Here is a 72,089-nt window from a genome sequence, read left to right as displayed (position 1 = left end):
AGTCCAGTCTCTTGGTATCACAGGTGCATTGTCTAATAGGGCATAGGAAGGGGAGTAACGGCAGTTCAAGGTGGACAGGGTGACAGAGTGGGACACAAGGGTGACAATCAGGAGAGTCTTATTTCCTGGCAGGGTCTTGGCAATGTTCTCTGTCTTCTGCCTGGATCGCAGGGACCGTTTGCGGGGTGGTTCTCCTTCTGCAGGGGGTGGGGTGCTGGTGGCCTGTGGGTCTTGTGGCCGAGCCTCATAGCCACTAGTGGCAGCAGAGGTGGAGGGCTGTTCCTCGGTTTGGCTAGTGTCAGGGGCCCGTTGGTGTGCCACTGCCTCCCTCATGGTCTTTCCCATGTCAGCCGGCACCCCTGCAATGGTGACCAGGATGGTGCAAATTTTTGTTAGGAGCTCCCTGATCCCCAGAAACTGTCCCTCCTGCAGCCGCTGGGTCTCCTGCAACTTGGCCAGTACCTGGCCCATGGTCTCCTGGGAATGGTGGTATGCTCCCAGGATGTTTGAGAGTGCCTCATGGAGGGTCGGTTCCCTTGGCCTGTCCTCCCCCTGTCGCACAGCAGTCCTCCCAGCTTCCCTGTTGTCCTGTGCCTCTGTCCCCTGAACCATGTGCCCACTGGCACTGACCCCAGGTCCCTGATCGTACTGTGTTTGTGGGGTTGCCTTGGGTCCCTATAGTGGTGGACACACTGCTGATTGACGTGTCCTGGGGACAGTGGCATGGGCCCGCTGGGTGGGTGCTGTGGTGGTGTTTCCTGCGGGGGAGGCTCTGTGGTGGTTTGGGACTGTGGCAGGGCAAACAACTGTCCAGAGGTCCGCGATGGGCCAGGTTGGTCATCCTGATCCAGGCGTGCAGAGCTGCCGTCATCACTGTGGGCCTCTTCTGTGGGGGGACTGGATGTAGCTGGCACCTCCTCTCCGGTGACGTTGGGTAGGGGTCCTGTTGGGATGCAAATGCATTGTTAATGTATCTGCGAATGCGATCTTGTGCATGGGTGTGTTTCCCTGTATGATTGTGCTTTCCCTGTCGGCTTGGCCTTGTGTGAGTGGTGATTTTGTGGTCAGGGCGATTCTCTCTATTGGGCATGCTGGGGTGATGGGTGCCCATGCAGGTCTGTGATGGGTGTCCATGCATTGATGTTGCATGCAGGGCTTGGTATTGGGATGGGTGGGTTGTGATAGTGGGGCATATGTGAGTTGGTGGAGTGATGGGGGTGAGAGTAGGGGTAGGAGTTTGTGATGGCATGCAGGTACGGTGGGGAATATACCAGAGTCCAGTCCTCCTGCTACTCCTGCGAGGCCTTCAGGATGCATGATCGCCAAGACTTGCTCCTCCCATGTTGTTAGTTGTGGGGGAGGAGGTGGTGGTCCGCTGCCAGTCCTCTGTACAGCAATCTGGTGTCTGGAAACCACAGAACGCACCTTCCCCCGTAGGTCGTTCCACCTCTTCCTGATGTCATCCCTGGTCCTTGGGTGCTGTCCCACGGCGTTGACCCTGTCCACGATTCTCCCCCATAGCTCCATCGTCCTAGCAATGGATGTCTGCTGCACCTGTGGTCCGAATAGCTGTGGCTCTACCTGGATGATTTCCTCCACCATGACCCTCAGAAAACTGGGGTGTCTTTGGGGTGCCATGGATGTGGTTTGCGTGATATGTGTGAGGATGTGTGGGGTGATGTGTTGTGGTGTATGCTGTGATGTGCGTGAATGGTGTATGGGTGATGGTGTTCTGTGCCTCAGATTCAGTGGGTACTCCATCAGCACAGCGGTAGGTGGCATTTACTGCCGGGGTTGTCATGAGGGCCATAGTGTCCCCCTACTTAAATGAGTGGTCCTGGTACTTGAAACTGTCCCCAAACTGAGGGCAAAGTTACCACATTAAGCAATCATATGACATCTCCAGACTGGTCACACTCAGACCTATGTTTTAATACGAGCATTTTAATTCACAACAGCAGCTTGGACTAAACCCCTTTATGTGGGTGGGGGGTATGATGCAGCCTCAGGTAAATAAAACAATCTTAGAACATCAGGAGTGAGTGCAGTCATTTCTGACATGTAAGATGATGAGGATTTGTTAAGGAAGAATGAGACATGAGAAGAGATGAGCGTTTCAGCCGTGTCAGAACAGCGAGCAAAGGTAAAATATCACGAGAGAACCAGACCCATGGACGTCATTTAGGGGTTGACAGGGGTTGCAGCTGCAACCCCTGGCCTGCCCCTGGCGACCCCAGGCACTGCCTCTGCGATCCTTGGCTTCTTAGGTGACAAAATCAGTTCCAGGCACACAAGGCCAGACCCACATTCCTCATTTTTTAAATCAATTCACCAATAGTAAATATTATGCTATTATTCACAATTATTGTAATAAAGAATAAGGTAGTGTATGACCCTCCCTGTCACTTCAGGTACGAAAAAAAAAAAAAAGATTTTAAATGTATGTTATTTGCACGCTTACGGTTGAGAGAGTGTTTATGTGAGAACAAGTGTGTGTATATGTAAATATGTGTGCATGCGTAAGCATGGTTGTGTGAGTAAAAGTAAAGGTTAAATGGTGTGTGATGTCACCTCTGCTACCCCTGGCATTTTGGTGAATTGCCAGTCACGACCAGACCTTTACTTATACAAAAGGCACATAAAAGTAGGACATGCAGTGGTACTAAGGGCCTCATTACGAGTTTGGCGGTCCGACCGTCAGACCGCAACGGTCTCCCTCCCGGCCCTATTACAAGGTTTCCAATGGGCTGACCGCGAAAACCTCCAAATCAGGAGGTTTCTGCCAGTCAGCCCAGTGGATACCATGCGGAGGCATCGTCCTGAGCTCCTCAGGGAGCCACGGCTAATGTTGTTGCACAGAGGGTGCCCCCAGCACCCTCGGAGTGCACACTGTCTGCCATAGCGGACAGTGCCCCTGTGGGCACCTGTGATCCCCAGCACTGACTTTCCGCCAGCCTCTTCGTGGCGTTGACCCCACCATGAAAAATGAAGTCATGATCAACACGGCGGGGCTGGCCACGACTTTGACCGACTCCAACCCGTCGGGATCTATGATCCTGGCGGTGGTGGTGGTCCTCTGATAGGGTTGTCACCTGGCAGTCGGACCGCCAGGATTGCGTCAGTCTGACCGCCCCCAAAGGTTTGGCGGTCATGAGGCCTCCAAACTTGGAATGGCTCCTTTAGAGTTTAAAAGGCTCAACCGCAATAAAGCAGTGAACTGCATTTGTAAACACCAGAAGCAGGGAAGGGAGTCGGAAGCAAAGAGAGGAGGAAGAAAACAACCAGTCAGGAGGCATGGCCTTCCTTGATTGTGTTGGCAAAGACCACAAGAAACTAATAATGCGCTTTTTTGAGCCCACAAATCATTTATTCACTCTGTAAAGAGCTTGAAGCACAGAGGCCTGGTTAGCAGTTAAATACCTATTAAAAAAAAAAAAAATTATTGTGCATTGGTGTGTGTCAGTAAGGCACACAAATCCATACAGCGCCTACTGCTGTTTAACGCTGTTCGCTGAAGTACTCAGGCAGGGTGACCAGGGGTCCCTAATTTGCCGGGAAATTCCCGGTTTTCCACCAGCTGTACCGGCAGATTTCGGGAAAGTCAGCTCACGTCTCTGTTTTTTAAAGAGGTTTGAATGAAAACGGCGGGAGGTGCCTTTTTATGTTTTCCAAATCAGAGACAGTTAGCAGCTGTTATAAGAAAGCAATTTACTTAACAGGCATGATACTGGCTTTTATGTTCTTAGCGCCTCCGCTGTAACTCTCTGCTGATGAGCGCTGTCAGTCTGCGCGCTCGGGTGAAGTAACATTGTAGTCCCTTTTCTATTTTAATGAAATGTCCCGGTTTTTTACTGCAAAATTCTGGTCACCCTGTCCCAGGGCAATAACTTTGTGCCACCCTGCTCCTGATTTCATCGTTTTGGCAAACCTATTATCTTTTCCGTGTCACAAGCCCCTCGAGAGGTGCTCGTCATATTTTGGATGTCTCTCCACAGCACTTTGTAGGGGTAACATCAGGTGTACTCCCAGTCCCTTTTGAGGGGCTCATCATATTTTGGATATCTCTCCACAGCACTTCGGGGTTACACACCTTTTACCACCAACTTTGGGGTGGAACGTGCCTACTACGCCTGGCTAGTGAAAATCCACCCAGGAATTGTAATTTGAGACACTTACCCCGAGTGGCTACACATTGGGCCTGATTTTGGCGGAAGAATTACTCCAGTACAACGGTAGCGAACATCCCGTCCGCCAAAATCTAAATCCCATAGGATATAACTGGATTTATACTTCTGCGGATGGGATATCCATCACCATCGGAACGGACTAACCCGTCCGGCAAGTACTAACTCAGGTCCATTGTTGGATATGCATGGTTTGCATGTCTGAAGAGCTTGTTACATTGACTGCTCCTTAATCTGCCGGAGGGCAGGCGATAGACCTTTTCACTCCACACAACGGTGGAGTTTGATTTTTCGGGTTCTTAATATCACGGGACATAATGTTGTCACTCAGCACCACACATGCATACAATACAGTGAAAACTATTTTTAATATGTTAAGTTCTCAATCATATCAATCACTCACAAATGGTTATATATATTTTTTAATTTTGGCAACATTTTCCAATACTTGGTTCTAATATGTGAATTACGTCAATCCAATGTGTTTAATATTGCAATTCAGCTGTTTTATCAATGCACTAGCAAAGACAATGTTTCATTGTGGACTCCTAGAAATCGACACAGAAAGCAGGAATTTCTCTGAATGTTACCAGGAAGTAACATGCATTAAGTTGAGTTTATTTTTATAACAAAGTAGTAGCTGTAGATTGGGTGTGTTTAGGTTTGCACTACTAACTGCACATTTATTCTACTTATCTGAAAACTTACTATCTACTTCATATGAAAGATCAGCACACCAAGGATTTAATCTTTGTGCGGGCAGGGTAATGGAGTGGAAATATTTTATAAAGAATTAAACAGACTGCTCTGTACATGTAAAGGAAAGACATTGTAATCATTCAGCTAGAGTGTCCCAGAACTCCTCGGTGACTTGTAATATTCTTGTACTGCACAGCAGGGGTACTTTATCGCTTATATCACCATATCAAATAAAGATGCCTCCTTCCATCACTCATCCGCGTCCAGGGGGATGTCCTATGGGCTCAGCAGGCCCATCTTTCTGCCGTTCAGCTTGACACAACTAGCTTTTAGCAGCTGCATCCTTGGAATGAGGCGGAGAGGGGGGGATGCAAGTTGTCTCCCCGATGGTCCATCAGGTCCTGCACAGATATCCAGGTACTCAGGGGAGTAGCTTGGTCAGTAAGATTGGTGTGCGGGAATGGGGGGGTGAGTTTCAGATTTACCATCAATCAGGCTAAAATATAGTATTGAAATACATTATACGACAAGCAGGGTGCATGAGGGGGGCTTAAGGGGCAGTGGGAAGGGAGACGGATGTGCATTGGTAGGGGCACTAAGTGAGACAAAACACAATGTTTTGTAAAATAACCAACATTTTTGAGAATTTTATAAACAGAGAGGGAGAGAGTGTTTGTGCGTGCTTCTCTATGTGTTTATGTAAAAATTCCTGGTGAAATCCGACGGATACCTCGCTATACCCAACTGAAAGCATCTGTACCCAACTATTTATCAGAAAATACATGTATGGGGGGGTTAACACCCTAAACACCCTCCTGAAGCTAGGCCCCGGCAGGTACCTAGCAAAGCGGAAGAGACTCTCTGATGCAGCAGCAGCGAGAACAGGGCTGAGGATGGAACAACGTCGAAGAGACAATAAGCAAACTGTGGGTTACGAGGCCTGGGAAAAACAAACTGACCAGATGCGTTCAATCTCATTTCAGAAGAAAGCTGAAGATACATAAATGGGAGGAGATGGAGGGCGGACGAGCAGCTGGAACCAGACCATGAGCCGGGCTAGGCTATAAGTCTAGATGGGACACATCACAGGAAATTGACTGAGCGGGAGGAGGTCCTGGTGTGAGGGTCCTTCACTCACCAGAGGCAGGAAGGTCCCACAGCACAGAAGAGGGAAAGATTCAGCCCCCACCACACAGATGTGGGAGCACCAGAGATGACTCCCTTTAATGGGCAGAGCAGGACTGTCAGAAGCAACAAAGGGGGGGCAAGGAGGTTGTTGCTCAAGACATTGGGTAGTAAACAGGAAGCCAGCATGGTTGCAGTGATGTTGGCTCAAGGCAGCACTCTTACCAGACACACACAATTCACTTACATCCTAGCTCACCACTCTCATTAATGTCAGACCCCTTGGACGCAGGTGGATCCATTCTGCCTTGCCTTTTCTTTGCAGGATCACCATAAAGTGGTTGACCTTCTATTTCCAAAATCAGGAAGATCTGTTAGCTACAAAAGTACACCATTTCTTCTTGCTAAAATATTTCCATTTTTGGCAAGTTTTGGACTGTGTACTGAGAGCCCTCCTAATGTTTGGGCTTGACCTGCATGCAGAGGAGGAGAACTGCCCTTGCATCTTGGCATCTCCGCAGCTGTGACCGGCTGCACCGGTACTTTGAAGGGATAGAGGGGGATGGCCAGTATTCTCCATCACTGCCGGCAGGCAGGAGGTGAGGCTCTCTCTGTCTGAACTCATTGACCACACAAAGGGCTGCACTGATGTCAGGATGGTGGCCACTCGCACAAGCCTCCAACCATCTTTGACCATCACCGGGGACCCAGTGATGTAACACGCAATGATGCACATCTGCAATGGACATGTAACTCGATTCTTGGCTCAGCTACAGTGCATCCCAAGGGCCTCACCCACCAGGGTAGACTAAGGCCTGCCAGAAAGATGAGCAGAAGAAGGCCGTTCAGGTCGGCAAGGGCCATGTAGGATATCACAATGTATATGAAGTTACCTGTGTTCCTAGGTGTATTTGTAGAGTGCACTTTCACCCGTGAGAGTATCCTGGAGCTGAGCTGGTCTGGTATGTGCATATAAGGTAGGAGCATCTTGTCTGAAGGACATGTTCGTTGCATGGCTCCTATGCCAAGGAGCAAGTGATTTGCCTCCCCAACACAAGTCTAAGCAGGCCAAGTAGCACAAGCCACGGGAGAGAACAAGAATCAGAGAAAGATCTCTGAAGGACACCTTTCCTCCCATGAGGAGTGAGAACCTCCCATGAGGAATGACAACCCTCTAGCCATGCAGGGCATGTCCCTAGCCCGAGTGCCTCACCAATATAGTCCCTAGATAAAGGCTCACTTAGGCGCATGCCTCACAAAACCCTAAGGACAATATTTGCGATGGAGAGATGACCTTGAAGTCAGCCCCGCCCGACCTTGGAAACCATAGTGCAGGGCGTGGCTGGAAGCTCATCACAGTGTTCATTGGCTGGAGCAATCCAAACCCTCACGAGCTGGAGTCCGGAGCCTGTGGCGCTGGAACATATTTCACACCAGGTCCTGGCATTAATGTTACATCACTGAACTCATAGGGATTCTGAAAAATCCAAGCATCAAACAAAGAGCAAAAGTAGGAAATGAGCCACGCCCACTCAGCAAGTGAGAGGTGAGGGCGTGGTATGTATTTAGATGTGCGTTTTGGAGCATATTGTCTCAAATATATTACTAAAACATGGATTTTATATTAAAATGTAGTTTCCATCACACTTCATAATTATAAAAAGGCACTCAATTTGTGCTGTCCTAAATGGAATTTATTTTCAAATATCAGTAAAGTTCACTTTATAGGTTTTTTTAAATTTTGTTTTTTGTTAGAAATACATGACATCCCACAACAGTACGGCTTGTGACCCCTGAAAGTAGAGGGGTGCAACACTTGCGTCAGGTTCACCTCATTGTTTTCAAAATTTGCCTTTGGTCCCCTCACACATAAATGTCTTCCTACAGTCACGCTCACTGTTTCTCGCTCACAACCACACTTACACACACTCACTCTTTCACAATCATTGATACTCACTCACAACTGCTGATGCACAGGGGCTATGATTTGAACTCCTGGGGTAAATGTGTTCTGCTTTCACGTTACAGCACGTGCAGCTGCACTATTGACACCCCTGATTCCCTCCACCTGCCTCCTATAGTCTCCCCCTCATTCACTCATTCTAATTCACTCAGTCTACTCTACTCGCTCCCTCATTTTCCCTCATGCAGACTCACTCTCAATCACTCACTGATTCTTACTCTTTCATTCTCACTGACACTCTGGAACACATTAAACTAATACACACTTTAACTCAATCACATTCTCTCTCAAAACTCACAAACACATTTTCAAATATTTATTTACTCACATGCACACAGAGAAACAGCTGCTTTTCTTCCTTTGTTGACAATCCAGAGGCTCCATGTCAAGAGCAGAGCAGACATCTGGTGCTGGCCACTGGAACCTGTAAGCCATGGTCCCAGCTAAGAGCCGGACTGGGCAGAAGGGTCAGGCTTCAGAGGAAGGCCCACCTCAAGCCCTCTCCCAGCTTCTTGATAGGACTGGGAGCACAGCCCAATCAGCAGCTGGGACAGTGCTGGGGGACCTGCCCCTCCTGATCTGTGTTGTTACCCATTGGCCTCAGGGATGCCCTGAAGTGCCCCCTGAGAGCCCCACTTTAGCAAATATACTGTGATGCCTAAGGCATGCTTAGCATGTCTGCTAATAAAAAGACTTGTGCCTGTGTTAGGGGATCCTCGTTGAACTACGCCCTTCACATGTGCAATCCAGACATCCAGCTACAGAGCTATAAGTTTCTAAACAACACTTTATTGCTCAATTGTCGCCCAGACCACTCACCCTTTGTCGCTCAGACCCCTCACCAACCCCCCCCGCCTTAGCCCTTCTCCTCTTGTCATAGGCAGCCTGGTGAAGAGACCAAGAGGGGTGACCTGCACACTGCAGAGTTCATGTAAACATAAAAGCAAGGCTCTTCCTAGCTGCAGATGGCACATCCTCCAATGAGGAAGCCCATGACCAACCTTCCTGTCCAATCATGGTGCTGGAGCAGAACCTGAAGATCCTAGGAACAGAAGGCCTGCTAGCAGCTGCTCCCCCTGCCAACCAAACTACGCCCCTTTCAACCCTTCTTTACTTGGGAGACACTGTAGGTTGGGAACCCCAATTATGGGGGTGAGATAATGGCCAGCAGCAACTGCTGAAATATCCTTCTGGATCCAGAAGGCGGCCCAGGATCCATAATGAACTGCTTATGTAGAGTAACTGAGATCATTATTGTTTGCAACCGGACAATTTAGGGCTTTGTTTATTTATTTCACACCTTTATGGAGCGCTTGGCACCAACAGATATGAGATTGCTTTACACAGAGCAACAGGAGGCATGTTTTACATTAAACAATAATTGTAACAACTCAGCAGAAATGTCAAAAGCTACTTTGACATCACAGTAAACACCTGAATGTGGCAGAGTTTGCATTTTGTCATTAAAAGTAATAGCAATCTATTTGTAAAGTGGTGCACTGACAACCTGTACCAATGTGCATTCACTGAGGGTTAGCCCATTTTAATTGATGTAAAACTTCATGTTTAGTCATTCTTTTTAACATGAACTTTTCTTTCTAGGTAATGTTCTCATGAGTTGATAGCTTGGTAATAAATGTCCTATTGTTTTACACATAGTGAGCCTGAGAAACTAACCTTGAACCCAGTAAATTCAGGAACTATGGAAGTAAAGTATCTACATTTGTTTCACCCATACGGATGAGCGAGGATGCATGCATTCTCATGCTGGGCTTGGGAAAATGTCCGTATCGTGCCGTTCCTGTCGTATGATTGATGCTCATTGGACAAGTACATCTTTTGAGCTGTGTGGAGTGATAGACTGGTGAGTCATCTTGCTCTTTGGGTTTTGATATACCGTTCCCCTTGTGGACCAGAGTCAGTCCTGCTTGATCTCTCTCCTGGAACACCTATGTCCAGACTATCGCCCACAGCAGTCCTGTTTAACTCTTATCCTGGAGCAGCTTCTCCTTTGGCAGTCCCGCTTTGGTTTCCCTTGAATCAGTCTCCATGCCTTCTTTCCCCTTGGACTTTGCCCCTGGATCACTCCTGCTCTTCTCACGAGGAGCTGATCCCTTTTTGGGTGCAGAGAGGTCATTCCCCCTCTATTCTTGCTGGATTTTCAAGTGCTTTGTTTAGCTTAGGGTTTTTCTTTGACTCAAAGAAGAAGACTCTTGACCGAGCTTCTGACATGCAGACGCTTTCCCTTTTTACTTACTTTTTACCAATTTCGGTTAGTTACTTTTTGCCCTAGATGACCTTTTTCCAATTTTTTTTGTCATGTACTTACTTTTCACTTTCGGTCCATATGTGCTGTAGTTCAACATGTTAGTCCTTTTTGCAATTGGGAGGATTTTCCTTTGTCGCAGGGAGCGAGCTTAGATGACTTTACAATTGCCTTAATGCAGCCTCTGTTATTCAGACCTCAAATTGTATTACTAATATTTTGTATGATTATCATTGAATGATTAGTTCTTTTAATGTTAACTCACCCAAACCTTTTCCGCCGCATTGGTCAATCCATGGTGATTCTGTACCTTTATTTTTTTTTTACAACAGCGGACACTTCAAACCGCACTTCCTTCACAGTCTCATAAGTAAGAGATCGGTGCACTCTTTCCTCAGCACAGTCCATAGATTGGTGCTGCTGCAAAAGCAGAAAGCAAGTAAGAACACACACTGTGGAAAGGTGCACCCTGTTATTAAAGAGTCCAATGTCCACAATATATTTTAGTATGTACAATTCCTTTATTCCATCTTCACAGCACAACCACAGCCAATACGTTTCGTCCAATACACTTGACCTTCCCCAGGGTTCTCAATATCAGCACATGTTACGTTTGTCCAATCCAAGTAGGGCATAATCTGGGGATTCTCTCCCCATTGCAGACACCAGTTGTCAATCATCTGGCATCCACTTTCACGGTTAGTTCAAAAGAGATCACTTTTCAACTAACCGTGAAAGTGGATGCTACTTGGCTTGGTCAAATGTAACGTGCTGATATTGAGAGCCCTGGGGAAGTTCAAGTGTATTGAACGAAACGCGTTGGCTGTGGTTGTGCTGTGATGATGGAATAAAGGAATTGTACATGCTAAAGTATATTCTGGACATTGAACTCTTTAATAACAAGGTGCACCGTTCCACATTGTGTGTTCTTACATTGATGGTTCTGTCTTGAGGCTCATTTTTATAACTCTGAACATCAGTTCATAATACACCTTTGACCTTTTTCTGCCTGATGTTTTCTTTGTGTGACTCAATGGGTCCTCTTGTAAACTGGATTTGTTGTTGAGTTTTTTGTTGTCTAACTTGTTCTACCCCCAGCTGGTTGCAAAAATCCATAGACCTCATGATCAGTATAGGGAAAGGTGCCGAAGACATTGTGACGCGAAGGGTTAATTAGCCTGAGCAGTGTAGATGAGTGTGATGCCTGTTGAAACCCCCCCCCCCCAAACAACATGGAAAAGTTCATGATATTATTTTCAAGCTTGTTTGTGTAGAAGACTCCGTCTCAACCTTGAGAACAAGAGTACAGGGAGAAGATGGAATGAAAACAAAGGCTGGAGAAGGGCAGAGCAGCCAAGTACTGATAAAATAGCTAGAAAATGCCAGAATGAGATAGAATCCAACCTTCGAGTTACTTAAGCACTGAAGTGTGGGTGAGGGATTTGAAGCTCGCAGATGGAGTTGTGAAAGCTGCCATGGCCCAGCGCTGCCTCCCTGTTTTGCTGACTGTGATGCTTGAGGGGGAGAGAGGTCCGAGCAGGCGGTAGAGGGCTTCCCAGCATTTCGTGGACTAAGTTAAGTTCCACACAGGGATGAAAGGCCTTTGTTTCTCTGCTCTATTATTATGACTGATTATTTATGCTTGCACTGTGTTTATAACCTGAAGTATCCAGCTCGTTTATATTTTGCTTTCTAAACCTCGTAGTGTGAACCTGCTACAGTAACTGAAACATGCATTTTGGTGTGCAGTAAATCAAAGCTTATCTGAAGTATTCAGTTTGTTTATATTTTGCCTCCTGAACATCATAGTGAGAGCCTGCTGCAGTAATTGAAACATGCATTTTGGTGTGCAGTAAATCAAAGCTTATCTGAAGTATCCAACCCATTTATATTCTGCTTCCTGAACATCGTAGTGTGATGCATTTTGGTATACAGTTAATCAAAACTTATATCTGTCAATGAACTCTTCGCTTATATATATATAAATAGATGCTCTTTGTAGTGTACTGATATATAAATAGATGCTTTTCATTGCTATTCTTATTCTACTATTGTTAATGTGCTAAATGCCTACATTTACCTGCAATTCTAGTAAAGCTAAATTATTATATTTATAATTGGCGTGTGGTCCTTCATTGAGCGTCCTTATTGACTTATACCGAACAGGTGTCAACCAGTCACCTGGATAAGACATTTTGGTACCAGAAGTGGGGCATAAGTCAATAATGCCTCTTTGGGGACGTAAGAAAAGTGAGGCAGAGAGCGGAAGGCAGCATGGGGCAGAAGCCAGATCCATTCCCGGGTGGTTAGCAACTGACCCGTTCTCTGGTGTGGCAGGACTCCTGAACCGGTGGGCAGCACCGATGTTATGGGAGGCATTAGATGAGAAAGTGATTCCTCTCTTAGTGGAAGATGCGGTTGAGAGTGTGAAGCTAAGAGGGCGAAGCTGGAGCTGAAAGCAGCAGGGCAAGTGGGATGACTTTTCCTGTCTGCACTCCGTACGGTATACAGGAAAACATTAACACAAGATGCAGAGATAAGAAAACTGTGGGATGAGGTTGCAGCCTTGCAGGAAAGGCAGTTACTTATGAAAGAGACCATTGGAAGTGCAGTGACTCGGGGTGATCAAATGGAGGCAAGGTGCACCGCATTAGCAGTACGAGTAGCAAAACAGAAGAGTAGGCAGAAGCCTAAAATGCCCTCAACTGTGCAAGTGAGGGCACTGGTATGCAAACAGAAGAGTAGGCAGAAGCCTAAAATACCCTCAACTGTGGAAGTGAGGGCATTGGTACGCAAAGAAAATTGGGATCCATATACTTGGGATGGAACAGTCTCAGACAATGATGACTGGAATTGGGAGGATGAGGTGGAAGTCTGTGTAACAGAACTAGGTGGAGTTGAAAGTGGAGAAGGACGTTTAGGTGAAAAGGGAGTGAATGGTGGGCAAATACAGAATTCTCGTTGGGTAAGAGATTATACGCAGAGTGAGTTGTTGGAAAGAACCCGTATGTTTAGGCAGATGCCTTCAGAGCCTTTGTTTAAATGGTTGGTGGGATCGTTCGACACTGGAGAAAAAGATGCACTACAGAATCCTTTTACGTTAGGTCCCATCACAGAAGGAGACTCGTTTGAGCTGGACATGATAGTACAGGATGATGTAGATGATGTAGTGATGTGGAGCCTATGGCAGAGGCAGGGAAAAAAGAGGGTGCCACAAGATTGGGCCTTAGTGGAAATAGAACGCATAACTGATGATCGGCCGGTCACCTTAAAAACATGGGTCCCCTTACTAGGTTGGACAAGAGAAGGAGGGGTTGACAATAAAGTGGGCAGAGTGCAGGAGTTTGCCATCGTGAAGTGGAAATGGTATCTGCAGCAGAGGGCAAAACCGGGACCAGCAGGAGTGTTGAAGTTACAAGAAGATAAGCTAGGGGCAGTGGACTTGCAGGCAATGGCCCTTGCGCCAGAGCCCTCTGAAATGGAATCCTCACCATTTAAGACGGCCCGCCTTTTGAACAACTCACCGAAGAAGAACAGCAAAATGCATGGTTCACAGATGGTACCGCCCGGTACTACCAAGGAAAAAGACAATGGCAAACAGTCGTATTCCAGCCTGCTACAGAAACGATGTTGCTGCGAGGAGGGGATAATTAATCAAGCCAGCTTGCAGAACTGCAGGGGGTAGCAGCAGTGATCGAACAAGCCCCCATCGGAGAGAAAACATTTGTGTACACTGACAGTCGGGCCACTTACCAAGGACTAGTAAGCTGGGCCCCGACTTGGCGCAAGGATGGATGGAAAATTAAAGGCACCCCCATTTGGGGAGGCGAGCAGCTATGGGAAGAGATGTGGGGGAAAGGGCAAAACTGTCAAATCTATGTGGGACATGTGGATGCCCATTGCCCATCGGATACCTCACTTGCATCTCTATTCAACAACACCGCAGATCAAATGGCCAAAACGCGAACGGTGGTCATCAAGGAGGAAACTGAAGCTGCTTTAGCAAACAGGGCCCATGCAAAATCCGGACATCTAGGAGAGAATGGCACTTATACATGGGCACAGCAACGACAAATTCCAGTCACTAAAGAACAAGTGCAAAAAAACAGTAAAGGAGTATTCCACATGCAACCAGATTAGACAAATGCCCTTGCAAAAGAAGCCTAGCGGCCATATCAGAAGAAGAACTGCAGCTACTACAGTGTGGCAATTGGACTATATCGGACCGCTACCAAAAGAAGGAGGAAAAAGCTACGTATTGACCATGGTGGACACCTACTCTGGCCTTATGTTGGGTGTGCCCTGTAAGTCTGCAGACCAAAAGTCCACTTTGCGAGGGCTAAACTACCTGATAAAACATTATGGGGCACCTGTTGAGATCCAAACAGATAGGGGCACACACTTTTCAGGGAAAACAGTGCCGGGCTGGGCGTAGGAACAGGGAATTCAGTGGATTGTGCACCTTAGTTATTATCCACAAGCTGTAGGCATGATTGAGAGATATAACGGATTGTTGAAAGAACAGCTAAAAAAGTTATCAGCACATGACAGACTTGCACAAGTAATTTGTGAACAAGCGTACACCCCCCACATTGAAGAAAGATCTGCCCCCCCCCGATAACACCCAGAGAGGTGAGGGAGGATTTGGAAGCACAGGATAAAAAGTATGGGTGAACCATCCAGGGAAAAAGCGAGAGGCAGGAGAGCTATTGAGTCAAGGGGTGGGGAGTACGTATATTGTACTTTTAAAGAACTCTATTGTACCTGTATTTGTACCTGCTGTGAGACTTACCCCACGGTCATAAACGATTACATCTGCGTTGATGGTAGCAGAGAATGCCGTTACGGACCTTCATGTCACTTGTGCACCTCAAGCCGCTAACGTAACTGATGACCAGGGAAATGTTTCACTTTACAATGTGGAGGTACCTGGAGGCAAGTGGATGGCTGCCAAAGCTGTGACCTGGAAGGTAACTGGACAGCAAATCCGACATGCCAACGGACTGAACAAGGTGAAGGGGACGCCAGCAACAGGCTTTGAGTTATATGCTAAACATGATATGTAAATATTGTGATACCAGGACACATGGTGGTTGTTACAATGAACAATAGAACACCAGCCTTCATGTTTTATGTACCCGAAAGACGCATGGTTAGCAACTTAAGCAACGTTTCTATAATGCGATATAGAATAGGATGTAAGCAAGTTCTGCATGCAAGCATAATTAATCGTATTGTGTTACAGATAAATATTGCCAAGGGGAATGTCTCAAAGTATGATCCATTATGTGCACCATGGACACCACAGTTATGGCCCTTGCCAAAGTTACGCAATAGAAGAGATCTAGGGTCCTTGATAGCTGGGGCCACCGGAATCGGGGTAGGGGCCCTGAATTCTTTTGATGTTGAAGCCATTAGGAATAAGCTATCTTCTACAGGATATAGCACAGGAGAGGCCATAAAAGTAATTTCTCAATGGGGGCCCACACACTCACAAGAAGTATAGAAAGTCCTGCGTGGGTTGTATCGCGATTGGCAATGGCATAATTTCACTTATGAACAATTAAAAAAAAAAAATAATAATTTTAAAACCCACAAGCAGTGTCCAAGGACATCCAGTGCATACTATGGCAAAGCATTGTTAATCAACAGTATGCTGACGTTAACGCAGAATGGGGACAGCCTCAGCATGAATAGTGGAGACAACAATTGCATTTGCCTGAAGAAATGTGGGTAAAGCCCATACAGTTTCACTGTGAGGAAGAAATGTGTTATGCTCTTTTTGATATAGCAAGAAGTGATCTTCCTCCTAACATATGGTGCCCCTTTATATTGCTCCCCGTAGTGATAAGTAAAAGAATGGTGGATACCTCACACTGACAAAAAGTAGATTGATTAAACAAATCGCACTGTAGATCCCACTAGATGTGCAGATTGGTCTAAGGGGTGGGTATGTACCCACACTGGACGGGTGCTAGATCCATGTCTTCACACAATACCGGGAGAATGCGAATGGTTACCTTATCCTATTAAATGGCACAGACTTATATCAGATAGGGACAGAGAGTATATGTTATGTCATTAATCATCCCTTACTTATTAACGGATTTATACAAACCACCGGAGAACAAGTAATGTGTATGAGCAATATTACCAGCATTATTGACATAAGCACTCACATCTTGTACCGACCGACTAAGTTCACCATAACCACATTACAGACGCAAATGCATGCGCAGTTAGAGTGGAACATCTCGCTTGTTGTTAAGCTACCCAGATTAGAGGCAATCAGGCACTACACACAAGTTACCTTTGCTAAATTTTATATGGCAGCTAAATACACCAAGGATACAGCCATACTGATGACCATAAACGCTAAACAGCTTATGCACACTGCTTCATGCATCCAGCAAATAACTGAGCATCATTGGTATGACATCTTCTTAGGCTGGGCACTAGGAGCTATGAAGACGCTAAATATAGTGTTACAACAGCTAATTTGGTTATTGATTGTTTGTGTTCCTCTAATGACTATACTATGTAGACTATATGTATGCACAAAACAGCTTCATACTAAAGATGCAGGCGCTTAGAATAATGCTGACCAGTATTAGTAGCAACCTAGCTAGCGGAATGTCAAAGTAAATGATATCCGTTTCAGCATGCATCACGCCCATCTAAGGGGTGGAGTGATCAGTATTGGGAAAGGTGCCGAAGACATTGTGACGAGAAGGGTTAATTAGCGTGAGCAGTGTACATGAGTGTGATGCCTGTTGAAACCCCCCCAAACAACGTGGAAAAGTTCATGATATTATTTTCACGCTTGTTTGTGTAGAAGACTCCGTCTCAACCTTGAGAACGAGAGTACAGGGAGAAGATGGGAATGAAAACAAAGGCTGGAGAAGGGCAGAGCAGCCAAGTGCTGATAACATAGCTAGAAAATGGCAGAATGAGATAGAATCCAAGCTTCAAGTTATTTAAGCACTGAAGTGTGGGTGAGGGATTTGAAGCTCGCAGATGGAGTTGTGAAAGCTGCCATGGCCCAGCGCTGCCTCCCTGTTTGCTGACCGTGATGCTTGAAGGGGAGAGAAGTCCAAGCAGGCTGTAGAGGGCTTCCCAGCATTTCATGGACTAAGGTAAGTTTCCACACAGAGATGAAAGGCCTTTGTTTCTCTGCTATATTATTATGACTGATTATTTATGCTTGCACTGTGTGTATAACCTGAAGTATTCAGCTCGTTTATATTTTGCTTTCTAAACCTTGTAGTGTGAACCTGCTACAGTAACTGAAACATGCATTTTAGTGTGCAGTAAATCAAAGCTTATCTGAAGTATTCAGTTTGTTTATATTTTGCTTCCTGAACATCGTAGTGTGAGCCTGCTGCAGTAATTGAAACATGCATTTTGGTGTGCAGTAAATCAAAGCTTATCTGAAGTATCCAACTCATTTATATTTTGCCTCCTGAACATCGTAGTGAGAGCCTGCTGCAGTAATTGAAACATGCATTTTGGTGTGCAGTAAATCAAAGCTTATCTGAAGTATCCAACTCATTTATATTCTGCTTCCTGAACATCGTAGTGTGATGCATTTTGGTATACAGTTAATCAAAACTTATATCTGTCAATGAACTCTTTGCTTATACATATATGCATAGAAGCTCTTTGTAGTGTACTTATATATAAATAGATGCTTTTTATTGCTATTCTTATTCTACTATTGTTAATGTGCTAAATGCCTACATTTGCCTGCAATTCTAGTAAAGCTAAATTGTATTTATTATTGGCGTGTGGTCCTTCATTGAGCGTCCTTATTGACTTATACCGAACAGGTGTCAACCAGTCACCTGGATAAGACACCTCACCTAACGCATAACTAAGAAAATGCATTATCACAACCAACAAGGTAACTTGGTAACACTCATTCTATTTCTAGAATAGCTTTATGAGCATTGTAGAGTAGGAGCAGATGATGGGTATGGGTAAACAGTGGATTAATTAGTTTGAAAGATAAAGACCTAGCAGAAGGGCTGTCAACCTGATGTAAATAAAGTAACATAACAGGTGGTGACAGGCAATTAAAGACTAGCTATAGTGGCCTTATTATATGGGAGGAGTGAGCAAGATGCCATAGACATAAACATATGTGATGTGCACAAAGTGGATTCAATATCCTGCTGGATGTATTCTGAAGAGATGGGCTTTCAGATGTTTGCAAAAAGGCGTCAGTGGGGGATTCACTCTTAAATCTGCTGGAAGTGGGGCCCACAAGAGCACTGCGGCTCCTGAGACAGCTTGATGGGGGGCATCTGCACTTTTGAGAGGCAGATGGTGTAAGTAGGAGATTATTTTTGCTTCTTGGTTCTCTGTTGCTGCCAGACTGCTTGTCCAAGGAAGCTTGACTGGTGATTTGACCTGTTGCATAAACACATACACCCTTCACGCTTACGTGTTTGACCAGTCGCACACATGTGTGACATATACAAGCTTAACTGTTTGCATACACAACAATGGACTTTCAGCCATTGCCACATCTCTGACTTCATACACTTAAGGATAACCCATTGCCACACCACTGGCCTCAGCCAATTGAGTCTCAGCTTTTACCACATAACTTGCCTCATGTACTTGAGTCTCAACCATTGTCACATCACTAGCATCTTACACGTGAGTCTCAGCCTTTTCCACATCACTGACCTCATACACTGGAGTCTAACTCATTGCCACATCACTGACCTCATACGCTTGAGTCTCAGCCTTTGCCACATTACTGTTCTCTCACACTTGAGTCTTATCCATCGCCACATCACTTGCCGCATACACTTGAGTCTAATCCATCGCCACATCATTGGCAGCATACACTTGAGTCTTATCCATCGCTACATCACTTGCCGCATACACTTGAGTCTAACCCATCGCCACATTACTGGCTGAATACACTTGAGTCTTATCCATCGCTACATCACTGACCTCATACGCTTGAGTCTCAGCCTTTGCCACATTACTGGCTGAATACACTTGAGTCTTATCCATCGCTACATCACTTGCCGCATACACTTGAGTCTAACCCATTGCCACATCACTGGCCTCATACACTTTAGTCCCAGCCATTGCTACGTCAGTGGTCTCATACCGTTGAGTCTAAGACATTGCCACATCACTCACATCATGCACCTCAATGGAGTCTCAGCCACTGCCACATCACTAGCCTCATACACTGGAGTCTCAGCCATTTCCACATCACTGGCCTCATCCACTTGTGTGTGTGAAATGGCATGTGATACACTTACAGCTTACGCTACATGACACACTGAGTTATTGTTGTGCAATACCACATTTTACAAAATGCTGCATTCCCTCGTAAATGCAGTTAGCTCATCAGCACATTCTCAGCACCACACAATGCATGTTTGTTAACATCGCCAGCTACATTGCATTTCTGTGCTGGATATATGCAGTGTGTTCTGTGTAAGGTGTTCCATTAGAGGTTTGCCTGTCAGGTGTTTTGGTGTTCTTTGGCACCCCATGATGGTCAACTGCAGCCATTCTTATGAGGTCCTTGGGAAAACCAGTGCTGTAATGCCAGTTGGAATTACCAATACCACAGAGTATGGAAATTACCAGGAGTGTATACTGCATCACTATAAGTTTTTTTACCATGAAATTGGGAATTACTGTAGAAACCACAGTTAGCGCACAACTGTCTGCATTTGTTTCACCATCTGGGCCCTTTTATCCACCTACATTTCTGCCACCAGGATTTCACTGATAAAATATATGCATAGAAAATACAAAATATGTGGTTAAACAAGCAACTCGCCCACCACCTCGACACACACCAACTCATTGACACCCCTCAATTTTCACTGGTAAAATATATGCACAGAAAATGCGAAAGATGGGGTTAAACAAGAAACTTGCCCACCACCTCGACACACACCAACTGCTAGACACCACTCAATCAGGCTTCAGATCCAACCACAGAACCGAAATTGCCTTCAACACAGCAACCGGTGACATAAGGATGATCCTCAACTGACGAGAAACAATGGCCTTCATCCTGTTCAGCCGTTCACAAGCTACCCTGATCAGGATCCCCCTCAACTGGATCTGCTCCTTCCTTGCAGGAAGAACACAAAGAGTCAGCATGACAACCTACGCGTCGGAAGCCAAGACCCTCATCTTTTGAGTGCCACAAAGGTCATCTCTTAGCCCAACGTTGTTTAACATCTACATGACCTCAGTGGCAGACCTCATCAGATTGCATGGCATCAACCTTCTTTACTACGCAGACAACACTCAACTGATACATGTCCTGATAGTGAAAAACTTTTACATTTGTTTTTCACTACTGCAAGGCTTACCTCTCCCATCGGATACCATTGGGTTACCTTATTACATTAAATAAGTGATAACTTTCAATTATGAACAGGTAGGAATGTTGAATTTGATGTCTAAGGAATTGTAATTAAAAACCCTCTTGAATTGTAAAGTCAGAGTTTAAGTCACAATTCTGAAAAATGCCACCTCAGAAAATTGCCATTTACTTGTCCTAACCATTTGGTGCCTGCACCCTGTATCCTGGGTCACGAGACTGGGAGTAGCTGGCAGTTGGTCTTTGTGTATTACTCTCAGACATAGACACAAAGGTGTAATTGGTGTTGGCAGGATTGGCCATCTCTGACTTGATGGAGGAGGAGCTGACACCTACCACACTTGTACATCACAAAGCCTCTGCCCGATCATACTCACATAGGGTTTGAAACTAGTATCTTGTGCCTCCAGCCAAGCTGGGGCCAGGTCAGGGAGGCACCAAATTCCAAGCACCTCTGGGGGTGGAGACCTCCAGAACATTCTCCTACTTCAAAGCTGGCAAGAGGTATAAACATTGGACCCTCAGACCCAACTCTTCAGCACATCTGTGGACCTGTAGGAGGCACAGAAGGACAGCTGTGCCGCTCTGCCGCCCTGCTACCTGAGTGAAAGGGACTGGATATGCGTCTTAAACCCAGGACCACCAGAATGACTCTAAGGGCTATTAGCTGGCATCCTGATCAGAGCCTCAAGGACTGAAAGGCTACAACCACCTTAAACCCACTACCTAGACTTAGTTTGCTGTGAGTCTTGCCTTCCCCAAGTGGTGCCACCCCTGTCATGGACCTTTGGAAGAGGGCCTGAAGGTGCTCTGTTAGCCCAGCTGTGGTCCAATTAGCAGAGCTGATGCACCACGATGCATCTCCTTGCACCTCCGCATCTGAACCGCCATTGTACAATGCATCTCCGACGCAAGACCTTGCATGCCAGCCCATAGCCCCTCAGAACAGCGGCTATGCAATTCATCCTCGATGCTAGACTTCACATCGCAAGCCTCCATCGATGGCCTCCTCGACGACGATGCAGGACATCGCAGCCTGCAGCTCTTCAGAACCGCCTCTGTGTGACGCATCCTCAATGCCCGACTTCGCATTTCAAGCCCCCTCAATGGCCTACTTGACAACAGCAAAAGACCCCACCTCAAAGCCCGCAGGTCATTGGAACCACTGCTGCTCAACACATCCTCAATGTGGGATCTTGCAACTCACTCTCTGCTGCCAGGATCTAAGGTACTTTGATCATGGGACCTAACTTGGTCCCTATATCCGGCTCACACTCCATCGCGGTCGGAAAGAAACTTGTGACTTTGTCCCGGTCCACTGTGATCAGATTACCACAGATGGCGATTTGTGTTTTTAGGCACTATTGTGCTTTTAGACACTATTTTCACTTAAATCTTTAAAATTGTATATTTATGGTTCTACTGATTGGATTTTTGTGTAAATTGGTCTCAAATAATTTAATAATTTTTACTCTATTTTTAAAAATTGGTGTGGGGGTTTTCTTGTGTTGTGTTTGCACTTTATTATTGTTTGGAGTTGTTACATAAATGCTTTACCCATTGCCTCTAAGTTAAGCCTGACTGCTTTTGTGCCAAGCTGCCAGAGGGTTAAGCACAGGTAAATTTGGGGCTGCTTGTGACTTCACCCTGGCAGGAATTGTGGATGCTGTTTGAGTAGAGTCTAAGCCCCTCTGTCGGAAAGTCCCTCTTTCTTGCAGGATTACCCCCACATTTTTCATGTTGTCAGTGTGCTTAGACTGTTTTCACTGGGATCCTGCTAACCAGGACCCCAGTGATTGTGCTCTCTCCTCTAAATTTGGTTGTCGTGGTACCCTTTTACACCCCACAATTGGCATACCGGTGTACCCCTGTATGTCCTAGTACATGGTACTTAGGTACCCAGGGCATTGGTACACCAGGGGTCTCTAATGGTAGCTGCAGCATGTATTATGCCACCCATAGGAGCCCATGCAAACTGTGTCTGCAGGCATGCCATTTGCAGCCTGTGTGAAAAAGTGCATGCACCCCTTCACTGCTGGTCACTACACAAGGTAACTGTAAGTCACCCCTACAGTAGGCCCTTCCAGCCCTATGGGCAGGGTGCAGGTCCCTCTGTGTGTGGGCACCCCTGCAGGAGAAGAGGTGACCCTACAAACTCCACTTCCGATTCCCCGGACTTCGTAAGTGTGGGGAAGCCATTGTAGCTATATACTGGCCATAGGTCAGTACCTATGACCCTGCTACATAATGGTAACTTTGAACCTACCCCAATACTGATGCCAGTATTGGTGGGTGACATGACCCCATGCACTCTGGGGGCTCCTTAGAGGACCCCTCAGTATTGATCCTACCAGTCTTCCAGGGTCTGCGAGCAGCCCACGCTGCTGCCCCTTAGACAGTATTCTGCCCTCCTGCTTCTTGACCAGCTCAAGCCGAGGAAGGCAGAACAAAGGATTTCCTGTGGGAGAGGGGTGCAACCTCCTCTCCCTTGGAAATAGTAGTTACTTGGCTTGGGAGGGGTAGCCTACGTACACCACCGGTTTGCTTTGAAGGGCACATTTGGTGCCCTCCTTGCATAATCCAATTTGGACCCCCAGTCCCTGCCGTAGCATAAAACTGCACAAAAGAAAGAGGAGTGACCACTCCCCTGTCCATCACCACACTAGGGGTGGTGCCCAGAGCTCCTCCAGATGGCCACTTGATTCTCTCACCTTGAAAACAAGATGGGCATAGGCCCCTGGGAGCATCTGACTGGTCAGGGTAGGCAGATGACGTCAGTGACCACCTCTGATAGGCAGTCACCTTGCAAAGTGACCAGGCCCCTTTTTTGGGCTATTTAGGGACTCCCCTGCAAGTGGGTTTCCAGATTTGGCATGCAAGACTCCATCAGGACTCCTCTGCAATGATCTCTTCTGCTCCTGGCCATCAGTAGCGCTACCGTACTTCACAGAAACCCGAACAAGACTGCAACACCGAGATGACCTCTCCTTGCAACATTGTTTCTGCTGCTCCTGTCAGCAACTTGCAACATTTCCACAGCTGCGCATCCTTTGGGGTTGGCAAGACTTCAGCTGCACCAAAGAAGCAAGAAAGAATCTCCCATGAAGTGAAGGAGTCACTCCCCTCATCTGCAGGCACCTAAGGCAACAACATCTGGCTGCTGAGATCTGCTATCCTCTGGACCTGAAAAGATTCTCCAACACAGTTGGTGGTTCTGAGGGATCCTCTGTTTCCTCTCTGCCTTCTGTCAAACTTGGGAGACGGTGAGTCCTTGCCTCTTCCTCCAAGACAGAACCCCTGTGCTCCACAACTGTTGCAGGAACCAAGGCTTGTTGACTCTTGCTCCAAGGGATCTTCAGGCTCCAAGTAGCCCCGGCCCCCAGCACTCTACCTCTGCAAGGACAGTCTCCTCTCTGCTGCTCCAGCGACGTGGGACTCCTCTTCATGTGTGCTGCCTGGGCCTCACTGCGACTTACTGTGCCTGTTGCCTGTGGGTTGCTTGTGGGGATCTGACTTTTTCTGCTGGCTCTCCTGTCTTCTTAGGGTTATCCTGGGCTCCCCTTCAAGGATCGAGTCCCCAGGATATTGTTGGTCCCCTTCGGCTCTGCAAATCTCCAACAACTCCAGTTGCATTTGCTTGTGCTTGTTTGTGGTCCTCCTGACCTATCTTCAATCCGGCACCGTTGAGGGACAGCTCCTAGGTGACTTCAGGGATTCATCTACAGCTCCTGGACTCTGCAGCTGGACTTCATCCACCACCGCCGACACAGATCTTCATCCACAGAAGGGTGGGCATTGCCTTCTGACCTACCTGGACACTCGTGCATGGACTGGACTCTGTCCCCTTCTTTTGCAGCTCCTCTTCCTCCAGAATCCACCATTAGGTATTCCTGGCCTAGTCCTGTTCTTGCAATATTCTATTTGCGAGTCCCCATGTTAGCCTATGGGACAACCAAGTAACTTACCTCTGCTATCCTGGATGCTGGGGGTCTTCCAGATACTTACCTCTTGGGGTTCCCCTCTCTCTCAGCCCCTGGCTAACTACTTCAGATCCTCTGGTGGGGAAGCAATTCTCGCATTCCACTTTTTTAGTATATGGTTTGGCCCCCCTATAGGGCCCTTGCTGTTTTGTGCTATTTCCTAATAAGTATCTGTGTATATTTTGTGTGCACTGACATCCAGAAGGGGGTTTGCCTATAGTAAGCTAGTTTGATGTTCCTGTAATAAAATACCTTTATTTTTGCAACACTGAGTGGTTCCTTTCATGTGTAATAAGTTTCTGAGTGCTACTTTGGTATTGAAAGTGCTTCACACTCCTCCTAGATAAGTCTTGGCTGCTCACTAAAGCTACCACTAGGGAGCCCTGGCTACCTAGACAGTGTGACACCATCAAATAAGGGTTGCCTGGAAGTAATATAAGGTGTAACACCATAGGTTTCCACCACACACCGGGCCAGCCTTCTACACCCTCCCAACCAGTAACCCAATTTCCTGCACAAAGGTTGAATGAATAATGAATTTGTGTTTCATTATAATAAGTTAAACTTTGGGAGAAGCCCTGTAGCAAACACTGACACTCATAACAACATCCTACCATTATGTTTTTGAACTCTTGTTGTTTTACTTTCAGGCCTGAACTAGAAGCCAATTGGCATCTTGTAATTACTGTAACATGGGCCATAGTTCCCAGAATAAAAAATCTGTTTCTGGAACCCATACTTTTTAAGAATTGTTGCGCCATCAAATTGATATAACACCAAACAATAAGTGACAACAGAGTGAATATTCATGAATATTCGTATTATTGAGATTTTTATTATGTGAGTGACTTACTGAAGAGCTGACAAAAACCATTAGACTTTAGTGGGTCTTCTTGATTTACAAGAAGCAATATGGAACATCAAGAGGTCAAAGACTATATCAAAGCTATGTAATGTTTGGAATTATGAGTGTCAGTGTTTGTTACAGGGTGCCTACAAAACTGTAACTTTTCATTGCTGAAAATTGTAACACTGTGGGTAAATAAAGTTAGTAAATGCATTCTAAAAAAGTGTTGGGCCTAATCCCTTTACCTAATTTTCTAGTTGTATATGTATTGTGATATATTTATTAAAAATTCAATATGTTTACATTGTTGGTGATTCACTTTTAAATAAATTAATATAGTGTATGTAGGTATCCTTTCAAAAATTACTTATGTATTTTTAGACACTTTATGTAATTTATATTGTAATGTAAAATGAATGTGTGCTGAAAAAGCACGTACTTTTTTTAAACAAATGTGTTTTTTAAATTAATCTTTTACATTTTGTATCATGTATGTTATTTTTATATTTTTAAAATATAATTGATTTATGTCGGTAAATAATTTATTTTTAAATTATGATTTCAAAAATAGTATCACTTTAATTTTAAGTTTAGATTTAGAATGTTTACATTACTTTTTTAATATATTTTTTGCACTATTTTTGCTATTGATATTTTGATAAAGTATAATGCTATTTTTTGAATAGTATACGTTTTTAGTTGATATTTTTCTAGTAGATATTTTCATTCTAACTATCTTGTTATCTCTGTATTTATGTAAGTTACAAATAAGTATGGAAAATGTATATTTTTATCTATGATATATTATTTTCCACTATATATTTGTATTGGAAAATTCTTGTATTGATTTTTGGGCATGTAAGCATGCCCTAGTCCTGTTCCAGTCTGAGCACTCCCAGAAAGCCTAGCAGTCACTTTAGGGCAATGAGGAGGCAGGTGACCTTTCCCTCCTCTCTACTCCCTTCTCCCTGTACCTTCTCATTTAAATTGGTGAGAATGAGATGACCGTGCTTGCAGAAGTTTAAAAACTAAAAGCCATTTGAGAGCTGCCTGAATAGTGTTGACGTGGATGGCTGTTCCCCAAAAAGTTAGAGGAAGTGACATCAGACCATCGTTGACATCACACAGTTGGTCCCTTGTTCCACCATTAGCACCTCAACTGCTGTGTACTCGGAGTGAAAACTAGTGTCATTGCACTTGGCCCTAAGAACATGTCAATTTACTGATGCTGAGATTGTCTTCAGGACCCTGGGACTAGGCCAGCAATGGATGGGTTTGGGATACCAAAGGGCAAGGCAAGGTTACCAGAGGCTGCCCCTGGCAACACTTATTGATATACAAAAGGATGATGGGCAGAGTGCTAAAACTTTCCAACCACTCACCCCCAGTCACAGATCTGGGTTTAATCCATCGTTCTTTTGCTCACCATGCCACCCCAGTTTGGACCCAGCCATATGCAAATCAGTCTTGACCCTGTTCCTTATGGGAACAGTCCAGCATGAACTGCCAGGCCAGGTCCTCCCTGGACCGGAAACAAACATCCTGGGACCGGTTTCAGGGTATCACCCTTCATCAGCCAGGCTAGCTTGAATCCAGTGGAACAGTGAGCAAGGGACCCAAGTCTGGGCATACCCTTCCCACTTAGGGCAACTTTAGCAACACAAAAGGATGATGGACGGAGTGCTGAAACTTTTCAACCACTCACCCCCAGTCGCAGATCTGTGTTTAATCCATTGTTCTTCTGCTCACTTATTGATATACCTGTGTTGGACAGTGGCAGTTGTGATGAGTAATTGTTTTTCTGATCAGTGCTTAATTTGAGCCGGTGGTTTCCGGTGCTTGGTACTGGAACTTAATTGCCAGCACTGGGACTTATGACAGCCACCCACATGGTGGCGCTGTTTGTCTAATTTTGTGATGAACACAACAACAGTTGTATAATCATTCTATATACATTAAAATAACAAATACTTGCCACCCAGATCTATATAAATAAGGTTATTAGACATTTGTAATGGACAAAAAAGTCTGGATTGTCATTTGTAGTGCTACTGGTGGTGCAAGCTGCAGTGGTCTCCCGAAGAGGGCCACAGCACTTATTTCTTTATCAATTAGGTACTGTTTCTGATGTTTCAACAATGACCACTCTCAGATCAGAAAATCTGATCCTTGCAGCCATCTAGCTTGCAAGCCAGGGATCAGGCCCACCGGCCCTTACCCAGGTCTCTAGTCCACCCTTCAGCAACCAAGCAGTCCCCAGAGACGGCGCTCCATCAAAATGCCAGAGGAAACGGAATGACATCATGCACCCTTTGACTCCTGATGACATCACATGGTTGATCCCTTGCTCCATGCATGGCCCCTTGACAGTCTTCGGGACATAGGTAGGGTCCCACTGGCATGGGTCCTCTGTACTTTTGTCACCGTCTTCGTGACGACACCGCAGGCCAGGGACAGCGAAGGCAGTGCCACAGGTCCCAAAAGACCAGCTTTGAGAGGCTGAACAGGCACATAAATGCAGCAGATAAAAATAATGAAGGAAAGAGGAAATGAGATGGCATGTTACTGAGGAACCACAGCTGGAATTAGTAGATTTGGAGCTGGATGAAACGACTGGCCCAGATGGGATGCACAGCAGGATACTGGAACAGCTGGAGGGGGTGTTGGCATGGCTGTCTGCTCATTTGTACACTAGAGACAGGCAATGTCCTATGGGACTGGAGACAATCAAATACATAGCCCTACGCCACAAACATTGGAACAGTGGGTGGGGTGGGGGAGGGCAATGGCACAAACCCACCCAATCTGACATTGGCAAAGTCAAAAAGTTTGGACTCACTAGTGAGGGGACCAAATGTGCAGTGTCTTATGTGACTTCATGCACTCTAGCACAGATTCAATGACAAGGGTTTAGAGGATGTCTCGTCTAACCACTGAGGCTTAGGAGTACAGGGCATATCATCCACTGGATCCCGTTAGCACTATATAAAACTGCTAATAACTAAATAACACATGGACAACTCTTAAGGCTGGCTAGAGAGAGGTTTAGCTATCTTTCAGAGTTAATACAATCAATACAAAATCTGTGAAAATATCAACTTCCCTTAGGTATTGGTTGTTGTGGCGTTTGCATATTGTTGACAGATTGTAATTGACATCCATGATGAATGGCATTCCGCCATTGTAGAGTCATAGGGTCAGTTAGTTGGTTAAGAGGTCAGGTGAGTTCACACAGCCATTGTACCTGGTGAAGACTGCTTTAATGTATTTAAGGGTGGGCAAAAACATTTTGCTTCGCCAGTGGAGTTTGTGTAGTTTTGCCCATTCCACGCTCTTCTTGGAGCGCAGAGCTCCTAAAAAAACTCTGCCAACTGTCACATGGCCGTGTTTTTGTGCCGCGTGACTCGACAGCAGTACGCTGGGGAGTGCGACAGAGAAATTCGAGCACTAGACCACCTCCTGGCGAGATTTTGCAACACAGACAATCACTGCAGATTGCTACCGCTCGTGTTGGAAAAGCTGTCGCTCGCATTGAGAAAGCTGCCCCTCGGGTAGAAAATCTACTCGAGCAGTAGAACGAAGTAGCACCTTCTGGCATTACGCGTGGTACCAATGGCGCTGATTGTACAGCTTAGGACAAGCTCCCAGCACTAACAATCAGTGCAAGCAGTGCAACATGCCAAATTCTGCCGCTCATGGAACTCCATGGAATCTCGCTGAATTTTTGGGTATCTGTGGAATTCTGCAGAGTGAAACTCTGTGACTTCTGATCACTCCTGTATGTTTTCTTATAAGAAGTGGACCCCTCATCAGGAAGAACCTGTTAGATTCTTCATATATATATTTATATATATATATATATATATATATATATATATATATATATATTGCAAGTCTATTATGGTTTCACTTCACATCCTGTTGAACATGGCACAGCTGACTGATTAATGGCCACGTTAGTGTGACGAAGGGTCTAGGCAAATCTTTCCACTAATTGCACACTTCAACAAGTTCTGCCTCAAGAAGGCATGTGCATGTGTATGTGCATGTGCATGTGTTGCAGACTCCCATTGCTCACCCTACTGAAAGTTCAAGAGTCTGGGTTGGTTCGTTGTTTGGCCAGAGCTGCTGGCTGTGCTTCTGTGAGCCAGTGGTCTCCGTAGCCATTGACACGCCCCTGCCACAACCAGAGCAACTTTCATCTCAGTGCCACTGAAGATGGCTTCTATGATGGACTTTACAATACACTTTGAATGCTGTTCCAGGTGACCTACCTAGTGAAGTTGACAACCAGGTCAACACTGTTGATTGGCCAAGGAAGTGAACAAACTGCTGAAAAGCAAGACCAGCAACCAGGCAGCCTTTGGAAAATGGAGGCTCCCAACATGGAGTTTATTTTCTCTTAAAACATTGAATTTCCTCAAAGCTCATCTCCCATTGCAGTGGCCATTTTACATTTTCTCTGCCCATGTTCACCATGCCTTGTATGGTGGACATTGGATATGGATAACCAGTGACAATTGCTCTGCTCTCAAGAAGGTGAGACGACAACTGCTATGACCCAATGACCGCATGTGGATGGACTATTGGGGCAGAGGTTAATGATGGTGGATCCAGGGAAGGCTTCACCAACTGTAGCTCAGCAGTTCCACCTCCTAAGGAGGCAGAAGGAAAAATGCCCAACCAATCCCTAAATTAGACCGCCAAGTCTTTGATGCACAACTGGGAGGGGAGTCACACTCTAATACACCTTGTTCACTCAACAAGAAATATCAAGGAAAAAAAAGTTTGAAATGAACAAAATATGTTTGGGAGATAACATATTATTTATTTGCACATACATCATCAATCATGAAATGTTCATGTAAATATAAATATACTGTCTTCTGAAATTCAGGGACACAGTTCTGCAGGAGAGCTCATCATCTACTGAAGTGCCTAGATCCACGGAGCACCCAGAAAACACTTGGCCTCACCTCCGACTGAGTATGGACAGCATGGGATCTCTAGCTTCTCGCGGTGGATTAGCCTGTGATTTCATGGTTGTGGAGTGATCTCATCCTATTTCTCCAGATCCGATGGCAACCTCTCTATTAGGGAGTCACTGATTTGGTGGCCTCTTGGCACTCATCTGGAAAGGAGGGAGGAGCTGAGTGGCATTGGAACTCCCACTCATTTTCAAAGAGGCCCTTCCCTGTGATTGGTTGCTTCTGATGTCAGTCACCCCTGTGAAGAGGAAGGTATATTGGGGTGCGAGTTATGGTCTGCATGGCTGTTGTGCAATTTAAGGGATGGAATCTTAACCATAACTTGTGAATTTCACTGGTTTATCGGTTTTACCTTGTAATCATAATTGCACCTTAACTGTAACGTTTCAAGAGTTTTCTAATGTTTTCATACATATGTTAAGGTGTTACAATAAAAACTAACCATAACTTCTTTGCTAACCTTTGATTTTGTTCAGTCAAGTTTGGGGCTTGTTTGATCATATATAACGCACAACCGCTCTCTGCGCCCAACATATTTGGTCATAACTTGTTTGATGAATGGTGATGCAATATGTCTGCTGTCACACACACATGACTGCAGAACAGCCATTTAACAGCGTATCCCCTTTAGAACAACAATTTATCAATGCATCCCCTCTGGAACAGCCATTTATCAGTTAATTCCCTCGAGAACAGCCATTATCAGTGCATCCCCTCTATAACAGCCATGTATCAGTGCATCTCCTCTAGAACAGCCATTTACTGGTGCATTCCCTCTAGAATAGACAATTACCAGTGCATCCCCTCTAGAATAGCTATTTACCAGTGCATTCACTCTAGAACAGCCATTTACCAGTGCATCCCCTCTAGAACAGCCATTTACTGGTAGATTCCTTCAAGAACAGCCATTTGCCGGTACATCCCCTCTAAAACAGCCATTTATCAGGGCATCTCCTCTAGAACAACCACTCATCAGTGCATCCCTTCTAGAACAGCCATTTACTGGTGCATCCCCTCTAGAACAGACATTTATCAGAGCAGCCCTTCTAGAACAGCCATTTATCTGTGCATCCCTTCAAGAACAGCCATTGATGAGTGCATCCCCTCAAGAACAGCCATTTATCAGTGCATCCCTTCTAGAACAGCCACTTATTGATGATCCCCTCTAGAACAACCATGTATCAGTGCATTCCCTCTAGAACAACCATTTGCCAGTGCATCCCCTCTAGAATAGCAATTTACTTGTGTATCCCCTCTAGAACAGCCATTTACCGGTGCATTCACTCTACAACAGCCATTTACTGGTGCATTCCCTCTAGAACAGCCATTTACTGGTGCATCCCGTCTAGAACAGCCATGTATCAGTGCATTCCCACTGGAATAGTTATTTACCAGTGCACCCCCTCTATAACAGCCATATATCAGTGCATCTCCTCTAGAACAGCCATTTACTGGTGCATGCCCTCTAGAATGGACAATTACAGGTGCAACCCCTGTAGAATAGCCATTTACCAGTGCATTCACTCTAGGACAGCCATTTACTGGTGCATCCCTCCTAGATTAGCCATTCACTGGTGCATCCCCTCTAGAACAGCCATTTATCAGTGCATTCCCACTGGAATAGTTATTTACCAGTGCACCCCCTCTATAACAGCCATATATCAGTGCATCTCCTCTAGAACAGCCATTTACTGGTGCATGCCCTCTAGAATGGACAATTACAGGTGCAACCCCTGTAGAATAGCCATTTACCAGTGCATTCACTCTAGGACAGCCATTTACTGGTGCATCCCTCCTAGATTAGCCATTCACTGGTGCATTCCCTCTAGAACAGTCATTTATCAGTGCATCCCTTCTAGAAAAGCCATTTATCGATGCATCCCTTCAAGAACAGCCATGTACTGGTACATCCCCTCTAGAAAAGCCATTTATCAGTGCATCCCTCCTAAGTTCAGCCATTCACTGGTGCATCCCATCTAGAACAGCCATTTATCAGTGCATTCCCTCGGGAGCAGCCATTTACCGGTGCATCTCCTCTAGAACAGTCATTCATCAGTGCATCCCATCTAAAACAACCATTTATTAGTGCATATCCTCTAGAACAGCCATTCATCAGTTCATCCTTACTATAACAGCCATTTACTGGTGCATCCCCTCTAGAACAGCCACTTATCAGTGCATCACTTCTAGGGCAGTGATTTATCAGTGCATTCCATCTGGAACAGCCATTTATTGGTGCATACTTTCTAGAACAGCCATTTATCAGCGCATCTACTCAAGAACATCCATTTATCAGGGCATTGTAGGAAGCTGGACTGGCTTGTAGTGAGTACCAAGGGGTACTTACACCTTGCACCAGGCCCAGGTATCCCTTATTAGTGTATAGGGTGTCTAGCAGCTTAGGCTGATAGATAATGGTAGCTTAGCAGAGCAGCTTAGGCTGAACTAGGAGACGAGTGAAGCTCCTACAGTACCACTAGTGTCACTTGCACAATATCATAAGAAAACACAATACACAGATATACTAAAAATAAAGGTACTTTATTTTTATGACAATATGCCAAAGTATCTCAGAGTGTACCCTCAGTATGAGGATAGCAAATATACACAGATATATGTACACAATACGAAAAATATGCAGTATAGTCTTAGAAAACAGCGCACACAATGTATAGTTACAATAGGATGCAATGGGGACACATAGGGATAGGGGCAACACAAACCATATACTCCAAAAGTGGAATGCGAACCACAAATGGACCCCAAACCTATGTGACCTTGTAGAGGGTCGCTGGGACTATTAGAAAATAGTAAGGGTTAGAAAAATAGCCCACCCCAAGACCCTGAAAATTTAGTGCAAAGTGCACTAAAGTTCCCCAAAGGACATAGAAGTTGTGATAGGGGAATTCTGCATGAAAGACACAAACCAGCAATGCAACAACGATGGATTTCCAGTCGAGGGTACCTGTGGAACAAGGGGACCAAGTCCAAAAGTCACAAGCAAGTCGGAGATGGGCAAGTGCCCAGGAAATGCCAGCTGTGTGTGCAAAGAAGCTGCTACTGGACAGTAGAAGCTGAGGATTCTGCAAGAACGACTAAGGGCTAGAGACTTCCCCTTTGGAGGATGGATCCCCCACGCCGTGCATAGTTGTGCAAAAGTGTTTTCCTGCCAAAAGACTGCCAACAAGCCTTGCTAGCTGCAAATCGTGCAGTTAGGGTTTTTGGATGCTGCTGTGGCCCAGGAGGGACCAGGATGTCGCCAATTGTGTCTGGGGACAGAGGAGGCGTCGAGCAAGACAAGGAGCCCTCTCAAAAGCAGGCAGCACCTGCAGAAGTGCCGGAACAGGCACTACGAAGAAGAGTGAAACGGTGCTCACCCGAAGTTGCACAAAGGAGTCCCACGCCGCCGGAGGACAACTTAGAAAGTCGTGCAATACAGGTTAGAGTGCTGTGGACCCGGCTTGGCTGTGCACAAAGGATTTCTGCCAGAAGTGCACAGAGGCCGGAGTAGCTGCAAAAGTCGCGGTTCCCAGCAATGCAGTCTGGCGTGGGGAGGCAAGGACTTACCTCCACCAAACTTGGACTGAAGAGTCACTGGACTGTGGGAGTCACTTGGACAGAGTTGCTGGATTCAAGGGACCTTGCTCGTTGTGCTGAGAGGAGACCCAGGGGACCGGTGATGCAGTTCTTTGGTGCCTGCGGTAGCAGGGGAAGATTCCGTCGACCCACAGGAGATTTCTTCAGAGCTTCTAGTGCAGAGAGGAGGCAGACTACCCCCACAGCATGCACCACCAGGAAAACAGTCGAGAAGGTGGCAGGATCAGCGTTACAGAGTTGCAGTAGTCGTCTTTGCTACTTTGTTGCAGTTTTGCAGGCTTCCAGCGCTGTCAGCAGTCGATTCCTTGGCAGAAGGTGAAGAGAGAGATGCAGAGGAACCCTGATGAGCTCTTGCATTCGTTATCTAAGGAATTCCCCAAAGCAGAGACCCTAAATAGCCAGAAAAGAGGGTTTGGCTACTTAGGAGAGAGGATAGGCTAGCAACACCTGAAGGAGGCTATCAGAAGGAGTCTCTGACGTCACCTGCTGGCCCTGGCCACTCAGAGCAGTCCAGTGTGCCAGCAGCACCTCTGTTTCCAAGATGGCAGAGGTCTGGAGCACAGTGGAGGAGCTCTGGGCACCTCCCAGGGGAGGTGCAGGTCAGGGAGTGGTCACTCCCCTTTCCTTTGTCCAGTTTCGCGCCAGAGCAGGGCTGAGGGGTCCCTGAACCAGTGTAGACTGGCTTATGCAGAAATGGGCACCATCTGTGCCCATGAAAGCATTTCCAGAGGCTGGGGGAGGCTACTCCTCCCCTGCCTTAACACCTTTTCCCAAAGGGAGAGGGTGTAACACCCTCTCTCTGAGGAAGTCCTTTGTTCTGCCATCCTGGGCCAGGCCTGGCTGGACCCCAGGAGGGCAGAAACCTGTCTGAGGGGTTGGCAGCAGCAGCAGCTGCAGTGAAACCCCTGAAAAGTCAGTTTGGCAGTACCAGGGTCTGTGCTACAGACCACTGGGATCATGGGATTGTGCCAACTATGCCAGGATGGCATAGAGGGGGCAATTCCATGATCATAGACATGTTACATGGCCATATTCGGAGTTACCATTGTGAAGCTACACATAGGTAGTGACCTATGTGTAGTGCACGCGTGTAATGGTGTCCCCGCACTCACAAAGTCCGGGGAATTTGCCCTGAACAATGTGGGGGCACCTTGGCTAGTGCCAGGGTGCCCTCACACTAAGTAACTTTGCACCTAACCTTTACCAGGTAAAGGTTAGACATATAGGTGACTTATAAGTTACTTAAGTGCAGTGGTAAATGGCTGTGAAATAACGTGGATGTTATTTCACTCAGGCTGCAGTGGCAGGCCTGTGTAAGAATTGTCAGAGCTCCCTATGGGTGGCAAAAGAAATGCTGCAGCCCATAGGGATCTCCTGGAACCCCAATACCCTGGGTACCTCAGTACCATATACTAGGGAATTATAAGGGTGTTCCAGTATGCCAATGTGAATTGGTGAAATTGGTCACTAGCCTGTTAGTGACAATTTGGAAAGAAATGAGAGAGCATAACCACTGAGGTTCTGGATAGCAGAGCCTCAGTGAGACAGTTAGTCATAACACAGGTAACACTTTCAGGCACACTTATGAGCACTGTGGCCATGGCTGGCAGGGTCCCAGTGGCACATACAACTAAAACAAAATATATACAGTGAAAAATGGGGGTAACATGCCAGGCAAGATGGTACTTTCCTACACAACCCCCCCCCCAAACGAAGGACAATAAGACTAGTCATTACCTGATGGGTCTTCATTGTCTAAGTGGAAATATCTGGAGAGTCCATCTGCATTGGAGTGGGTACTCCCAGGTCTATGTTCCACTGTATAGTCCATTCCCTGTAGGGATATGGACCACCTCAACAATTTAGGATTTTCACCTTTCATTTGTTTTAGCCAAAGTAGAGGTTTGTGGTCTGTCTGAACAATGAAGTGAGTGCCAAACAGGTATGGCCTCAACTTCTTCAGTGCCCAGACCACAGCAAAGGCCTCCCTCTCAATGGCATACCAACGCTTTTCTCTAGGGGTCAACCTCCTACTAATAAAAGCAACAGGTTGATCCTGGCCCTCAGAATTAAGTTGTGATAGGACTGCCCCTACTCCTAATTCAGATGCATCAGTTTGGACATAGAATTTTTTAGAGTAACAAGGGCTTTTCAGGACAGGTGCAGAGCACATGGCCTGCTTCAGCTCCTCAAAAGCTTTCTGACAGTTTGCTGTCCATAATACCTTTTTAGGCATTTTCTTTGAAGTGAGGTCATTAAGAGGGGCTGCAATGGAGCCATAGTTCTTTATGAACCTCCTATAGTACCCAGTGAGGCCTAAAAAGGCTCTCACCTGAGTCTGAGTGGTAGGGGGAACCCAATCAATAATTGTTTGGATTTTCCCCTGCAGTGGTGCAATCTGTTCTCCACCAACAAGGTGTCCCAGATAAACCACCTTTCCCTGCCCTATCTGGCACTTTGAAGCCTTGATAGTGAGGCCTGCCTTCTGCAGGGCCTCCAAAACTTTCCATAGGTGGACCAGGTGATCATCCTAGCTGGAGCTAAAGACAGCTATATCGTCCAGATATGCTGCACTAAAAGCTTCCAGCCCTTGCAGGACTGTGTTCACCAACCTCTGAAAAGTGGCAGGTGCATTTTTCAATCCAAAAGGCATTACTGTGAATTGGTAATGTCCTCCAATGGTTGAAAATGCAGTTTTAGCTTTAGCATCTTCTGATAATTTGATCTGCCAATACCCTGCAGTCAAATCAAAAGTGCTTAGATACTTGGCAGATGCCAGTGTATCTATGAGCTCATCTGCCCTGGGTATAGGGTGAGCATCAGTTTTGGTTACCTGATTGAGACCTCTGTAGTCTACACAAAACCGCATTTCCTTCTTTCCATCTTTGGAATGAGGTTTTGGTACAAGTACCACAGGAGAAGCCCATGGACTTTCAGAGTGCTCAACCACTCCCAGTTCTAACATTTTCTGCACCTCTTGCTTTATGCAGTCCCTGACATGGTCAGGCTGCCTATAGATCTTACTTTTGACAGGCAAGCTGTCTCCAGTATCTATAGTGTGCTCACACCAAGAAGTGGTACCTGGCACAGTAGAGCAGAGTTCAGAAAACTGACCCAGGAGATTTATGCAGTGGTCTTTCTGCTCAGCAGTAAGACAATCTGCTAATACAACACCTTCCACCAGAGCATCTTGCTCTGTAGAAGAGAAGAGATCAGGAAGAGGATCACTGTCTTCTTCCTGTCCCTCATCAGTTGCCATGAGCAGGGTGAGATCAGCCCTGTCATAGTAGGGTTTCAGGCGATTGACATGGAGCACCCTAAGGGGACTCCTGGCAGTGCCTAAGTCAACTAAGTAGGTGACTTCACCCTTTTTCTCAACAATTGTGTGGGGTCCACTCCATTTATCTTGGAGTGCTCTTGGGGCCACAGGCTCCAAGACCCACACTTTCTGCCCTGGTTGGTACTGAACCAAAACAGCCTTCTGGTCATGCCATTGCTTTTGGAGCTCTTGGCTGGCCTGAAGGTTTTTACTGGCCTTGTTCATGTACTCAGCCATCCTTGATCTGAGGCCAAGTACATAATCCACAATATCTTGTTTTGGAGCTTTTAAAGGTTGTTCCCAACCCTCCTTGACAAGTGTTAGTGGACCCCTAACAGGGTGTCCAAAGAGGAGTTCAAAGGGGCTGAAGCCCACTCCTTTCTGGGGTACCTCCCTGTAGGCAAAAAGGAGGCATGGTAAAAGGATATCCCATCTCCTGCGGAGTTTTTAAGGGAGTCCCATAATCATGCCTTTGCGAGTTTTGTTAAATCTCTCCACCAGTCCATTTGTTTGTGGATGATAGGGTGTGGTGAACTTGTATGTCACCCCACACTCTTTCCACATGGCCTTCAAGTAAGCAGACATGAAATTGCTTCCCCTGTCTGATACCACCTCTTTTGGGAAGCCCACCCTGGAAAAGATTCCCAGGAGGGCCTTTGCCACTGCAGGAGCTGTAGTGGTCCTAAGAGGAATTGCTTCAGGATATCTGGTGGCATGGTCCACTACCACCAAGATAAACCTATTGCCTGAAGCAGTAGGAGGGTCAAGGGGGCCAACTATGTCAACCCCTACCCTTTCAAAGGGGACCCCAACCACAGGTAGTGGAATAAGGGGTGCCTTTGGGATGCCACCTGTCTTGCCACTGGCTTCACAGGTTTCACAGGACTTACAAAAATCTTTTGTGTCCTCAGACATTCTAGGCCAATGAAACAAGGGAACAAGCCTGTCCCAACTTTTCATTTGCCCCAAATGTCCAGCAAGGGGAATGTCATGAGCAAGAGTGAGGAGGAACTTTCTGTACTCCTGAGGAATCACCAATTTCCTGGCAGCTCCAGGTTTTGGATCCCTTGCTTCAGTGTACAAGAGGTTGTCCTCCCAGTAAACTCTGTGAGAGTCACTGACATCCCCATTTGCTTGTTTGACAGCTTGCTGTCTTAGACCCTCTAGTGTGGGACAGGTCTGCTGTGCCACACTCAGTTCCTCCCTTGCAGGCCCCCCTTCGCCCAAAAGCTCAGCAGTGTCTGCTTCCAGCTCCTCTGGTGTAGGTTCTGCACAGGGTGGAAATTCTTCTTCCTCAGAAGTAGAATCCACTGTAGATGGAGGGATAATAGGTAGTGTTTTACTTCTACTAGCCCTAGCTTTAGGGAGCACTTGGTCCATTGTTCCAGGATCAAAGTCACCCTGTCCTTTTTGGTTTTTGGCCTGAGCCCTGGTCAAAGCAAAAATATGCCCTGGAATGCCCAGCATTGCTGCATGAGCCTCCAACTCCACTTCTGCCCAAGCTGATGTCTCTAAATCATTCCCTAATAGACAGTCTACAGGTAAATCTGAGGCAACTACAACTTTCTTTGGGCCAGTAACCCCCCCCAGTTGAGATTTACAACAGCCATGGGGTGGCTAAGGGTGTTGTTGTGAGCATCGGTTACTTGGTACTGGTGACCAAGTAGGTGTTGTTCAGGGTGGACCAGTTTCTCTATCACCATTGTGACACTGGCACCTGTGTCCCTGTAGGTCTGAACCTCAACACCATTTATTAGGGGTAGTTGCTTGTACTTATCCATGTTAAGGGGACAAGCAACCAAGGTGGCTAAATCAATAGCCCCCTCAGAGACTAACACAGCCTCTGTGGTCTCCCTAATCAGACTAAGTTACCAAAGGTGAGCCCAGCTACTCCCTTAGATTGGCTACTGGTAGGTTTGCTCCCACCACCACTGCTATTAGTAGGGACACTAGGTGTAGCAGTAGGGGTTGTAGTGGTAGGAGGCTTGGTGCTTTTCTTTGGACAACTGGGATCTGTTGTCCAATGGCCTTTTATTTTACATAAATAGCACCATGGTTTCTTTTCTTTGTTTTGATTGGAAGAGGATTTGGAGGCTCATGCAGCAATGCAGTCGATTCCTTGGCAGAAGGTGAGGAGAGAGATGCAGAGGAACCCTGATGAGCTCTTGCATTCGTTATCTAAGGAATTCCCCAAAGCAGAGACCCTAAATAGCCAGAAAAGAGGGTTTCGCTACTTAGGAGAGAGGATAGGCTAGCAACACCTGAAGGAGCCTATCAGAAGGAGTCTCTGACGTCACCTGCTGGCCCTGGCCACTCAGAGGAGTCCAGTGTGCCAGCAGCACCTCTGTTTCCAAGATGGCAGAGGTCTGGAGCACACTGGAGGAGCTCTGGGCACCTCCCAGGGGAGGTGCAGGTCAGGGGAGTGGTCACTCCCCTTTCCTTTGTTCAGTTTCGCGCCAGAGCAGGGCTGAGGGGTCCCTGAACCAGTGTAGACTGGCTTATGCAGAAATGGGCACCATCTGTGCCCATGAAAGCATTTCCAGAGGCTGGGGGAGGCTACTCCTCCCCTGCCTTAACACCTTTTCCCAAAGGGAGAGGGTGTAACACCCTCTCGCTGAGGAATTCCTTTCTTCTGCCATCCTGGGCCAGGCCTGGCTGGACCCCAGGAGGGCAGAAACCTGTCTGAGGGGTTGGCAGCAGCAGCAGCTGCAGTGAAACCCCTGAAAAGGCAGTTTGGCAGTACCAGGGTCTGTGCTACAGACCACTGGGATCATGGGATTGTGCCAACTATGCCAGGATGGCATAGAGGGGGCAATTCCATGATCATAGACATGTTACATGGCCATATTCGGAGTTACCATTGTGAAGCTACACATAGGTAGTGACCTATGTGTAGTGCACGCGTGTAATAGTGTCCCCGCACTCACAAAGTCCGAGGAATTTGCCCTGAACAATGTGGGGGCACCTTGGCTAGTGCCAGGGTGCCCTCACACTAAGTAACTTTGCACCTAACCTTTACCAGGTAAAGGTTAGACATATAGGTGACTTATAAGTTACTTAAGTGCAGTGGTAAATGGCTGTGAAATAACGTGGACGTTATTTCACTCAGGCTGCAGTGGCAGGCCTGTGTAAGAATTGCCAGAGCTCCCTATGGGTGGCAAAAGAAATGCTGCAGCCCATAGGGATCTCCTGCAACCCCAATACCCTGGGTACCTCAGTACCATATACTAGGGAATTATAAGGCTGTTCCAGTATGCCAATGTGAATTGGTGAAATTGGTCACTAGCCTGTTAGTGACAATTTGGAAAAAAATGAGAGAGCATAACCACTGAGGTTCTGGATAGCAGAGCCTCAGTGAGACAGTTAGTCATAACACAGGTAACACTTTCAGGCACACTTATGAGCACTGGGGCCCTGGCTGGCAGGGTCCCAGTGACACATACAACTAAAACAACATATATACAGTGAAAAATGGGGATAACATGTCAGGCAAGATGGTACTTTCCTACAGGCATCTCCTCTAGAACAACCACTCATCAGTGCATCCCTTCTAGAACAGCCATTTACTGGTGCATCCCCTCTAGAACAGCCATTTATCAGACCAGCCCTTCTAGAACAGCCATTTATCGGTGCATCCCTTCAAGAACAGCCATTGATGAGTGCATCCCCTCAAGAACAGCCATTTATCAGTGCATCCCTTCTAGAATAGCCATTTATCAGTTCACCCCCTCTAAAACAGCCATTTATCAGTGAACACCTTCTAGAACAGCCATTTATTGGTGCATCCCCTCTAGAACAGCCATTTATTTGTATATCCCTTCTAGTACAGAAATCTATCAGTGCCTTCCCTCTAGAACAGACATTTATGAGTTCATCCCTTCTAGAACAGCCATTTATCGGTGCATCCCCTCTAAAACAGCCATTTATCAGCGAATCCCCTCTAGAACAACCATTTACTGGTGCATCCCCTCAAGAACAGCCATTTATCAGTGCATCTCCTCTAGAACAGCCATTTATCAGTGCATCCCCTCTAGAACAGCCATTTATCAGTGTATCTCCTCTAGAAGAGCCATTTATCGGTGCATCCCCTCTAGAACAGCCATTTATGAGTGTAACTCCTCTAGAACAGCCATTTATCGGTGCATCCCCTCTAGAACAGCCATTTGTGCGTGAATCCCCTCTAGAACAGCCATTTATTGGTGCATCCCCTCTAGAACAGCCATTTATCAGTGTATCCCCTCTAGAACAGCCATTTACTGGTGCATCACTTCTAGAACAGCCATTCACGGGTGCATACTCTCTAGAGCAGCCATTTATCAGTGCATCCCCTCTAGAACAGCCATTTATCAGTATATCTCCTCTAGAACAGCCATTTATCGGTGCATCCCCTCTAGAACAGCCATTTATGAGTGAATCCCCTCTAGAACAGCCATTTATCGGTGCATCCCCTCTAGAACAGCCATTTGTGCGTGAATCCCCTCTAGAACAGCCATTTATTGGTGCATCCCCTCTAGAACAGCCATTTATCAGTGTATCCCCTCTAGAACAGCCATTTACTGGTGCATCACTTCTAGAACAGCCATTCACGGGTGCATACTCTCTAGAGCAGCCATTTATCAGTGCATCCCCTCTAGAACAGCCATTTATCAGTATATCTCCTCTAGAACAGCCATTTATCGGTGCATCCCCTCTAGAACAGCCATTTATGAGTGAATCCCCTCTAGAACAGCCATTTATCGGTGCATCCCCTCTAGAACAGCCATTTATCAGTGCATCCCCTCTAGAACAGCCACTTACTGGTGCATCACTTCTAGAACAGCCATTTACGGGTGCATACTCTCTAGAGCAGCCATTTATTAGTGCATCCCCTCTAGAACAGTCATTTACTGGTGCATCACTTCTAGAACAACCATTTGTCGGTGCATCCCATCTGGAGCAGCCATTTATCAGTACATCCCCTCTAGAGCAGCCATTTACAGGTGCATCACTTCTAGAACAATCATTTGTCTGTGCATCCCATCTGGAACAGCCATTTATCAGTGAATCCCCTCTAGAGCAGCCATTTACAGGTCCATCCCCTCTAGAACAGCCATTTATCGCTTCATTCCATATAGAGCAGCCATTTGTTGGTTCATCATCTCTAGAACAGCCACTTATGAGTGCATCCCCTCTAGAGTGCCATTTATCGGTGCCTCCCCTCTAGAATAGCCATTTATGAGTGCATCCCCTCTAGAGTGCCATTTATCGGTGCCTCCCCTCTAGAACAGCCATTTATGAGTGCATCCCCTCTAGAGTGCCATTTATCGGTGCATCCCCTCTAGAGCAGCCATTTACAGGTGCATCACTTCTAGAACAATCATTTGTCGGTGCATCCCATCTGGAGCAGCCATTTATCGGTGAATCCCCTCTAGAGCAGCCATTTACAGGTCCATCCCCTCTAGAACAGCCATTTATCGCTTCATTCCCTATAGAGCAGCCATTTATCGGTGCCTCCCCTCTAGAACAGCCATTTATGAGTGCATCCCCTAGAGAACAGCCATTTATCAGTGCATCCCCTCTGGAACAGCCATTTATCAGTGCATGCCCTCTACCTTTAAAACCTTGATTCATAATCAGGATCATGAAAGGTGGGAGCAGCCCCCCTGATTTATATGGACTGTCAGTAAACTAGAAATTATTCAGAAGATCCCTTTTGAATATTTAGTGGTGAGAATAACTTTAAGGAGTGCTTGCTCAGAGTTCCCCTTTGTGATTTACCAGCCTCTGGGCTTCAACACAGACTTTCAAGCACAGACTTCAGATTTTATGAGCATGCTTAGCCCAGATTCTTAGCTCAGGTTCTAAAAGGTAATCATCATGGGAAACTTTAATATCTGGGCAGAGCGTGCTAATCTCAAGAACCCCATAAATTCCTTCTCCGAGGCAGTCAATGCGGCTTCTCTCAGACCCTGGGGAACTGCTCTGTATATCTACAATGAGTCCATCCCACTCTGTCCTCCCTGTTGGATGCTGAGATCATGTTGGTGCTTCAGTACAGGTGATGGAAGCAAGACCTTCCAGGGACTAGGATGTAAAGAACGTTTTTAAAAACAATTGTTATTCAGTTGCAAAGTGGTCGGAATAAACAAGGAAACTTCATTTCGGTCATCCCATAATTTGGACTTGGTCGGGAAACCTTACTCAGAGCAAAAAATATTGTACTTTCAGTGAGACAAGAGCTGTCGCAGGTATCTAAAATGTCAGATATAATCCAAGGATGGATTAAGTTGAATGGGGCGACAGAAAGTTTAGGAGCACCCCACATGTGAACTTTTGGCTCCCCACCACAGATACTTTTCTAAATCCACCCTGATCTCTTAAGATGAATATCTATTAAATACATGTTTAAAATAGGAACAAGTGCAATACATTTGGTGCTTAACATGCTTTTCAATGCGTAGTAAACAGTTTTTAGGTCTTGCCTGAGATAGCACATGCGCTGTCACTAGTGAAAATGTTGTGTTACCTTTACCTTAAAAGAGGGCATAGAGCCCGCCCATTGCTTAACATTAGTTTATTTCATTGTCACTCTCATTTCCTTGCTTCTCATTGGCCAGCGTGTACAGTTTCACTTTCTCCTTGTGTCTCTTTGATGGAGCATGGACCAAGTACTGATTGATTTCTTTATAGGTATCCTTCCTCTGGTCGGGCTTGGATTGAGGTACTTTTTCACTCCCTTTTGCTGCTCTCCTTGTTGCCCTTACCCCCTCTGCCCTGTTGCTTGCTACCCCATCTGTCCAGTTCCGTTGCTTGTTACCACATCCCTCCCGCCCCGTTGCCTGTTGCCCCATCCCTCCCGCCCCATTAATTGTTGCCCCATCCCTCCCGCCCTGTTGCTTGTTGCCCCATCCCTGCAGTCCCATTGCTTGTTGCCCCATCCCTCCCGCCCCATTAATTGTTGCCCCATCCCTCCCGCCCCGTTGCTTGCTGCCCCATCCCTGCAGTCCCATTGCTTGTTGCCCCAACCCTACAGCCTCGTTGCTTATTGCCCCATCCCTCCCGCCCCAGTGTTTGTTGCCCCATCCCTCCAGCCTTGTTGTTTGTTGCCCCATCCCGCCTCCCCCAGTGCTTGTTGCCCTATCCCTCCACCCTCCCCCGTTGCCCCATCCCTCCCACCCCTCTGCTTTTTGCCACATCCGTCCAGCCTCATTGCTTGTTGACCCATCCCTCCCTCCCCAGTGTTTGTTGCCCCATCCCTCCAGCCTCGTTGCTCGTAGCCCCATCCCTCCCTCCCCAGTGCTTGTTGCCCCATCCCTCCCTCCCCAGTGTTTGTTGCCCCATCCCTCCCTCCCCAGTGTTTGTTGCCCCATGCCTCGCGCCCCAGTCATTGTTGCCCCATCCCTCCAGCCTCGTTGCTTGTAGCCCCATCCCTCCAGCCCCGTTGCTTGTTGCCCCATCCCTCCCGCCCCAGTGATTGTTGTTCCATCCCTGCAGTCCCGTTGTTTGTTGCCCCATCCCTCCTGCCCCAGTGATTGTTGCCCCAACACTCCCTCCCAGTGATTGGTGCCCCATCCACCCGCCCCAGTGATTGTTGCCCCATCCCTCCAGTTCCGTTGCTTGTTGCCCCATCCCTTCCGCCCCAGTGTTTGTTGCCCCATCCCTCCAGTCCCGTTGTTTGTTGCCCCATCCCTCCCTCCCCAGTGACTGTTGCCCCATCCACCCGGCCCATGGCTTGTTGCCCCATCCCTCCCTCCCCAGTGTTTGTTGCCCCATCCCTGCAGTCCCGTTGTTTGTTGCCCCATCCCTGCAGTCCCGTTGTTTGTTGCCCCAACCCTCCCTCCCCAGTGTTTGTTGCCCCAACCCTCCCTCCCCAGTGTTTGTTGCCCCAACCCTCCCTCCCCAGTGTTTGTTGCCCCATCCCTGCAGTCCCGTTGTTTGTTGCCCCATCCCTCCATCCCCAGTGATTGTTGCCCCATCCCTCCCTCCCCAGTGATTGTTGCCCCATCCCTCCCTCCCCAGTGTTTGTTGCCCCATCCCTGCAGTCCCGTTGTTTGTTGCCCCAACCCTCCCTCCCCAGTGACTGTTGCTCCATCCACCCGGCCCATGGCTTGTTGCCCCATCCCTCCAGCCCTGTTGCTTGTTGCCCCATCCCTCCCTCCCCAGTGTTTGTTGCCCCATCCCTGCAGTCCCGTTGTTTGTTGCCCCATCCCTCCCTCCCCAGTGTTTGTTGCCCCATCCCTTCCGCCCCAGTGTTTGTTGCCCCATCCCTGCAGTCCCGTTGTTTGTTGCCCCATCCCTCCATCCCCAGTGTTTGTTGCCCCATCCCTCCAGTCCCGTTGTTTGTTGCCCCATCCCTCCATCCCCAGTGTTTGTTGCCCCATCCCTCCAGCCCTGTTGCTTGTTGCCCCATCCCTGCAGTCCCGTTGTTTGTTGCCCCATCCCTCCAGCCCTGTTGTTTGTTGCCCCATCCCTCCAGCCCTGTTGCTTGTTGCCCCATCCCTCCCTCCCCAGTGTTTGTTGCCCCATCCCTCCCTCCCCAGTGTTTGTTGCCCCATCCCTTCCGCCCCAGTGTTTGTTGCCCCATCCCTGCAGTCCCGTTGTTTGTTGCCCCAACCCTCCCTCCCCAGTGACTGTTGCCCCATCCACCCGGCCCATGGCTTGTTGCCCATGCTGCAATGCATGCCAGAAGTTTCCTTCCCGCCCAGACTCGCGTGTGACAGATCGGGGCGGGCTCTAGCACAAGAGCCAGGGTATCTCAACAGGTGAGTTTCCGGGTCATGGTGCTCAGGGCCGGAGCTCTGCGCCTACAAAGTGCGCAGTGAAGCTCCTCGTGCAGGGATGATACTTCCATGTTAGAAAGGGATTCCAGGTCCAGATCCCTTCCTGTGCGTCTCCGAGGAGCTACGAATTACAGCGGCGAGAGCGGGTGGGTAATGAGCTGGCACAGAACCAGGATGCCCAGGGGCACACAGCTTGTCAAAGGGAGCAGCAGAGACTCTTAACTAAGGTGTCTTGATCCACACGCATGCATCAGACCGCGTGCTCCAACCAGCCTGGGGCTGCTTTCCATATATAGGCACTGACTACTATTATAGCGCCACGGAGGGCGCCTTGTTTCAACACTGGAGTGTGCACTCGGAAGTGCCCTCTACAACCCCAGCACTCTAAGCAGAGGCATTGAATGCTGCTCCAGTCCTTAATCTGTGCCGGTGTTTTCAGGTGCTCGGCACCGGCACATATTTGTAAACACTGGCACCTGCCAATGTGTGTCCAACCCCCGGTGGCTCTGTGTGTGTCATCTTAAGCAAAGTTCATTAGTGGGGCATTTAAATGCTTCATTTTTCTTCAAATAATGATACAGCTGGGACTTAAACCTAAAAGAGAAATACCTTGGGCCCTGGTACTTAATGTTTTGCAAATTAAGCACTGTCTGCTGAATTTCCACCAGCTCATGCTGAGGATGCGCACTGTAATGTGTGCTCCTCTGCAGTCTGAGCACCCAGACAGCAGACAGGTGCCAGGAGATAGACTGGCTGGGCAGTCTGCTCAGGAGTGCTTGAGACAATCCCCTCACAGGAGGCACTGAGAACCGAGAGGTGGTTCTGAGCTGTAGATCCAAAAGTTGGGGCGCTGGACGGGTGGGTGAGGTAAGTAATTTGCTCAACCTGAATTCGGATATTCGAACAAACATTTACTATTTCTCTTTCCAAGACAGGATTGTAGGCCCGAATGCTGTAAATGACTTCAGTTCAATGATACCATGGTTGCTAACACCTGAAGCATGAAGGGCAGACCTGGCCCTGATGGCATCTCATTGGCTGCTGTGCAAAAATAACAGAAAAAAACATTATGATGCAGCCAGCCTTGACCGTGCCATAGCACATTAATTCTTTACACAGCTGAGCTGCTGTGCAACATTGCTAAAAACATTGACAAAGCCAATAGATCTTGCATAGGTGATACCGATTGGGTTTGCCAATGCTTGTAAGTAAAGGGTTGCAGTGTTTGCCCTTAGAAGTTAGCCAAGTATTGGGTAACTTTGATCTCAGCTGTGTGACAGTGTTATACCTGTGCCGGGATCTTACGTGAGGTGGCGGGAAGGCAGTGTGCTGATTTTGCGGCCAGATTGTCATAGGGCTCCACGGTCAGTGTATGGCTGGGCGTCCTTGAGACTTAGCACTCTGCCACTTGAGAGGAGGGTCAAGTGGAGGACCATTGGGGAAAATATGTCAAACTTGGTCCTCTAATTCATGTGCCTCAGCAACAATGCATGGAAGAAAGAGACGTGGCTAGGCATCATGAAGTGCCCTTTCCAAGATGGTGGTCACCAGGAAATACTGTGTGAGCTTCCCAAACCAACATGAAGTTCAAATTTTTCCTGTAATTCAGATCCTGTTTGAATCATGTATAAAGGATGCATTGATGAGTGATGGGTGTTATGCAACACATTTGTTCCCTTATTTCTTGGTCGTATTCATTGCCCAATCAGTACTATTTTTGTCCATCAGTTTTGCTTCTTTCAGACACAATTCCTTTAGGACCTTGATTTGGCTCTTCCCGTTGCCTTATGTCACTGGGAGTTTGGTGCCCTGCTTGTTTACTTCTGCATTAATCTTCATCTTCAATTAAGAGATATGAGATTGCCAAGGACATTTGTTTGCTCTTGTAGCTTTTTCCTCCTGCCTGGGATCCTGCTAAGGAGACACTTGTCACCTTTCACATATTCACTTGAGTGGAGGGTGACACCCTGGCTACTAGGAAGAGTCACCCTTCCCCTGGACAACCTAGAAAGAAACTTGACTGACCTTCATAGCGTCCATTTCTTAAACCTCTGTGAGTGACATCTCCATCGCATCTGAATAAAGAGCAGTGCTTGATTTGAGCCAGGGGTTTCTGGTGCTCGGCACTGGCATCTAATTAATAACACCGGCACTTATGACTGACTGCCACATGGTGGCGCTGTCTGTCTAATTTAGAAATGAGCACAACAACAGTTGTTTATTAATTAAATACACATTAAAAATGACTAATACTTGCTGCCAAGCCATGCTCATAGGTTATGGTCCAGGAATAGTCTGAATTGCCACACGTGTGGTGGTCAGTAGGTGGTTGGAATGCCATTGGCAGTGCTGAAGGGCTATGGGTCCTTAGGAGGGCTCTGCCACGTATTGTTTACATATTAAGCACTGATAAAGAGTGCAGTAGGCACCTGTGGGACAGTTGTTGAATATATGTGGCTATGTATAGGTTGACAATCCTGACCAACTTTAATATTTCATCCAAACATCACCCTCCAAAAACTTTGTTAGGTAAATATAGTTTTACTTTTACTATTCTTAACTCTATCCAAATTTACCTTGTGATGTAGGCAGCCTCCCGCCCAGTTGTCATTGGCAATGTTGACATAAACATGTACTCTGGATTTACATGAAGTGCATCAGTGTGAATCCTGCCTTTCATGGCATTGGTGTGGGTGTCCTACAAGCCCTCAACCCTTATGAGCCCACTTCACACTTGTCCCCAGCCTTGGTAACCACTTCAGTGTTCACCGGGACATATGCTTTGTAATTTATGGTAACACCTTTTCCCAGTAGCATAGGTCTAACAAGGATTTATTCAGTGCAATTCATTTAGGCTCCTTGTATGTGTCTGTCCCAGGCTTTCTAAATGTTTGTAAACATATGAAAGACTTGCAATCTATCTGCCTGCTGAGTCTCACAACACCACTAAAACTGCATACATCCACACTGATATCAATAGCCATCATTCGTTATCAGTTGTTGGCGGCCCAACATTCAGTGGTCCTTAGACTTGACTTAATCATGCATTCGATTATGACGTGCCACATCCTGATCGCTCCGTAGATTTGGTTCAATTATCACTTATCGATGCCCATCTTCTAAACAACATGTGGACACACCAAATCTTATCTGTGCCACAGACCAAAAAATGAGGGGTGAAGTATTGGAGGTCCAGTTTAAGATGACTCGGTGTCTCCTTTTTAGCAAGGTAGCAAGAGCTCTCATACAGACAGCTCCAATTGGGCCAAGAACTATTAACATGAATATTAATTCAACTTACAAAAAGGAAAAGTTAATAACCAAAGCCTTGTTATAACTGCCCCACACCCAGTAAGTCTGCACCCATGGAGCTAACATTACCAAGGGCTCCATTAACTGTGAGGGGGCAGAGTTAGCGAGAATGGAACCAGTGCTTAATTTGAGCCGGTGGTTTCCGGTGCTCAGCACCACCACTTAATTGTCAACACCGGCGCTTGTGACAATCTACTAGTTGGTGGCGCTGTCTGTCTAATTTAGAACTGAACAGAACAACAGTTGTTTATTAATTCAATACAGATTGAAAATGACTCTTACCTGTCGCCTAAGCCATTCTTAAAGCTTTGGGGGCCTGGAATTGTCACACCTGTACGAGTGTGATGGTTAGTAGGTTTGTTGGTACTATTATTGGCAGGGCTGGCAGGGGCAATATGTGGTGCAAACTGCAGCGGTCTTCTGCCGAGGGCTCTGGCACTTATTTTGTTTTTTTACAAATTAAGCACTGCATGGAACCTTTGAGGTTCCACGGAGAAATGGAGCATTATTGGCTAAATCAGTAACTCTGGGTCCCATTCACCCAGTTCTTTCCCACTCCTCCACACAGTTCCCCCAGAGAGCAGAAAGTTCTCAGAGAAGCAAGACGAGCGCACTGTGGACCGTGGACCTCATATTTTAAAGTGGGACGTGAAATGAGGTAGCGGCCCTACCATAAATTCTGGGGCACTCGTAATGAGGCCCTAAGACTATTATGAAGAGTGTCCCAGAGACTGATAAGAATGACACAGATGGTAACTCCTGCACTTTGATGCCACTGCCAAGGTTGGCACCTACTGGCATCCACTGAGGAAGGCCTGTTGAAAGGGACATCTGCCCATCAACGTTCTGAGTACAGAAGTGTAGAAAACACATGTCCTCCATGGAAAGAGAAAACAGTGCACCTCAGCAGGTGGCACCACCTAGTGGCATGGCCATGTGACCTGCATCCTTGTTATTAAAGGGATGGGTTTGCTTAAAATATCTAGAAATGTTTTTTTCTACATCAGTGCAGGGCCCTGACAAGCAGGAGACCTAGAATATAATATCCCCCTCTGCTTCTCCTTGGGATGGCCTCCTGATGAAAGTTTCGGCCATGAAAGCAAGGTTATTTCTGATGTGCAGTGCAGCTTTGAGAACCTGTAGGCGAAAAGGAAAAGTGATTGAACAAATTGGAAACACTAAAGGAAAGGTCATCCTTTTGGCTTAAATGGGTCAAACCTCTGCTTTCCATGTAGTGGACAGTTCCAAATGGTCCTATCTTTTTAATTACATTTTTCTACTGTGAAATGTTATTAGATCTTTTTTAACACTTTTGACTTCTAAATTGAAGTGTGTTCCACTGAAATTATTTATGAGTAGCTTTAACAGGAAAACCAACACTGTACACTCATATGCCTAAAATATCTGTAATTCCCATTAACACATCTTAAATTAAACACATTTCAAACTGTGACACTAAACATGTTATAGTAAGTGTTAACTCTAAGCATTTAAACTTCTACTGCCCAAACTATTAACCCCCAAACCCTTAACCCTACGCCTCAAAACATTAACCCAGTACCCCAAAGACCTATACCATACATGCTTAATTTCTAAACCCCAATTCTGTATCCTTAACCCAATGACTTGTACCATTCACTCTAGGTTCTATAGCCTTACATTTTAACATTAACCCCTTACTCCCTATAGCCTGCACTGCAAACCTGAAACCCTGAACTCAGTACTTACTCCTTGTACCTTTAACCCCTAAACCTTGACTGAATAACCCTTACCCTCTAGCCCACTAAATCCAAATTCATGTTTAGGGAACACAAACTTTGAGAAGTGTTGCTCGTAGGAAATTCTTATTTGTGGAAATATTAAGTGAGGGCCTGATTTAGACTTTGGTGGACGGGTCACAAACGTGATAGATATCTCGGCCATCATATTACGAGTGCATTTTATCCAGTGGCACTTGTAATCCGGTTAATGGAAAATCAGTCACATTTTGAAGGAGTAACCCATCCGCCAAACTCTAGATCAGTATTAATTTCAAGCAGAAGCAGCAGCTTTTGTCAGGTTTGAGTGAAATGGAGTTTAAAGTGCTGATTAGCTCAGGCCGGGTGTACTCCAGGGGAGTGCCTTGGCCCTTTAATTCTTTACTTTGCACATGAGTGAATTGAACAGAGATCTTGCTACACTATTCTCAGATTCTCCTACGACAGAAGGTAGGCTCCTGCCGGTCCTACTGTGCACAGAAGATGCAGTTTTAATGTCACAGGAAACTGATGGATCTGAAATGTCAGCTTCCAGGTTTGTGTCTTTCATGAAAAATTAGATTTGACCCCAAACCTTACAAAATCAAAGATCATACCCATGAGTACCACCAATACAAACACTTACACCAGGGGTCTCCAAACTTTTCTGTAATCAGAGCTACTTCTGTTAAAGGAAAATCATCCCAGACTACTAATAAATGCTGACACTGTACAGTAGTAACACATCTGTTCACAATACCCCAATGAGGATGCAAAGATTTCCGGCGGGGTTACCGGCAGAAATGTCACAAACAGCATTACCAATCTGCACTGCCCCACAGAACTTACCACAGCAATACGTCTCCCGCTCAGCTCCTTACCATTTAACTATTAGCTTTAAATATGTTTTGGAAATGCAGCCATTTTGTTTGCATGAGCATATCAGTTTCTAAAAATAAACATATTTTTCTATCAAATACCTATTTGATTTTGGGCAAACAAACTACATTTTCCAAATTTATTTTCTGAAAAAACATAGGCCATCATTATAACATTGGCGGTATACATCGCCTACCGCCGTGGCGACGGCCGCCAAAAGACCGTCGCCACGGCTAACAGCCATCATCAGGATTATGACCAGAGATGGATTTCCGCCCGAAGGATGGCGGAAATCCGGCAGTGGCCATGCCGGCGGATGGCGGTAAGGTGCGCTGCTGCTGCCAGCAGCAGCGCCACACCAGTAGACCGCTGCAGACCGTATCATGACCCATAATACGGCCTGGCGGTGTTCTGCTGCCGGGCGCTGCTGTTGGCAGCAGCGCCCCATCCCGTCTCCTGCAAGAGGACCCCCTGACATCAGGTAAGTCGGGTGCTCCGACAGGGGAGGGGGATGGGGGTGTTGTGTGGGTGTGTGTGTGTATGTCTGTGCGTGCGCATATGTGGGTGTCTGATGCGTGATGTCTGTGTGTGCATGTATGGATGTGTGAGTGCGTGTATGTTGTGTTGTGTGCATGCGTGTGTGTGTGCATGTATGTATGTCAGTGTGTGTGGATGTGTGTGAACGGATGTATGCAGGCGTGGATGAATGTGGGTATGAGTGTGTGTATGCGTGTGTTTGTTGGTGAGTCAAGATGTGTGTGTATGTCGTGGGGGGGTCTGGAGAGGGAGGGGGGTTGGGGGGAAACCTGAAGAGGGGGAGGGGGCGGGGAAGACCCCTATTAGTGATAGGGAAGGAATTTCCTGTCACTGATGGTGCCTAACGCCATGGTTTTCATGGCGGTAAGGAAACCACGAAAACCATGGCGGTAGGCGGGGTCATAATCCCGCAGGCGGGCTAGTGATGGCCACCTGGCTGGAGACTGAAGTCTCCAGCCCGGCGGTCATTACCACCGTGGCGGACGGTGTGGTACATTGGCGGTTTGGCTTGAGCCAAACTGCCAGTGTCTTAATATGGAGAAAAGTACCGCCAGCCTGTTGGCAGTACTTTTCTCCATTTTTCCGCCGTCCGCCGGGGTCATAATGACCCCCATAATTTTTGCTTTCATAAGACCAGTTTTACATTTTAGTATGTGGTCCCCAAACATCAGTTTGTCATTTTAATCATGTACTCACATGTACAAATGCTTCACAAGGTTAGAATCTGTGTCAAATGTTTAGGCTTTACGATTACATGCCATGGATGCGCACCATTACCCCAAACATGCCTATAATACCCTACAATCCCCATCATTATATCAGCCAGCACTGTGGCAAGGCTGAATACCACAACAGCCAGGATGCTTGGAGTACATCAGTCATGGCTATTTGTATGCCAGATGCAGCCACCATTATGTCTGAGGTGGCCCTGATTAGGTTGGTCGTGCTCACAATATGTCAGTGACCAAGCCGGACAGGCATTTTATTCCACTGGGCAGTTCACCGGTGGGCCGGGGCCCTTGGAGATGGGTTTTGAAAGCCCAAGGGTGCCCCTGTTGCCTTTGCCACTTTCCCCTAGCTCTCTAAGGAGCCAAGATTAATTGTATTAGGCACTGTTAGAAATGGGGTCTTTGGTTGACAGTCAGTTTACCTCCTGTTCAAGCAAGGACCCTCACTCTAGTCAGGGTAAAAGAGAATCACCCTCAGCTAACCCCTGCTTACCCCCTTGGTAGCTTGGCAGAGCAGTAGGCTTAACCTCAGAGTGCTAGGTGTAAAGTATTTGTACCAACACACACAGTAACTTAATGAAAACACTACAAACTGACACAACACCAGTTTAGACAAATAGGAAATATTTATCTAAACAAAACAAGACCAAAACGACAAAAATCCACCATACACAAGTCAAGTTATTAATTAAAAATCAAAAGGAGTCTTTGAGTAGATTTAAAAACACACTAGCGCTGCTAGAGTGAAAATGTACCTGGTGTGCGTCAAAAATAACCCCGCACGGGCGGGTGTGCGTCAAAAATAACTGCACGGCGGTACTTGAGTCAAAAATCCAGCCGCACGATGATTTGAAAATCCCGCCGCGCAGGTTGCGATCTCCCAGCCTCCGTCAGCGATGCTGCGCGTCGTTTCTCTTGCTCCGTGCGTCGATTTTTCGGTCGCGTTTCCTGCGAGCATCGTTTCTCAGCTGCGGAGCCGGCGGCGCGTTGTTTTTTCAGCCGCAGATCGGATTTGCGTCAATATTTTCCCCGCACAGCGCTCTGTGCGTGGATTTTCTTGTCTTTAGGCTGCCAGCTTCTCCTTTCAGGGTCCCAGGAACTGGATGGGCACCACAGGGCAGAGTAGGAGTCTCTCCAGAGACTCCAGGTGCTGGCAGAGAGAAGTCTTTGCTGTCCCTGAGACTTCAAACAACAGGAGGCAAGCTCTAGATCAAGCCCTTGGAGATTTCTTCTCAAGATGGAAGGCACACAAAGTCCAGTCTTTGCCCTCTTACTCTGGCAGAAGCAGCAACTGCAGGATAGCTCCACAAAGCACAGTCACAGGCAGGGCAGCTCTTCTTCCTCAGCTATTCAGCTCTTCCCCAGGCAGAGGTTCCTCTTGGTTCCAGAAGTGTTTCTCAAGTCTGTAGATTTGGGTGCCCTTCTTATACCCATTTTAGTCTTTGAAGTCACCTTTCTTCAAAGGGGACTCACACCTACTTGTGAAATCCTGCCTTGCCCAGGCAAGGCCTCAGACACACACCAGGGGGTTGGAGCCGGAATTGTCAGAGGCAGGCACAGTCCTTTCAGATGAGAGTGACCACTCCATCCCTCCCTCCTAGCGGAGATGGCTAATCAGGAAATGCAGGTTACACCCCAGCTCCCTTTGTGTCACTGTCTGGTGTGAGGTGAAAAACAACCAACTGTCAAACTGACCCAGACAGGGAATCCACAAACAAGGCAGAGTCACAGAATGGTTTAAGCAAGAAAATGCTCACTTTCTAAAAGTGGCATTTTCAAACGCACAATCTTAAAATCAACTTTACTAAAAGATGTATTTTTAAATTGTGAGTTCAGGGACCTCAAACTCCACATGTCCATCTACTCTCTAGGGGAATCTACACTTTAATCATATTTAAAGGTAGCCCCCATATTATCCTATGAGAGAGACAGGCTTTGCAACAGTGAAAAACGAAATTGGCAGTATTTCACTGTCAGGACATATAAACCACATACTATATGTCCTACCTTATCCATACACTGCACCCTGCCCTTGGGGCTACCTAGGGCCTACCTTAGGGGTGCCTTACATGTAAGAAAAGGGAAGGTTTAGGCCTGGCAAGTGGGTACACTTGCCAAGTCGAATTTACAGTGTAAAAATACACACACAGACACTGCAGTGGCAGGTCTGAGACATGATTACAGAGCTACTTATGTGGGGGGCACAACCAGTGCTGCAGGCCCACTAGTAGCATTTGATTTACAGGCCCTGGCACCTCTAGTGTACCTTACTAGGGACTTACTAGTAAATCAAATAGGCCAATCATGGATAAACCAATTACATACAATTTACACGGAGAGCATATGCACTTTAGCACTGGTTAGCAGTGGTAAAGTGCTCAGAGTTGAAAAGCCAACAGCAACAGGTCAGAAAAAAATAGGAGGCAGGAGGCAAAAAGACTGGGGATGACCCTGCATAAGCAAAAGTCCAACAGGCACGGAGAAGGAAGAAAGGGTTGGAGGAGAGAAAGTGTTTAGAGAGGGAGAAGAGAGAGGAGAGAAGGGGAGAAGAGAGAGGAGAGAATGGGAGAAGAGAGAGAGAGAGAGGGAGGAGAGAAGATCTTCAAATGGATCCCAACGGAATCCAAAAGACCACTCACCCAGGCCCTCGTCACCAGCTGCCTATGCAAGAACCACCACCAAGGTAGAGAAAAGAGTGCAACGCATCCAGAACGCCTCACCCGTCTCATCATGAACGACCCCAAACACAGCCGCACCTCCGCTCTACTGAGAGACCTGCACTGGCTCCCAATAGACAAGAGAATCACATTCAAACTTCTCACGCACACATACAGATCCCACCAAAGCGCCGGAAAAGAATACCTCGACCAAAGACTCCACTTCTACACGCCTACCAGGGAATCCCGCTGCGCCGACCTCGCCGCAGCCCAACGCGTCTGGAAGGCCACAGCCGGAGGAAGATCCTTCTCCCACCACACCGCCAGGAACTGGAACTCCCTTCCCATCCACCTCCGAAGATCTCCCACTCTATCGCAATTCAGAAAGGACCTCAAAACTTGGCTCTTCACTTGATCATCAATGGCCTCTCACTTAATGCCCCCGCGCCTTGAGACCATAGTGGGTGACTAGTCACACTTTACAAGTATTATGATTGATTGATTGAGAAGGGGAGAAGAGAGAGAGGATGGATGGGTGGATGGATAGATTATTGGATGGATGGATGGGTGGATGTTATAGGGGCTGGTTTGATCATTCTTGCCATGGCTGCTTTTGGTTCTCCAGTCAGGCCCTGGTTAATCATGGCTGCCAGTATGCACAACTAGACCAAGAATGCCCAAATTATGCCAAGGATAACATTTATTATGCCAGGGACACTGTTATGCCAAGAATGGTCACAAATGTGTCGGAGATGAACAAGGTATGATGGAAAGTAACATATAGTTTTGGTCCCAGTTGACACCAGGCATAGTTTCCTGGGAGCAACACTATTCATAAGAGAGAAACACAATGCTAAATACTCAGACGAACACACACACATACACACACACAAATACATGCACATACATGCACACACAAAGACACATGCACAATGATCCTTGGAATTGGATCTCAGTTCTAGATCCAGGCCCTGATCTCCTCAGCTCCTGGGATGATCATGCTTCCAGCTCACACACTTTCTCTCTGGCTCCTGCAGGCCCAAACTTAGGTGACTTATGAGACTCTGCTCTGGCTCCAGTTCTGGCTACTACTGGTCCGCATTCTTTCCTGACCCTTTGCTCACACACATGGTATGGTCGAGAGTGGGGCCTACCTGTCCGATGTCCTTGTGACTTTACTAGACTGACAGTGGATGCACATGGTCACGTTGCAGATTGTGGGGGCCACCGCGCAGTGTTTTTGTGTCTTGGCATGAGCCCCTTCCTTCGGTGTGGCTGGCTGATAGCCTTAAGGTCTCGAGATGAGCAGTGCTGTGTTCTTTAATGTGCATAAACCCTCTAAATGACCTACTGGACTGAGCTGCACTTGAGGGAACTACGTCAGGGGTGCTGGCGAGCTTGTCTGTAGCTCCCGAGCTACTCATCGGAGACCCCCTGCCCTTATACATACGACATTATTCAATCAGAACCAGGAATCCTGAGATGAAAGTGCAACAGATTGTAAAGCCAACAAAATATAGCCCGCCTGCCAGTAAAAACACTTCTTTTAAATTGCTTCATTATCAGGAATGACTGTCTCATGGAAGCTGACGCTTCTAAAAACCGGTTAGTGGTGGATACAGTGGGTGGAGGTCAGTACACACATGTTTAGAGAGAGCTGGCCTGCTCTCTCAGCTCCATAGAAGTTAACAAGTGTTGCAGAAATAACTTACTCGAAAACTGTAAACCTTGCAAAACAGCAACATGGAGGTCTGAAAGTGTTCTTCGCTGCAAAGGCAGTGACTATGGAGCCCTTCTTGTGGGAAACCCAGAAGAACTGGCACAAAGCCAGTCTGGGATTAACCAACCGGTACCTGCCACACAGACCGAGGCCCAGACATGAGAAGTTCCATGACTAATACAGGTTTTATAATAATACATTTTTCCATGGGTGCTTTTTATAGTTCAATTACTTTCTGTTCTGATTTTAAAGTAGAAAGAGTGAGCTGCCTGTCCCAGTGTTTTCTGATTGACGGGAACAGACCAGCTGGTGTTTCAAGCACAGCCTCGCAGCCCAGCTGTTCTGCAAACAAAGACACCCTATGTAGGCAGTGAGCATTGTCTGCCTTTAAGTATTTAAGTACCCCGCAAAACCTGCAGGGGGCGCCTTTGGCACGACAGAGTTGAAACCCATGTGAGCACCATATTGTCCATCAGGAAAACAAAATATCCCTTTATTTCCCTTTGACACTTATGGAAAACATTTAGGCGGTTACCGCCGAATGACAGCCCCACGGTCAAAAGACCACGGCGGCCATTCCAACTTTCCCGCTGGGCCGCTCCCAGTAGGTTGTCACAAGTCATCATCTCCCCACCTTCAAAAAATCCCTATCTCCTTGTCATGCACTTACCAGCTACTGATGTCCCTTCTCCCAAATCCAAGGGATGGTGTGGAAAGAGCTGCTGCAGGAGGCTTGAAGAAGACAGAGAGCAAAATCAGGTCCTCCACATCCTCCAGTGGAGGTTCGGGTCCAGGAAAGGACCACAGAGCTGTAACATTAAGGAGCCAATGTGCATCATTCTAGATAAACGCTGAGAAGCGGCCTTGGTTCCCTCCACCTTCATAGGACACTGTGGACCATGATATACTGTTGGTCATGCAACAGGGTCCAAAAACTACACCCACTGCTTCCTCCTGGGTGTGACTGTCTAGTCTGCCTTCTATAGAAAGGCCCAGACATGGGGACTACCCTAGGGACCATCTTTCTATCCTTTATTCAATGGCTGCATTTGCCCTCTTGCTAAGGTGCTTGAACAATTCCAGATGCATTTCCAGATGTGCACTCTTGATACTCAAGTCAACATCAGAGTAGAAAACACCTCCCTGAGTCTGGGCAATAATGCAGATGTTAAGACCAAATTCAATAAATGATGCGTGAAAGCCTTTTGCTCCTGAGCTGAGCCAAAGTCAAAGGTACACCAGTTTTATGTGCTACTGGCCCCTGAGTTATGCATCTACCACCTCAAGAACGTTGACTCAACTCTCAAATTTGACTTTCCAGGTGTGGATATTCTGAACAACAACCGTCTTATTAACATTTGGTGAAACATATCTTTCTACACCACCAAACGCATAAGAATGCAACGAAACCCCCACAACCTGCTGTGGAGCCCAACACACCCCAAATGTGGCTACAAACTATGGTCCTTATTATGACTTTGGCGGACTTTTCAGAAGACCGCCAAAGCCACGGGTGCCAGAAGACCGCCAGTGCTGGCTGTCTTCCGACCACCATATTACAAGTACTGATGGATTTCCGCCACATTTTGGGTGGAAATCCAGCAGTAGTCATGCTGGCGGGTGGAGGCGCCTTGGCGGTTCCACCACCTGCACCGCCCCGCCAGTAGGACACCGCCCGCCGTATTATGTACAATGATATGGCCTGGCGGTGTCCTGCTGGCGGGCACTGCCGGCGGTAGAAGCGCCCCTTCCCATTCCCTGCCGGACGACATCCTCCACGGACCAAGTAAGTCAATCCTCCAACAGGGGAGGGGGGTGGGAGGGTGGGGGGTGTTGTGTGTGCATATGTGGTGTCTGCGTGTGGTCATGAATGTGTGTAGGCTTGTGTGTAATCGTGTTTGTATGCATGTTTGAATGTGTGTATGAGTGTTGAAGTGAGTGCATGTTGGAATGTTTGTGTGAATGCATGTATTGATGCGTGTTGTGAATGTGTGTAAGGATGTGTGATGTGAATGCATGTATGGATGTTGCTGTGAATGCGTGTATGGATGTTGTGAATGCACGTATGGATACGTGTGAGTGGATGCGTGTATGTAAGTGTAAGTGAATAGGTGTATGCGTGGTGCGTATGGGTGTCTGTGTGCATGTATGCATGGTGGGGGGCCCTCTGGCTGTAGGGGGAGTGGAGGTTGCTGCACTAGAAGAGGGGGTGAGGGAGGGAGGCTCTGTTCTGGTGGAGAGTTGGGGGGTGCTGGTATGGAGGGGGGTGGGGGGACTCTAGTGCTTGCTGGAAGGGTGTGGGGCACCATCTACCGGTGACAGGGAAGAAATTCCCTGTCACCAGTAGCCTTTCCGCCATGGATTTCATGGCGGTGCTACTGCCATGGAAACCGTGTCGGAAGGCCGGCTCCTAATACCGCCGGCGGTCTTCTCTGGACTGCCGGGTAGGAGATGCTCCTCTCCGGCCCGGTGGTGCTGACCGCCATGGCGGTACAAGTGGAGATGTGGAGGGTTGGCCCATGCCAACCCGCCACACTCATAATGTGGTGGTCTTCACCACCAGCCCATCAGAGGTGAAACCGCCACCTTTATCCTGGCGGTCTTCGGGCCAGTAGGGTCATAATGAGGGCCATAATGTCCAAGCTGAATAACTATGGTTCACTGCCTTCTAAAGCACAACCTCCCCATCCAGCCCTGAGCAACCATCACAGGCACCAAAGAACAAGCATAATGGAGAAAAATGGTAATCAAGGGACCCTTGAAAAAGTGAATGATCCTCATCTCTGAGGCAAGAAGAATAATATCCCACAGTAAGAGAATAAGAGACACGGCTCTCCCAAAAGTAGACCAAATAGTAAAATATCACTCAATAAATGGGGGAAAATGTGTCTGGAACATTGTTCTTCGATCTATGCCCATGGTACCCATACATATATGCAGTGCTTAGTTTGAATGGGTTTGTTGCCGATCGGGGCCCGCCACTCATTTTTCGGGACCGGCACTTATTTATCAGCATAAGGAATTTTCCGAGAGCAAGCGAGGGAAAAACACACAAAGCAGGAAAACAGAGCCAGAGAAAGATGGGAAAACTGTCTCAAATGGAGAAAGCAGGAACCTGCAGGAACAAGATAAAAGGAGCAGGGAGTGTCTGGTGGACGATGGATGGATTTGAGACTACCGCCCTTGGTATTCAGTGCACCCATGTTTAACTGCATCAGCCACAGGAGAGCTTTGGGCATCAGCACTCATCCCTTTACAAATTAAGCACTGCCTATTTGGGAAAGAACATACACATCAACAAATAATAAACAATTGTCGGGCCAATATCTTCCTCACTCTCAACGGATATATCTAATATCTCTATTCAAGTTTACTTTGCACAAATTCTGCAACATCCTCTACAAATGCCACTTGCCTTATGCATCTATTTGGAGCCCTGCTAGTAGTTAGGCAATTCAAAGTGTGGAACTTGTTTTTATTACTGAGGCTCACATTAGAAAATGGGGGCTAAATTCCGATTTGATCAGAATTGTAAGTATCACACATTTGCAGTTCCCCCTGGTAGCTTCTGGCAGGTCAAAACTACCAAAATGTATGAAACAGCAAAACATACAATTTTGGTATGTTAAAAACCACTTCTGCATGTTATGCCTCATTTTGAAGATTAGATTAAATACTTGAAATTAAATATCTTACCCTGAAGCAACAATATTTACTCCATGTGGTAAACACACCACCGTAACCAACTTCTATTGAGGTTGTCAGTTCGTGTTTTACCTCCTCAAATAGCTTTCATCGATGTAGAATGTTAACCCCAATCTTGATTAAAGGAGATTTTATTGCCAGCTTATAGAATTTATCTTTGTTTTCTAGCTTCACCTAGAATATAAGCTTTGCCTCTGTAATGTTGAATGCAAATTGCAATAATACAGGCTATTGTCCCCGACAGGGCATTCTGTGATAATTTGCATATCCTGCAAAGCATTTGGGTTGTTGACAGCATTGGTACAAAGGTTTCCAGGAATACTTTGGTATGTCCTCTTTTAGTTCCCTTGGTGTAACCCAACAGCCACACATTGTGGCAACAGGAGCAGTCTTCTAGTGCCAAATATTGGCTGCTTGTCGCTTAACTGTACAGAATTGCTTGGGTTCAGCAGAATCCTCCTCAACAATATTTAACTTGTCTTGGGCATGTGTGGCAAATCGTGCTAAAGGCGTTTGGTTCAGTCTTGTCTCTGCAAATTGATTTTCTCATCATCCACCTGTGAGGACAAATTTAATCTACATCCCAGCCTATGAGAAACTGAGGATGAACAAATAATTTTCACAACCAACACAGAGCAAGAGCACAGCTGTGGAAAATCATTCTAGGCACTACCTTATGTTGTTCAGTTAAGGAAGGATGGTTGGGGCATGTAGCACCTCTCTCTAGCAAACAGTCATGCAGTCGATGTGCTACTAAAGATGCGTCTTGCAAACACTCATAGGGCATCTGTGTGGCAGCATCACTAGTGCGGTCTTAGGCACCTCACCCGAAACTCATCGGCAAGGGCCTGCAAGAACACAGTCAATGCAGTCGTCCAAGTGCCCTCTTCAGTGGATTCATTACAAGTGGTCTGACAGTTCCAGGCTCTAGTTTCACTCTACAAAGAAGCATGGAATATGGTTGCCAGCTCTATGCCAACCATTGGACAGTCACAATCTCCACCAGCATCTGTTCATCGCCCCCTAAGGCCTTCAGGCACAGTAATTGAACCTGCTGGGATGAACAACTCCATCAGCAGACCCAGAAGCAACCCTAGCTGCAAACCCAGTGACTCTTCTGCAGACCTGTGGCATGGGCTACCTCTGCTGCTCAGACCTCGCTGAGCTCGACTCAGGCTAGACAAATCCTGGAGGCACTGGGTTCAAGGACCTGCTCCTCACCAAACATGCTGTGTGGGATCCTCTGAACTTCTGAGAAATGTAAACTACAAAAATACCTAGAAAACCAATAGCCACTGAAATCCACGGCTAGGCTATGGCTGCTGTACTAAAGAAGTATTAAGAAAAGAGAGAAAGCAACAAAATACCTGAGTACACAATGTGCATAGGAAAAGCCACCAGGCAGAGGAGCAAATACAGCCTGTCTATTCTTATCTGCATGAAAACAAAAAACTAGAGAAAGAAACATTTAGTTCATAACTGTAAGGAAATAGCTATTTTTCTGCATGAACATCCCATGAGGTTTGGACTGATGCTGCTGGTTTTTAGACTCTGAGAGTGCACTGAAGCCTGCTAACCAGACCTCTGTGCCAGTGTTCTAACCTTTTACCAAACCAGTGCTGCCGACACGCCTGGTTGGTGCGGCCAGGCGGAGAACATTCCAAGTTGTCTAGCTGCTGTGGCCGGCTGCCAGTGGACAAGCCAACAGGGCACATAACGGCCTCTACACGTTGGTCCAAAGCAACAGGGGAGTCTCGAGCTGCTCTCCCTACATTGCTGGAACATCTTGTCCACACCAGACAGGAATTGCCCCTTTGTGAGGATAAAACAGCCAAAGAGTGGCATGGGGGGGAGCCAGAGGGGTGTGAGTAGAATGTGGGGCTGGGAGGTGCGAGGTCTGATCGGGTCAGGCATGAGGTTCATGCACATGTGGACGAACTGGAGTTGGACTGTGACGAAGCCAGCGATGAATGGGAGGAAGGTGCGTTACTTGATGAGAGTGAGGTGACAGTGCCTGTGGGGGCAGCCAGGAGATGTGAAGGAACCGAGTCCTCAGTTGGTGTTTTGCAGAAGCCAAGAGTGGGTGATGGAGACACCACGGGCGGAGAAAAGGAATTGCGATCGAGGCCACTGAAAGACAATGAGGAGGCGGGCGAGCTTTATCAGGAAAGAAGGAATGGTGGTCAGTGTCTGACGCACAAACCAAAGGGGATGGCAGCAAGGGGTGCAAATCTATGTGAGTGGGAGATGGGGTGATTGAAGAGGTGAGATCAGATAAGGCCTGGGCGTGAAAATTACAGGAGAGTCGGAGTCCAGACAGACACAAGTACAGGTAAGGAGTAGGAGAACGAGGGCAGCAAAGACATTAGGGGACACAGGAAACGGCTCTCTTATATGGGCTTGGCAATGCCTCTGGGCTCACATGTCTCAGATAAAACAAGTCTCAGATATGGAAACATGAGTATGTAGATGTGTTTAAACTCCAACATAGGGACATCCAAGCCAAAGAGGGGTCCAAAAGGAGGAATGGGAGCTAGCTAACGTGATGTCCTGGGGTTCCCATTACTATGGAGAACTGGACTTCAGCGTTTTTGATCTATGCGAGTATGTGTTGCGAAAAATAGGCCAATAGAGCCATTGCTCTTTTTAAATACATGGACATTATTAGAAAGGCTCATGTTTTTTTGCTTGTCTCAGTTATGATGAAGAGTTTAGGTCTAGGGTGAGTCTGAACCCGGACAAACCATGGCGTAGACTCAGAGTTGTGGATGCAGTGGATGTCTTCCACTCGATCAGCGGCCTTGACACATATGGCAAGCAGCCTCCCAGTCACTTATAAGCCTTTTCTCCCTCATCTCGCTCCTCAGGGGGCGGGTAATAGAGCCAGAGCATCTGGTAACAACACAGGGGCTTGCTGGAAGTTCAACAAGGGTTTCTGCTCCAGATACCCATGCAAGTTCAAACACGATTGTTCAAAATGTGGGGGCAAACATCCAGCCACACAGTGTTTCACACTGGCCAGCCCCTCAGATCAATGGAAGGCATCCAGGGGGTGGGGACATCAAGGGGCCCCTGGGCCAAAGGGCTCCTCCGCCTATTAAGCTGGAGTTAATGCTCTCATGGTTGTCTCAGAACCAGAAAGGTAGGCTTTAGAGAAGGTTTTCGGGTGGGCTATCAAGGTCCAGGGGTAGGAGATGGGTTGACAAGTTGCAGTCAGCCAAATTTGCTCCGGAGCCAAGACTGATAAAGAAACTGTGGAGGGCAGGATTGCAGGCCCCTTCTTTGATTGACCTCTGCCGGACGTGATTATCTCTCCGCTTGGTGTGGTCCCCAAGAAAGCGGAAGGGGACTTCTGTTTGATTCACCACTTATCATGGCCGGAGGTAGCATTGGTGAATGACTTTAGTGGAGCTAAATACACTAATGTGGTATATGCCTCCGTGGATGATGTGATCAGATTGGACAGGAGATGCGGAGTTGGGGTGTAATTGGCAAAGTGTGATATGAAATCAGCCTTCCGGTTGCTGCCCATTCATCCAGAAGATTTTTCTTTGCTGGGGGTGCAATTTGGGGAGGGGGGGTATTTATATTGACAGAGTCCCGCCCATGGGTTGCCCTTTGTCCTGTGCACTGTTTGAGACTTTCAGCAATTTTCTGCAGTGGATTTTCACCAAAAGGAGTGGACACCGGCTGGTGTCTCACTACCAGGACACTTTCTTGTTCATTGGCAAGGCGGTACTGCAGCTTGTTACAAGAGGCTAAGGCATTTTGAACAGATGGCAGCTAATTTGGGTGTCCCTCTGGAACCTGAAAAAACTGAGGGCCCCAGCACGGTTTTGACTTATCTGGTGATTGAGTTTGACATGGTCAGCATGGTGACAAGACTGCCTAGCAGGAAAGTGAGCGAGATGCAGAGTTTTCTGGAAGAGATGATTGGGAAAAGACCGCTGGAATTGAGGAAGGTACAACAACTATTGGACTTCTTGAATTTTGCATGCAGAGTGGTGAGGGGTGGTAGGACATTTTGCAGGTGGCTGGGCATGGCCATGTCCAGAGTGGTGCTGCCACATCATCGGGTGAAGATCTCAACGGTAGTGAGGATACAGCTTTTTGTGTGGAGATTTTTCTTGGATGAATTCAATGGAGTGTCAATGCAGTTTCAGGAGGAAGAGAAGGTCTGGCAAGTGCAGATATTTTCTGATGCGTCGGGGCTCAGGGTCTTGGCCTCTTCTGGGAAGGGAGGTGGTCTGCAGAAGGCTGGCTGCAGCAGTGGGTACAAGGGAGGAGCATCGCCTTTTTAGAATTTTTCCCCTTGTTAGTGGCACTAGAGGTCTAGGGAGGGGATGGCTAACAGGGCAGTGTTGTTTCATGTGGACAATATGACGGTTATGGAGTTGGTGAACAGGCAAAGCCAGACATTTCAGGGTCCTCCATTTGCTGCAATGCTTTATTCTCTGATGTTTGTGGATTAACATTGTCTTTAAGGATAAGCATGTCCCTCGAACACACAACTCTAAAGTTGATTCATTGTCTCATTCACAGTGGCATCGGTTTCACAGACTAGCACCGGGAGCAGAGAAGGTCAAGACGTCCATTCCGGCAGAGACCTTGGAGTGGGGTGCTTGAGAATCATCAGACTGGTGGAGCTATCTTTAGCTGAATCTACCAGGAGAAGTTATCGCCTGGCCAGAAGAAAATTTGAAACATTAGAAGGGAGGATGGTCAAGCCATTGAGTCAGGAGCAATGTGACAGGGATGGTAGGGTTTAACGTTTCATATTTCTAATTGATAAAGGTTTGTCGGCTGCATCTATTGTAGGCAAACTGGCGGTTTTGTCCTTTTATGGCAAGTTATACTTGGGGTTTGACCCTGCTAATGATACATTTTCGGGAGGGTTTTGGAGGGTTGGGGCAGGGTGAAGAGTGCATGGAAGTCTGTTTTGAGGAACGCTATCACGTTTGATTTGCTTTTGGGAGTTTTTGCACGACCGCCCAAATGCTGTTAGGATAGTTTTGAGGTTTCTTCATTCAGGTTGTGCACGATTTGGATGTTTTTCAGGCCATTATGGATGTCTGAGTTGTTGGGGTTGAGGCGCGAAGTAGGGGTGTTACATGAGGACATAAGGTTGGCACAGAGGCAGGAGGGGTTCTGGTTGAGGAAATGCAAGACGGATCAAACTGGTAAAGGCAAATGGATATGGTGACAAGAAGGTAGACGTGAGCAGGCGTGCCCTGTGAATGAATGGTGCAAGTTTTTAGGTTGGCTAGTGCGCAGGCAAATCAAATGTTTCTGTCCTTAAGAAGGGAGAAGGATTAATGCGGCACAGCTGTTGGCATGGTTGCGCATAGCGTTCAAGAAACTGGGGCGGGATCCAACTGTTTTTGGGAATCGTTCTCTCAGGATTGGGGCAGCAATTGCGACTGTGCAATTGGGATGGGAATGGGGCAAATGTACAGGATTGGCAGGTGGATGTCCAGGTGTTGCGAAAGGTGTCTGAGAAAATTAATGGGGTGGGGTCACTGAGGACTGTTAGGGGTGCGCACAGTGTTTACTGAAAATGCAGTTTTTTTCCATTTTTCCTAGGGTGTGTGGCTGGTCCAGAGAGGCATTAGGTGGTGACCTGGATGGTGGGTCATTTTTTCGTTCACTGGGCTGCCAAATATGCGGAACAGCAGTTGTATGGACGGAACCTGGGATTGCCAAGCAGCAGGCATGAGGTGCTCCGGTGGAGTAAAAGTGGAATGAGATTGGGCAACTTGTTACCTTTTTTGGCCACGCTGGTTCCTAAGTGGGGATTCCCATATTTGATGTGTAACCACATTGGGGGATATGATATGGTTCACTGGTCTGGTTTGACTTTACTGCAACACATGCATCGAATTTGCTGCTGCAGAAGCAGAACTTGGCTGGGACTTGCTTAGAGTGAACAGAGTTTGTGCCTCGTCGGAAGGGGAGAGGGGCAACGAAACACAAGGCCGTAGTCAAGGCCAAGCGGAAGCTCAACAGGGCAATGCGCGTTTTCTGCATGGCTAGAGGTGTCAGGGTGTTGGGACATAAACATCAAAGAGGCTGTTCCGTTTAGATGGTGTACATCTCACGGATTTGGGCACTAATGATTACATTTTGGAGTTACGGGGTTTGCTAAGTGGATTGTGGCACGAGAGGGTTTGGTGCAGTGACAGGTGAAGGATGCATTGCAGTGTTGCAGTGTAAGAGGGTGGGGGCAGTAAAGCCCCCTCCGGGGTTTTACTGGATGGCTGTAGTTTGGGAGGTGGAGAGTCACATCCGGGCCCATCCACCCCCTTGGGGAGGCACAAAGGGAGCACAGGACGATGACTGTGTGCAGGATGGTTGGGATGGATGAAGGAGACTTCGCTGGAGAATGTTTGGGAAGAGGAAGTGAGAAAGACATTAGGAATGGTAAGTGGTTATCGAGGGGAGGGTGTAAAGGGAGAAAGCGAGAGTGTGTGCGGAAGTGGAACTTTAGGGTAAAAGGAGAATGTGGCATAGCTGCCAAGTTACCCAGGTGCATGCGTAATATGCTGCTCCAGTCCAAGTTTTTTTCTCTGAATTCTGGGACTTGTAGTCCTGTTTTAGAATGGAATAAACAAAACTACAACTCCCAGAATTCAAAGAAAACACCTGGACTAGAGCAGCACATCATGCATGGACCTAGGAAACTTGGTAGGGCTGAAGTGGGGGTTAAAAAGCAAATTTGCATTATTATATGGTTCGGATGTTATTGACGACAAGGTTTATTATGTTTTAAGTTGTGGCAATCCTGTCCTAATAAATGGCCATATTGCTGTATTGGTATATAATTGTTTCACGATGGCCTGTTTGGAAAGCTCATAGACCAGGCACAGCTGGACTGAAAGGTGGCTGGCTCGTCCCCAGGCCTACTGGCTTTTTCGGGGTACTGGATTGTCATGGAATTTCCTAGCATTTTGATGTGCCAGTGGTGCTTAGTTTCAGTTAGACCAGTATGCATGTCAGTGTCCGTGGCTTAACAAAGGCCCCCGTAGCCTGCGATGCATCGGCGGATGGGCTATCTCCAGGGGGTCCCCTTAGCACAGTACACTGGCAGCAGACCCCTGGCAGAATCCAGGAGGGAGGGAGCCCCCTCAAGGTACTTTGCAGGGGGGCCTCAAGTTTTGTTACGATAGCGGTCAGCACCTTGAAACCCTCACGGTGAGTAGTTGTGCTTTATAAAAACGGATTGATTGATTGGTCAGTGTAAAGTATGAAAACTGGTTATTTGTCAAAGAACAGCAAACCAGTGCTGGATGAAGTTTGTGGCGATAGGAGTGGGAGAGGGGACCCTCCAGGACACACTTCCGCTAACCTAGTGGAGCGGGGGTGGGGAGGAGTGAGGGAAGCCCTGTGGGTAGCATTGTTAGGTATCACAGGGTCACAAGTTTTCCAGTACAGAACTTTGTTTTTACAAATCATTGCTTTCAAATGTATTACAGGTTTGTTACATACTCCTGGAAACTGGTAGGTCTACCAGTGGGCACCAGTGGCGACGTGGCATAACAGTGGGCACCAGTGGCGACTTAGTATAAGGCAGTCTAACTCGGGTGGGGGTCTGTCGAAAGAGGAAACTGAATTTGCTGCCACTGAGGGTGTCTGAGCCAGCGCCAAGAAGTCAGTCAAGCCACCTGTGAACAGACATCCATAGGTACTAAAGGTCCCGGCATGTGGTACATGCCAGGTGTGCCACCATTTGCCATTCCTGGCTTTTTCACCAACAACACGTGGCCTTATTGAACTTGTAATGCACTTTAACAATGCCAACCTGGACTCAAAAACCCAGCATGCAAAGTGCTTTTGGCGAATAAGCAAGAGCTTTGTGAATGGGTCACACGTGGCATGGGGTCATGGCGCATGTGATACCCCAGAGACATTTTAATGTTTGGGCAAAGTGGGCTCAGGACCCAGGCCCCAGCCTTTCAGGGGACCCCTGATAGAGCCCGCTCTGTTCTGCAGAGAGTCTTGTCCCACGACCTTGAATAATTCTTAAACAAATTGTTTAACATACCGTTTTTCTTTAATTTATTTAGGAGAGGGTGACGTGCCAGAGTCTGTCACAGACATCTTGCAGAGAAATAATGTGTTTATGTTTCATGCAACATCCACAAAAAACGGTTTCTTTTAGAGTAAACCATGACTTTACATATGAGAAATGGGAGGGGGTCACAGATATTATTTGCAGTAATATTAGTGAGCTGCAGCTGTGTCATAGATTTGAAACCCACAGCATCATCCATGAATATTACATGTAAACACATTTAGAATTTGAAGAGTGTCTATGGGCTGGCAGTGACCTGGCCACAGAGGGCACGAAAGAGCTAAAATTGGATCATAAATTCAAAGCTGTCCAAACAAGGGCCCCCAAAATACGTTTGGCCAAGGAGGGCCTCAAAATCCTTAAGATGTCCCTGTGGTGCCTTGGCTATTTTTATCTTTTTTTAACAGCAGCACAATGCATTCTGGGACTTGTAGTTTGTTTTTAAACATGTAAGTATGGCTCAAAAACCCCAACATAGATCGTACACTGCATACTGCCCAATAGCGCTGCCCTCACAGTGCCAAATTAGGCCCCTGCTGGGCGCTAGAAGAGAATGGCCCCAAGGCTTCACTCTGCCAGGATTTCTGTGGGTTAGAGAGAGGCTGCTTCCCAGGAGCGCGGGAAAGAGGCAGTCCTCACAGCTGAGCCCCCGGCTCTGCCCCCACGCTGGCATGTTAAGTGGCACAGGCTCTGAGGCGTGACGGGCCAGGCCTGCGCCGAGGCCCCCCAGCGAAGGACGGGCCTGCGCCTAGAGGCGGCGCAGCTGCTGCGCAGGCACTGAGCGACGAGCTCATCCCGTTTCTATGGAAATAGAGAACCGTTATCATTAACTTCGCAGTTGGCTGCCAAGGAGGATGGAAGTGCCCCCTCGGTGCCCATAACCCAGGATTCATAAAGACAACGCACGCAAACACTGCAAAGAGGTGGCAGGGGGCGGCCCGGGCCGGGGCTGATGGCGCAGAGTGGGCTGGGCCACAGGTGGGCCATTACCACTCGCTCTTTAACAAACACGCGTCATCTCACGCTGCTGCGGCATGGCTCGCTACACCTTGGTGGTGAACAGGCTTCCTGCTCCGAGGTGGCAGACACGCCGCATTAGGCGCTACTTATCGCTGGAGGTTCTTACTGAGCGAGGCCCTGGTTTGTATGTGCGGAGAACAGTTTGTAGCTGACAGAAGCTCCTCCACCTGAGGTGTGCAGACACACTGCCCTAGGCTCTGGTGCTGGGGATGGTTTGTTAGTGACAGAAGCTCCCCCATCTGAGGTGTGCAGACACACTGCCCTAGGCTCCGGTGCTGGGGATGGTTTGTTAGTGAGAGAAGCTCCTGCCTCTGAGGTGTGCAGACACACTGCATCAGGCTCTGGTGCCGGGATGGTCTGTTAGTGAGAGAAGCTCCTGCCTCTGAGGTGCGCAGACACACTGCATCAGGCTCTGGTACTGAGGATGGTTTGTTAGTGACAGAAGCTCCTCCACCTGAGGTGTGCAGACACACTGCCCTAGGCTCTGGTGCTGGGGATGGTTTGTTAGTGACAGAAGCTCCTCCACCTGAGGTGTGCAGACACACTGCCCTAGGCTCTGGTGCTGGGGATGGTTTGTTAGTGAGAGAAGCTCCTGCCTCTGAGGTGTGCAGACACACTGCATCAGACTCTGGTGCAGCGGATGGTTTGTTAGTGACATAAGCTCCCCCCTCTAAGGTGTGCAGACACACTGCATTAGGATCTGGTGCCTGGGATGGTTTGTTAGTGAGAGAAGCTCCTGCCTCTGAGGTGTGCAGACACACTGCATTAGGCTCTGGTGTGAGGGATGCTTTGTTAGTGACAGAAGCTCCTGCCTCTGAGGTGTGCATGCACACAGCATTAGGATCTGGTGCTGGGATGGTTTGTTAGTGAGAGAAGCTCCTGCCTCTGAGGTGTGCAGACACACTGCATCAGGCTCTGGTGCCGGGATGGTCTGTTAGTGAGAGAAGCTCCTGCCTCTGAGGTGTGCAGACACACTGCATTAGGCCCCGGTGCAGGTGGTGGTTTGTTAGTGAGAGAAGCTCCTGCCTCTGAGGTGTGCAGACACACTGCATTAGCCTCTGGTGCTGAGGATGGTTTGTTAGTGAGAGAAGCTCCCGCCTCTGAGGTGTGCAGACACACTGCATCAGGCTCTGGTGCTGGGGATGGTTTGTTAGTGAGAGAAGCTCCTGCCTCTGAGGTGTGCAGACACACTGTATTAGCCTCTGGTGCTGAGGATGTTTTTTTAGTGAGAGAAGCTCCTCCCTCTGAGGTGTGCAGACACACTGCATCAGGCTCTGGTGCTGGGGACGGTTTGTTAGTGAGTGAAGCTCCCTGCCTCTGAGGTGTGCAGAAACACTGCAGAAGGCTCTGGCGCTGAGGATGGTTTGTTAGTGAGAGAAGCTCCTCCCTCGGAGGTGTGCAGACACACTGCATTAGGCTCTGGCACTGGGGATGGTTTGTTAGTGAGAGAAGCTCCTGCCTATGAGGTGCGCAGGTACACTGCATTAGACTCTGGTGCTGAGGATGGTTTGTTAGTGAGAGAAGCTCCTCCCTTTAAGGTGTGCAGACACACTGCATTAGGCTCTGGTGCATGGGATGGTTTGTTAGTGAGAGAAGCTCCTGCTTCTGAGGTGCGCAGGCACACT

General features: G+C 47.3%; 1 protein-coding gene across 1 annotated transcript; it reads left to right on the top strand.

Moving 5' to 3' along the window:
• Positions 1-41,205: 41,205 nt before the first annotated feature.
• LOC138249614 (uncharacterized) lies at positions 41,206-42,543 on the top strand. Its single transcript, XM_069203562.1, has one exon. The coding sequence runs from the start codon at positions 41,206-41,208 to the stop codon at positions 42,541-42,543; it is 1,338 nt and encodes a 445-aa protein (XP_069059663.1).
• The last annotated feature ends 29,546 nt before the right edge of the window (positions 42,544-72,089 follow it).

The sequence above is a fragment of the Pleurodeles waltl genome, chromosome 8, assembly GCF_031143425.1.
Source record: "Pleurodeles waltl isolate 20211129_DDA chromosome 8, aPleWal1.hap1.20221129, whole genome shotgun sequence".
NCBI classification, from domain to species: Eukaryota; Metazoa; Chordata; class Amphibia; order Caudata; family Salamandridae; genus Pleurodeles; species Pleurodeles waltl.
Note: the sequence above shows the minus strand (reverse complement) of the source record. Positions and strands in the feature narration are given on the sequence as shown.

Coding starts and splice junctions, on each gene's coding strand:
- LOC138249614 (XM_069203562.1), top strand. CDS start 41,206: ATGAGTTCATCCCTTCTAGAACAGCCATTTATCGGTGCATCCCCTCTA.